A 72089-nucleotide genomic window follows, 5' to 3' on the forward strand; every position below is an offset into this window, starting at 1 on the left:
AGGTATTCTCTCTGCGCGTCCGATAGCCACACAATCGCGACATCCGCCAGATATTCCATTACCTCTTCCGGCGTAGCCGTAGACTGTGATGCATAGAGAGCTTCATAGGTGTTCATGAACTCTGTCATAATGCCAGGCATGTCAGACCGCAGCTCGCCCCTGCCATCTCTTACCGCCCTGACTATCTGTGGCCGCCGGCCTGAGCATATTTTCGCTGCCAGACTTTTACTCGGTCTGCCACTTTCACCATAGCTCAGCGCCTATTGTCGCCTGCCAATATATTTTAGTTCGTCATCTGCATAAGTTTGATATGCCGTGAGGACAGTTCGAATTTCACCCAGAAGCTTCAATTCGCGCGTACGTTCATATTCATGTTCTAGGGCCCTTAGTTTACCCTCACGAATAGTAAGCTGCTGCCGGATATCTTTAAGGATGCCAGCGGTTGTACCTATGCAAACGCCCCGAATAGTCGCTTTAAATGCTTCCAACAGTAGGCCCTGATCTTCCGTGGTGGGGGCATTGATATCAAAATACTCCTCAATGGCTTGGGTCAAAGCCTCCTTATACCTCGGATCCAACAGTGCCCTGGCATTAAACCTCCAGCTATATGGCGGCGGTGTATAGTGCGGTATCACCAGTGACAGCAACACCGGATTGTGGTCCGATAGTGTTCTGGGGAGGTGTTTGACGGTGTCCACCCAGTGTACTATCTCCTCAGATCCCAGCCAATAGTCAATGCGTGACCAACTGCCATGTGCAGCTGAAACATGCGTTGCTTCCGTGCAGGCTGGGTTTCGGGTACGCCAGATATCCAATATCCGCCTATCTATCATGATGTCTCTCACTTTGCTCACTGCCTTTCTATGTGGCTCTTGCGTGGTACCTGATCTATCCAGTGTGTCATGTAGTGCGAGATTGAAATCACCTCCCCAAAGTACCGGCATGTCTGGGAGCTCACTAAGCATACGCCAAATTTTGTGGTAAAAATCAGGGTCATCTACATTTGGACCGTACGTATTTAGTATGGCAAGTCGCTGTCCCCGCACTGTTCCCGTGACAAGGACTGATCTCCCATTTTCATCCGTGAGCGTGGTATCTATAGTAAACTGTACTCCCCTTTTTACCAATATGATAACCCCCCTAGCGTACAAAGAGTACGAGGAACCATGTGTGGTCTCCGCCCACCGACGCCCCAACTGTGAGTCAGCCGTGGGTGCAAGGTGCGTTTCCTGCAGTAGGGCAACATCTATCTCATGTCTGTCTAGATATGCAAAGATTTGTCTAATTTTTTGGGGATTATTGAGCCCTCTGACATTCCACGTTAATAAATTCAATGGCTTAGATCGTGTCGTCATATTCGTTCCTAGTCATCTATAACCCTTTTAGATTTAGCCAGTTGAGAAGCTGCACCTATGCACCAAGACCCACACAGCCACATAGTTACATGTGTCCAAACAGTTTCATTGGATTCAGCAACGCATCTCAAACGCTCAAGCCTGTGAAAAAACAAAACCCAACCCCCTTGCATCCCCCCACCACCCACTTCAGCATCCCAACCATGCCAAAGCCATACCCCAATATCAATTAAACACATAACTCAAACTGTGTTTGGGGAGCTCCTGCGTAGGGGGTCCACCGAGAGCACACAACTCCACCCACCGAAATGGATGTGGTCAAGCTTAAGGATATATCGCAGACCCACCCCAGCCCGCAAGTCCAAGGCACCAACTGACCACGTGTCAATGCCCCTCAGATCTCTCTCTCCCATTTTGTTGCACATAGTTAACGGAGACCTTCCCACCAATCCCAAAATTTAGCACCAGTAAGAGCTGTCCGGTTTCCTGCCCTGCAGCCCATGTCCGCCAATGTCTTACATGCCTCAGAGTCTCGCATCGGCTGGGCCACCTCGGGCCTCTTCAATATCACCCCATAGTAGCAGGTATAGTCAGGTCTTACCAGCTTGTGACGTGTCATTTTCAAGGCCCAGCACACCTACGTTTCCCAGTTAGTCCTGGCCATTGTCTTGCTCCGTCTGCCTCTGCTCTTTGCGCTTGGCAAGAAATTTTTTAAGGAAGTCCTGTGCTGCTTTCGGCGTCTGTAAAATGGTAGAGCGACCCTCGTGTACTACTCTTAGCCACGCAGGATACAACATTGCGTATTCAATTTTGAGGTCTCGCAGCTTCTCCTTGACCGTGTTGAATTCTCTCCGTGCCATTTGCGCCGACATAGCGAAATCAGGGTAGAACTCCAGATTGTTTCCCTGGTAGCTGATCTTCTTTTTCTCCTGTGCCAACCTTAAGATCGTATCGCGGTCTCTATAGTTGAGAACACGGGCCAATATTGGTCGTGGCGTGGCCCCTGGTTTCGGTCGCGGGGCAAGAGATCTGTGGGCACGTTCAACCACGAACATTGTGGATAGGCTCTCCGTGCCAAAAACATTACGGAGTAGTTCCTCAACGTAGGTCTCCATGCGACCTGTGTTCGTTGATTCTGGAATCCCCGCAATGCGCACGTTATTGCGTCTGGACCTTGCTTCCAAATCCTCCGCCTTGGATTTAATAACGTCCAGCAGCCGCTCCATCTCCGTGCATTTTCTGGTCGTGCCATGTGACTCATCCTCCACCGCCGCAATGCGACTTTCCGCCTCGACCAGGCGTTCCCCGTGCTTGTCCAACTTGGCCGCCATGTTATCCACCCGCAACGTGATCGTGTCCAGCTTGCCGTTGATGTCTTGTAGGCTTCTTTGTATGGCCTGCAGAACCCCCTCCATGCCCGCCGATATCTCCGGGTCAGCGTGCGATTCAGCGCCCTGCGTCGCCGCCGTGTCTTTGAACGCTTTCTTCGCCTCAAATTGAATCTTGGTCTGCATCCTGTCCGTTTTCCCCATGTTACCTCTAAGTGAGCCCACGGCCGCCGCGGCCACCGCTTCCGCAGAATAGTCTAGCACCAGGTTCGGGGAACGCCGTTCACTGCTTCAAGCTCAGCCACCAGTTCAGCACATCACCTACGCTTGTGCCCCTGCCCTGGGCTATGTCGTGATTGCGGTCCGGCCCGCAGCAAAGTAGCCACACAGCGCACCAAACACCGCTCACCTCCTCCCGATGTGCGATCAGGCACCGCGGCCGTGGTCACACCGCGGGGACACGTCGCGAATAGCTAGGCCTCCATCGATTCACCAGCGACCATGTACCCTGAACTGCAAATCTCCACCAGTCGATGCAATGCAGCACTACGGAGCCACGCCAGGCACACCCTCGCAATCGCCCTAGGATGTCTCACCCAGCCATCCGCTCTGGCCGGGTCTCAGTCCCGGCTATCACCGTTGTCTTCCAAGAGCGAGGTGGTCAATCGCAGCCCTCCAAGAGCCCGCGGGGCTAGTGCAGAGATCCCGGGCGCTGCAGTTTCCCATGCGCTGTGTTCGTAGATGCAGGTGCAGGCAGCACGGTACTTTATTTTGTGTCACACCATGCAGCCGCCTCTCAATGGCGCTTCCTGACTCTGCCTCAGCGGACGAGCTCCCGCCGGCCAACGGCTTCTCCGCTGCATGTCTCTGGTTTCACCTCAAGGCCGCCCCGCACGCGCTCACCCACGCTTCCACGTTTTGCGCTTCCAGCGGTATTTTCGCCACCATATGGAGCGGCATCCCCGCTACACCCCCAGTGCTGTCACACGTTACCATCGATTCCCAGGGGGGTCGCGTGGTGCTCCGTCCAACTCTCGCATCTATGGCACCATTTCGCCGCCATCTCCGCTCTGGCGTTCAACGTTAGCCCCTGGGCGCCGCCATCTTGTTCGCGCCGCTGCGCTGCCCCGAGATGGAAACAAAGCTCGTTTTGTGAGGTGCTGCAGTCCTTTTAGTGCCTCTGCGCACGTACAAATCATGGCCAGGTGGTTTCGATCACCATTTCGTCCGTTTGCGGGCCGCCTCGAGTCCGCTTGAAGCACTTAATACGGCGTTTTCGGCTTGACCGGCGGAGCCGTCTCAAAAGGCGGCCATATCGCCGTGCGCCCTCTAGCGCCCCCGCCTTACCATGCATTTGGAATATATAATGGACAGTCTGAATCACATTTTCACATAAGGGACTTGAAGCTAGGGGTTTCAAAGGAAAGGATAAGCCATAGAGGAAGTGAGCAATTAAGTGAAGGTTGAGAGAGGGAGTAAGTAAGTTAGTTAATGAGGAAGTTAATAACTTGGGGAGTGTGTGAGAGAATGAGTTAGGAAAAGAGCATTGGATCGAGAAATGTTAAGCATCAGCGAACAGCAGGGGGCAAACAGCGTCTGACACTGTTGAACTATTTAACTGGAGCTATGGGGGCAATTGAACAGCAAATCATATCTGTCGAAGAAGCCATGAACCCGGAAAATCTAGCTAGTCTCCCCAGCCAAACTATCACAAAGGCAATTCAGCCTGTTAATACCCCCGAAGTGGAAACATCTAATAGTAAAACCACAGCAAATGGGTGTATTTTGAATGTATCAGACTATATTTCAATGAGCGATCAGGAGAGCGAATCCCAACCACCAACAAAACGCTCCAGAATCCCAGATGCTATCAACGGAACAATTGACGTGCCGCAGTCAGAGCTAAGGGTAACTTCTTCCAAACCTCGAAAAAGGGCATAACAAGTCCAAAAGAAATATAAAATTCAACCCCCACCTAGGCAAGGTATTAAGTAAAAACCTATGTCGACCATCAAAGGGAGGCCACAAAACCATTACTTCAAGTTAACAGCAAAATTGTAGACTATGGACACAAAGAATGCCTATTACTCTCCAATTAGATCCGTCATATTTAGAACCTTCTAGGCAAGTACACATCCAGAATTTACCCTTAGAATCATCTAACATGGATAGTATTGGAGAAATAGGGGAAGATAATCGTCCATCTCTCTATCCTGACATTAAGATAGTTCCAACGGGTATTCCATATACTCATCTGCCCACAGATAAATCTAAACTTTTAATGTCGAATCATAATAGTCTGCGAGGGCCATCCCTAGAACCTATAACTGTAACCACGGCAAGGTCAACCTCTATCCAGAAAGGTCAAGTGCCAGATATGACCATTCTGGACCTCCCCCGAGCAGTAACACCATATACGGTGGTGCTTGCTAATGTCCCCAGGTTGCCGATAGGAGGGGAAGAATCCTGGTACACATAGTGGAACAATTCTTTATTTTGGCTGGGAACCAAAACGGGGTTAACCCAAAAACTTTTTGCCGAGTTTAAAATGGCTAGACGAGTGGGTTGGATAGGGAGAAGACGGAAGACCCTCTTTGGAGACTGTGTGGTTTTATCCTTTAAAACCACACAGCTCGTATACTCCCTCCTATCAAGAGCAGTTAATCACTTCATCACAGAGCGAGGCATTAACTTAGTTCCACTGGGATATTTTTAGCAGCCTAACATTACAAACAACTGTGAGAATTTGGCCAGTAGGCCCTCCTTAGTCAATCATGTTTCTGATTATAACATCCTCATCTACAACCGTTTTGACATCTTGCCAAGTCTGGACACAGTGGACTGACTGTGCCAAGAGTATCTTGGGCTGGCCTTGAGGGAGGAAATTGGGCTAAACCACACTCACTCATCTCCTAAACTTAACTTACTTAGTAGCCCAGTCACAGGTCAGCTTTTTAATACTCAGTCAGTATATACTCTAGAGGCAATAGAAACCCCACTGGAGACTGGAGTTTAAGAGATAGTGAGTGACCACTCTTTACCCTCAATACAATCTATTGACCCGACCCCACCCCACCCCACGTGAGTGAAAATATGGAACCAATTAAATCGTGCAAGAGAAAGGGTACCTGTCAGGTTTTGTTCTGGAATGTGGCAGGTCTAAAATCCAAGGTGACCAATCACGTATTGATGGATTTCATTGGGAATTTTGTTATAATTAGCTTACAAGAAACATGGGTTGTTGAGCCGATACACATCAGTGGTTATAAAACATTCCACACGGCAGTAATTCCTTCTCCCCATGGGAGAGCTAAGGGAGGACTCTGTATATATGTTTCAAACCATATAAATCTAAGAAGGATTGTTTCGAAAGTTGTAAATAGCCACTTCCAGTCCTTCATGATAGAGATTGATAAATCATTCAGTATCGCCTTGATAAATGTATACAATAATATTCCCCATGACAGGCAGGAGGGGTTGCTTAAGAAATTAAATCACTGATTACAATCAGCCCAGACCACCCCGGCAAGAGAGCTAGTTACCATCTGGGGTGGAGATTTCAATTCAACTTTATGTCCACATGTGGAAATGGATGTTTGTGGGATTCACATAGAGGAGGATTCAGGTTTAACACACTTCCCTCATACGCCATTTGGGGAACTATTAAATGAACTTATTTTTACAGCGAACCTGGAATTTGCAAACAAGCTATGTTCACCTTCTATTCCATTTCTCCCTACTTTTAACGGTCGAGGCACATTTTCAACGATCGATATTATTCTAATTGGAATAGACATTCTAATAGAATTCAATACTTTCGTACATATTCAATTTCTCTGAGCGACCATTTCCCCCTGAGTATAAGTTTAACAGTAACCAGCAATATGATAAATACAAGAGATAGTCAAGCACATAATGTGGACAGCATAACTTTGAGTAGGTTAAACGGGTATGCACTCAGATGGGGAAAAGTGGATCCCACCGCCTTTACTAAAAACGTTGTGGTACACTGTATGGACGCAATACAGACCTGCCTTGCAGAGTCTACTCCCTACAGTGAGGTTATAAAAAGCTTTAGTATAATTTCTGATTACATTAAAAAAGCTCTTTTTGTGAAAGTAAATAACAAAACCCTAGAGAAAAAAGGATGGTTTGATTCTAAGTGTTCTAAGTGTTACTCAAAACTAAAATCAGTTCTAGATAACTTGTGGTAAATATTTCGTTACCGGTACTATTTTTTATGCGGTAAAGTCTATTAAGAATAACTCAGTAAAATGAGAGGCAGAATCCGTGGTATTAGAGGGTTTAAAAAGGCTTTATTCCTATACAAAGGAATACAATTCGAATTGTGGGCCTTCTATTCCATCACCACGAAAGTTCAGGAAGGAAGGGACATATTTTATTGACAGGTAATCATTTTTATAGAAAAGGCATTACAGTAAAACAGATGCAGTAGGCGTATCAACTGATAAGGCAAAATAAAATATGCATGCGTAACTAGAATAGGCGTAACTAGAAAACGTCATTATACATGATGTCATGAGTGGGTGGATCCATAAAAGAATCCTGCAATGTCAGCAGAAATAGTTGGCAGAGATGCGCGCGCAGCCGCATGACGTGTGATTGACGTGCAACTAGAGGGTGAAGGGGACTTGACATTTAGCTCTACATGTGGAGACAGAAGTCTGGGGTTATGTCAACCTAATCCCAAATCATATCTAATATCCTATGTTTAAAGAACAGTGTTATCCAAAAAGAGAGGTCTCTTAGGATAGAATCTTATTCTATACTGACTATACTGACTGTTAGTGCGTGTACAAGCGTCTAAGTGTCTACACTAGATGCGAGGGGGTAGGAATATTCCATGGTGACGGGGCTATGAATTACTTGCATGAGGGCAGCGAGGCCTGGCCCTGTGCACGGTAGCTGGAGGAATGTTTACCTAAACTACTAGACAGGAATGCATCGGATGAGGAACGAGGGAGATAATCTTGAAGGTGAAATACAGTTTTTGGCAGGCGACGGGCTGGATCAGGCACCGTTAGCCGCGCAGGGAGTAAGACAAAGTTCATGGTCACAGATGCAGGTTCAGACTGGAGCTTTCAGAGGCAGAAGGCAGAAAAGGCTTGATGACAGAATTCGGGCCTACTCGCCTGAATCTGTAAAATGTGGAAAGTGAACCACATAAAGTCGGTGGCCTTTCATACTTAGGAATGGAATATCTGACCCATTCATGGCGGATCTGAAAGAGGACATGTTGACGGTGGACGCTCATATATTTGCGTCTTCAGAACTGGAGCAGGAGGGAACATACATGTACTTATAGCATGTACATGGAGCCGTTGGGGTCTATGATAGGGGACATAACTGATCACAAAATTCATATTTCCTCATTCCCTCCTTGTCCCCTTCGGACCCTTAGGAGATATCGATCTTCATCAATCCATCGATCTGTTCATATAGCATCATTTGTTCTTCTTTCTTCTTCCGGGATTTTGAGCGAAAACTTGGATGTGGGATACACGAGGTGGCACACAGACCACAAATCGCTGGCCCACATTGTAGACATAAGCAGCAACTGAATAGTATGAGAAAGCCAATACCTAGGAAGGAGAGCATTCTCCATCCCCAGGCTGACAACACGCCCCAGAACCAACCGGACCAAGTCCAGGTGCCTGGACTCTGGTGTATCTGGCTTACAATCTTATGAAGGCGGGTTATGGCTTTATATACTGACGGTGAATTTTCTGGTATGAAAATGCAACAACTTGATCCGATGACCCTACAAGCTCCGCCCCTATCGGCCAGGATGACGTCAAGGACAAGACGATTTTGAAACACAACAATCCGCATAGCAGACTGCTCTTCTGTTAAATTGCCTAAGGCGGAAATAGTTTCGTTCACTACTGCTTCAATTGTTCTGGTTAATCTACGTATCAGTTTACTATTAGTGACTGTACCTATATAGGGAAAGAATCCTTTATTGAAATCTGTGTATTTTTCCCATGCTGTTTCAGGTTAATCGACAATTGGGAGATCTCTCTGCTGTCTATTGTGTACTAAATGGGTATTTCTATGATAATCAGGAGGAGCTAGGAAAACAGGTGGTAGAAGGAATGCTATGTAACAGGTACCATCCCAATCTAAAGGTAGATGTATATATGCGGTCTGGCCACATATAAAGTAGGAATGACGAGAAGCTCTAAATGTAGACTTGCCTTGATCACTGAATTTTATTACAGTGGTGCATTTACTATGGCCCATGTGTATGGAGCCATTCTTTCTTATACATAATTCCCCCTTTACTGGGAATACTGACATGGCAGGCAAGATTGGTGTAGCTTCAGATTCAACGTTCAGGATCATAAGGTTAAGTGTAAAATTACCTAATCCATATACTTCATTTTCTAGATCAGTTCCTGTTCTTTTGGGAAGTCCCTCCTTGTTAGGGTAGCAGACTTTAAGCAAAACTAAGTTCAGGTTTCCCCATACCCAGTTGTCTTGATAAACTGCGGAATTTGAATCTAGGGAATTAATCAAACTAAACCATGCTCCACAGGAGCCATTGTGTGTGAACGGATAAAGAAAGAGGGGCAAAACTCCCTTATAGTTCTGATAGGGAGGGAGTCGGCCACATATCCAACAATTTGTGGCATTGCTGGTTTGATGGGAATGATGTAACATACTAATGAATGTGTTGTTGCGCAGCGCAAATCTATAAGACAATTCATGTGGAGGTAATTCACTAAAAGAATGTTCTGCAGTTATATTATAAGCACGCTTAGGAATGGGATAATACATGTGCAATAGGATGCTGACAATGATGATCAGAAGACTTAGAAAAAACAAAATTAATAATGTTACTGTACAATGACTACGAAATGATTTACAATACGCATGCTTCTTGAGCAGCATTTGATTATTTCTTTCTCTATTCCGGTCCAGAGGATACATGTCAGAGACAAATTCAACCGATTCACCTTGGAGAGGACTTAAACAATCAAATTGTCTGACTTACTAGACCTCAATTTTAGTTTATATAGTTCTGAGTTCGATCGCTCAACCAAGGGGAGCTTTGAGTCTGTCTGTGAGGGAATACAGGGTTGAGTCTCTACATTGGATGGTAGTCCATAAAATTTCTTGATATGACTCGAGTGCAACCACCCTTTTCTCCCCTCGATTTTCACAGCTGTCCTTGTGGTAAGTAGAACTAACTTCGGTGACTTCCACCTAGGATCCAGTTGGGTCTTCCGGTCAAAATTCCTGACCAACACCAAGTCCCCAGGAACCACGTCATGGGGTTTCACCTCAGTATTGTCGGGAAAAGCTGCGGATACCTGTGAACGACAAGATTGTAGTGCAGACATCAAGGAAGCCAAGTAATCTGTCAGCATATTACAGTCAACATCAGTGATTTTACGAGGTATAGGCGTCCCCCACATATTTGGTGGTCTACCGAAGATCACCTCATACGGGGATAGCCCTGTTCGAGAATGTGCTACCATTCTCATGTAAAAGAGCGCAACTGGTAAGGCTACTATCCAATCGACTCCTTTCTCTCTACATATTTTGGACAATCTAATTTTCAGAGTTTGATTATGACGTTCCACGAGTCCTGCTGCCTCGGGATGTCGGACACAGTGAAATTTCCATTGATAGCCTAATAGAAGGGAAACGTGTTTCATTAGTTCGGATGAGAACGGCTGGCCGTTATCTGAGTAAACAACACGTGGTAAACCGTACCGTGGGAAGAATTCTCGAACTAACTGTTTGGCAGTAGTCAGGGCAGTGTAATCTGAAACCGGGTATGCTTCTGTCCAACGGGAAAGAGCACAGACAACTACGAGAACATATTTGAATCCTCGACATCGTTCCATCTGGATATAATCCATCTGGAGGACTTCGAAAGCATGATCGGGAGTTTGGAATCCACCCTGCTCTACGGGGATGCTTTTACCTGGATTAAACTGACAACAAATCATACAGGTACAAACTTTTTGTTTCGCTGCGGCTCGTAAATGTTTGTTGAACCAAATGTGTTGAATGCTGTCTAGCATAGCTTTTTCTCCTAGGTGCGCTGGACTATGTATAGTGTTAATGATGACTTGGACCATTGAGTCGGGAAGAAACCATATAGATTTTTCCTTCGTCATCCATCCTTGATCTGTTTGGATCCCTCCTAATTCAGTCCATTTCTTTATTTCTTCTGGCGTAGCGTGTGTCTGTATATCAATTACATCAAGGGCGGGATCCTTAACTGTCATGCAATGTGTTGGTGTCGGAACTATTGTCTTTGTCACGTCAGTTGTGTGAGTCTAATTCTGAGCAGTCTGTTTAGCTGTTCTGTCAGCTAGGTCATTACCCTGAGAAATGGTATCGGTAACTTTTGTGTGGGCTTTGCATTTCATAATCGATATTGCAGTAGGTAGATGAATCGCGTCCAATAGGGCTTGAATGAGGGGTCCGTGTTGGATGTGGGCACCGTGAGAAGTTAAATAACCTCTCTCTCGCCACAGTACGCCGAAGTCATGGACGACTCCGAATGCATAACGTGAATCTGTGTATATGTTGACTTTTTTATTTGTGGCTTGAATACAGGCTTGTGTCAGAGCGGTGAGCTCTGCTGCTTGAGCTGACAAAGTGTTAATACAATTTGTTTCAATGACTTCAGTGTCTGTTGTGACTGCGTAAGCGGCCACTAACTCTCCTGTACTTGTTCTCATACATGACCCATCTACATATAATGTCAAGTCTGGATCTGACAAAGGGATATCTGTCAAGTCTTGTCTGGGTTTCGTCGTGATAGTAATGACTTCGACACAATCATGTGCCAATGGATCTGTTCCGCCTACTGGTAACAGTGTGGCAGGATTTAACGTATTACAACGTCTGATTTCTATATGTGGCTGAAACAAGGTTAATTCATAACCGGTGAGTCTTGCTATAGTCAAGTGTTGTGTTTGTGTGCGGTTCAAGAGAACCTCTACTGCGTGTGGTACTTGTACTGTTAATTGATGTCCTAACACTATGGCATCGCTTTGTCTGATTGCTAAAGCTGTTGCTGCCACTGATTTCAGGCACGCTGGAAGTGCCTGAGCTACTGGATCTAATGTACTAGAGAAATAAGCACATGGCTTGTGTGATCCTGCTTGTTCCTGAGTGAGTACTGACAAAGCAGTACCTTCGCGTTCTGTAACGAAGAGTGTAAACTGTTTACTGTAACATGGTGTTGCTAGAACAGGTGCTTGGCATAAAGCTTTCTTTAAGCTTTCAAAGGCGTGTGTATGTTCTGGAGTCCAAGGGAGGACAGTCGATGTGGCTGCCTCCTGTGTTGTCAACTGGATGAGTGGTTTTGCTAGAAATGCATATTGAGGGATCCACTGCCTACAGTATGAAGTGAGGCCTATAAAAGCCCGCACCTCCTTTTGTGTCTTGGGTGGTGGCATGTTAGCAATTAACTGGATGCGATCGGGTGTAAGCTGCCTTCCCTCCTTGGACAGCGAGTGCCCAAGGTAAACAACTCGCTGGACACAGAATTGCAGCTTAGAAGGGGACACCTTGTGCCCCTTGTCAGCCAGAAATTTCAAAACCGTCAGTGAAGCTGTTTCACATTCAGGTTCGCTTCGGGCGGTGATCAGCAGATCATCGACATATTGAAGCAAGGCAGTGTTAACTGGCATGTGGATACTGTCAAGTTCTCGTTTCAGTGCTTGGCTATAGATGCTGGGGCTTTCTGTAAATCCTTGAGGTGCGCGTGTGAATTTAAAACTTCGTCCATTTAAACTAAAACTTAACAAATATTGACTTTCCGGATCTATTGGGACACTAAAGAAAGCATTCTTGAGATTGATTACAGTGAAGAACGTTGCTTCTGAGTCAATAGCTGTGAGTAATGAGGAGATATCTGGGACCACAGGATATTGTGGTACAATACATTTATTTAATTCGCGCAGATCAATAACTAATCGATATACTGGTGGTGCTTTTGGATCCGTTCTTTTAAGGATCGGAATTATCGGGGAATTACATACATTGGAGTCAGTTTCCACAACCACTCCTTGGGCAATAAGCTCGTCAATGATTTGCAGTAAAGCCACTACAGCATCTGGTGGTAACTTGTATTGTCGCATTCGTGGTAGTACTACTCCTGTTTTCAGTGTGACTCGATATGGTGTAATGTTCATGCAACCAACATCAGTTGGGCCTTGTGCCCACAGATGTGTAGGTAAATTCTGCAGTCGGTGATCCATGTCTCTGGATACGTAGTGACCTTTAAAGTCACGTAAAAATAGTCGTACTCCTTCCGGAGAACAACATATTATGGCTCCTAGAGCTTTCAATGTTTTTATACCTAACAAGTTTTCTGGACATGATTTAGTAAGCAATAAACCTGTAGTACGTGTCAATGGACCGACTGTAAGTGGAAGAGGTTGTGTTACGTCATTTATTATCGGTTTTCCTGAGAATCCAAGGGAAATATTTTGTGAGCCTGAGAGGGGTGCCCCTGGAACTTCACTGCGTCTTATAGTTGTTCTGCTTGCCCCTGTATCAAGAAAAAACTTTCTGTCTTCCCCTAATAGTTCACTATGTACATAAGGTCCCTCTTGGTCTACAGGAACCTCTATAAGGGGTAAGCCAACTTCCCTCTCTAGGCTATCTCATGAGTATCGCTGATAATCGGGATAATCTGTTTGTGCATACTGATACATTTGTTGTGTTGTTGCTTGAGTTGCAGCAGCAGGCTGCGCTTGTGGTGATACTACGATCTGTTGTGGAGCTGCCTGATGCGGAGCTAATTGTTGCGGAGCTAACCTAGGTTGTGCCTGCTGAGGCGTTTGTTGTTGATTCTGATCCTGTCTGGGTGGACGTGGTCTCTCATGTGTTCTACCTGTGGCTATATTATGTTTCAGGACTGGACAATCGTGTATATAATGACCTGGTTGTTTACAATAATTGCATGTCCCTTTTGCAGGACCTGCGGAATCACCCTTTTGATGACTATCGGCTGGAACTGACTGTGCAACAAGCATTTTCATTTTCGTATCTTTCATACGTCTTTGTTCGTGTTCTTGTTCTTCTCTAATTCTATTGTGGTGATATTGTAACATCTGTAGCATCTGTGATGGGGTATTACCTTGCCAGGTACTTTCGAATTTCAATACTCTATTCTTGACTTGTAGCAGAGAATTTTCAACTAATTTTGTCACAAACAGATGTGGATATGATTCACTACTGGCTTTTATGCCACTATTTATACTAAAACATTTTTCAAATCGGGAATAGAAATCACTAGTGTCTTCGTCTGGCTTTTGTTTACAGGCTGAGATTGCACCCCAGTCTTCCTTTTTCGTAGTTAATAAACGTGGCAGTACCTGTATTAGTAATCCTGCTAGTGCTGTAGTCTTTTCCCCAAGCCCTGCTCCTGCAGCTCGGGCCTTTTCTTCGTTTTCTAATGCTGTCCAATCTATCTTTTGGTCTCCCACCTCCCATTCTTTTTCTTTGAGTTTCTCATAAACACCGGCGGGTAACAGGACCTTTAATATTTTCATAATGTCGGGGTAAGTATACTCTCCCATGAGTAACATGTCTTTTATCTCACGGTGGAAACCTGCTGGGTCCTTGTCATGGCTGGGTACTACTTTCTTCATTTCTAATAATTCCAGTTTAGTTATAGGCGTGTACACAAACACGCGTGTAAAATTATCACCGGCACCTCTAATTGGGTGTACTTCGCGTAACGGATTCTGTCTATCTATGTGATACATTTTTCTTCCCATAATGGGAACTGGAACGTGTTCCGGGCATATGAAATTTAAATATTGGTTTCGGGATTCTAGAATTTCCTTAATCAAATCAATACCTGACCCTCTCCATATATTCGTGAGTAGTTCTGTCAATATGTCAGGTAAGGGTCCTGGATCGGAGTGTTGGCTTTTATATAATATAAGGAGGTGTTGAATCATGTATATACTAGCTAAACGCTGTTCATATGGGTCTAGATTCAGAAACGTGTGTGCAAGTACGTCGTCATTGTATTCGCCGGGACTGTCAGCCCATTGTACTGCTGACCTGGCTAATTCTTGTTCGTCCATGGAATCGAGCACGTGGTACCCCCTTCGATCTCGGAGTAATTTATCAGCGGCTTGGAATAAGTGTTCAGGGGATTTTGTATTTAGCATAGGGTTTGGAAAATGTCTATTATATTCTGGACGTATTGGACGTATTGGGTCGTTAAAACCTCTGGTATTATTATGGGGTCTTCCTTTACCTACATAAGCTATCGTGTCTACTTGCTCTGATTCTTGCTCCTCCTCCTCTCTGTTTAGGTCAGCGGCGTCTACCTCTAATCTTTCTTCGTGTATTCTTTCTACTTCTTTGCGGATCTTTCGGTACATAGCTACTATACATAACTGTTTATCATGTCTTCCGTCTGATATATTCTGGCCCCAAGTGACAAGTTTTTGCATTTCTTCCGTATTTACCCCAGGCCGGTCTTGATTTCTGATTACACAGTTTATGAGGAAACGTAACAGTTGTCCCTGTACCTCCGCTTTCTGGTACTCCATGGCTCTGCTAATACTTTCAGGACCTCGTCCTGACTGGACAAAGTGATATATATTTTCTAAATGTGTAGCCATTCCTGGTAGCTTCGTTAAATATATTGCAGCTCGTCTAATACGTAATGATGACAGCAGCATTTCGTCCCGTTTACCGGGCACAGGATCATATCTACAATCTACTAGAAGTTCCTTAAGCATGTCGGGAGTTGCTAGTTTGGGCGTACGTTGGTGTGCTAATTCTCTAAGGGAAAATTTATTTCCTCTGGGTGGCGTAGAAAAAATGTCTGTCGTACCTCCTGTAGCACCGTCTGGGGTGCTGGACGTGAAAGGATTTGTTGAAGGTGAGACAGCAACCGCCGTTGCGGGAAAAGCGGTGGAAACAGATGTGCTTGTCGGAATGTGTGTCGAAGCGTGTTGTTGCGGAGGTACAGACGGAAGATCTTGGCGATGAGCATCATCGGCAAGCGGTCTATGTGGTGCGATATTAGCATACTCGGGAGCTGCGTCATCTAAATAAGAGGAAAGGAAAACATCTTCTGCGGTTCTGGGATGCCCCTTGGGATGTGCTTTTATCGGAAACAATGGGGGTGGCAAGTCTTTTGGTATTTCCGGAGTAGCCTTAGGTAACCCTTCGGCCAAAAGTGGATACATACCATTCATAAGGGCGTTTCTTTGTCTGTCTATTTGTTCTGATTTTACTCGGGTACCTTCCTCAATTAACAGATTTTCTCGGACTTTATTTGAATTCTCCTTACTCTTATCTTCCTGTCTAAGTGCTTTTTCCGTACGTCTATACGATTCTTTACGCCATAATTCAATGGCATCTTTCTGTGACTGTCTGGCTTTCTTTTTCCATAATTCTTCTTCTACTCGCATGATGCAATCTGCATCCCAGGTCCCCGCTGCGGGCCATCTCTGACTCTCTGGTAATTCTTTGGTGTAGTCCACCCATAAATCAAGAAATAATACGGCATCTAGGCCATGCTTATGATACATAAAGTACCCTGGAGTGTCCCTCGGTGGGATGGGAACGGCTTCTTCGAGTACACCTTTTCTAGTTTTGATTTGTCTTAGTTTCGAAAAGAGCGGCATTTTTAGACCTTATTACTAGAACACACTTTATAAAAACACAATAATGAACAGTCATTCACACCACAGTATATAGAACGTATTTCAAAACATTTAACACTTAACAGTTTTACGAACAATGATAACTAATAGAAAACTAGTTACTGACATCATACTGACACTAGATAATACTTATTTATATGCAAAACATACTATATATACTGCTAAACAGTACAGATACACTGCTAAAACAGTGCAGACCGGATTTGTGTACCCAAACCCGTCTTGACCGGCACAGACTATGTGCACGTTAAATGCCTCCCCGGTAATGGTACTCACCGGGTAGCTCGGAACGGAAGGCCTCGGAACGGAACTGAAACTGGACCGGACTGGATTCGACTCGACTGGACTCGGAACTTCGGAACCTGGCGGGTCTCTGTATACCTCGGATCTTGCTCTCTCAGCTAGGCTCTGGTCGGGATACTTCGCACTTCTCACCGCCTCGTCTGGGTGTTGATCGCAGCCTCAGTCGTCCCCGCTTGGCCGGAGGGAGATACAGGAAATCCTGCGGATACGCGTTTTTGTCCGTTCAGCTGTGGCAGGAGACCGGGCATGCAACGCACCGCCGGCGCGTGAGATGAGAAAGTGTCCCTATTCGGGCGCCAATTTATGTGGTAAATATTTCGTTACCGGTACTATTTTTTATGCGGTAAAGTCTATTAAGAATAACTCAGTAAAATGAGAGGCAGAATCCGTGGTATTAGAGGGTTTAAAAAGGCTTTATTCCTATACAAAGGAATACAATTCGAATTGTGGGCCTTCTATTCCATCACCACGAAAGTTCAGGAAGGAAGGGACATATTTTATTGACAGGTAATCATTTTTATAGAAAAGGCATTACAGTAAAACAGATGCAGTAGGCGTATCAACTGATAAGGCAAAATAAAATATGCATGCGTAACTAGAATAGGCGTAACTAGAAAACGTCATTATACATGATGTCATGAGTGGGTGGATCCATAAAAGAATCCTGCAATGTCAGCAGAAATAGTTGGCAGAGATGCGCGCGCAGCCGCATGACGTGTGATTGACGTGCAACTAGAGGGTGAAGGGGACTTGACATTTAGCTCTACATGTGGAGACAGAAGTCTGGGGTTATGTCAACCTAATCCCAAATCATATCTAATATCCTATGTTTAAAGAACAGTGTTATCCAAAAAGAGAGGTCTCTTAGGATAGAATCTTATTCTATACTGACTATACTGACTGTTAGTGCGTGTACAAGCGTCTAAGTGTCTACACTAGATGCGAGGGGGTAGGAATATTCCATGGTGACGGGGCTATGAATTACTTGCATGAGGGCAGCGAGGCCTGGCCCTGTGCACGGTAGCTGGAGGAATGTTTACCTAAACTACTAGACAGGAATGCATCGGATGAGGAACGAGGGAGATAATCTTGAAGGTGAAATACAGTTTTTGGCAGGCGACGGGCTGGATCAGGCACCGTTAGCCGCGCAGGGAGTAAGACAAAGTTCATGGTCACAGATGCAGGTTCAGACTGGAGCTTTCAGAGGCAGAAGGTAGAAAAGGCTTGATGACAGAATTCGGGCCTACTCGCCTGAATCTGTAAAATGTGGAAAGTGAACCACATAAAGTCGGTGGCCTTTCATACTTAGGAATGGAATATCTGACCCATTCATGGCGGATCTGAAAGAGGACATGTTGACGGTGGACGCACATATATTTGCGTCTTAAAGAACTGGAGCAGGAGGGAACATACATGTACTTATAGCATGTACATGGAGCCGTTGGGGTCTACGATAGGGGACATAACTGATCACAAAATTCATATTTCCTCAAACTCGAGATGAAATTAAAAAGGCCAGAAAGGAATATCCGTCTGCACTGAAGGAGCGTAAAAATGCACTAAAAGAGGAGGCCTGGCAAGCCCTACATTCAGCTACAGAAAGTAGAGATTCTTCCGCTTTCTGGAAAGTGGTTAACTCATCGTTCTTGGCCAATAAAGATTTAGCCATTACAGAGTCAGAATGGGTCGACCACTTAGTTAAGCTTTATAGTAATCCAGTTGGCGATACAGCCAAAAATACTGAAGTAACTGATGTATTAGAGCAAGTGCTAGCCAGGCCTGATTTGCATTTTGACCTGGTAGAAGTTAACCAAGCAATTGAGTCGAGTACAGGAGGGAAAGCCCCTGGCCCGACGGTATCCCTGTGGATCTTTTTAAATCTAATATTCCATTATGAGGCCCGTTCCTAACTCAAGTCATTGATGCAAGTTGCTCAACCTATTTTCCAGCATCCTGGGCAGAGTCGACAGTGGTACCAATCTTTAAAAAAGGGGATAGAGAAAACCCGACTTGCTATAGGCCAATCTCTTTATTGGACTCTACTGTCAAAATTGTGGGTAGAATTATCTTAAATAGATTACAAGATTGGGCTAATAAACATTCTATTATAAGTGACCTACAATATGGCTTTCATAAAGGAATCGGCACGGTAGAACAGGGACTCAATCTATCAATCTTGTTAGGCAAATATACAAAGGCCAAAAGGGGAAAGTTATTTTTAGCATTTGTTGACTTAACAGCAGCTTTTGACTGTGTTATACATAAGAAGCTTTGGAATATTTTAGAGGGATTGGAGGTGGATAAATCACTTTTATCATTTTTAAAGCAGCTCTATTCAGGGACAAAGGCAAGAGCCTGTTATGGGGTAGGGGGAATGCACAAAGCTATTTGATATTTAGAGAGGCATGAGGCAAGGATGCGTACTGGCTCCCTTCCACTTTACTTTGTATATAAATAGCTTAGGGCAGGTGCTACAGGAGGGATGCCAGGACCTACCACTGGTGGGCAAGCACCCTATACCCGCATTAATGTATGCGGATGATGCGGTCCTTATGGCCCGCACTCCACTGGGCCTCCAACGGGTAGTCTCTGGCTTTGCCGAATTTATGAAAAATCTGGGTCTTTCTGTTAACATGACCAAAACTTTTATTATGAAATGTCCGGCAGGAAGTAGTAAGTGTAGAGATTTTTATATTGATTGAAAAAATTGTATGTGTAAAAACTTTTTCTTATTTAGGGATTTTAGTGGATCGGGGGGAAAATATATAAGGCTAATTGTGTCCCAATCGCCACATATGGTGCCTGCGTTTGGGGGCACGCCAACATTAAATCGCTGCAGACCATCGAGAATTATTTTCTTAGGTTTTTGCCGGCCGTCCCCCTAAGTACTTCCACACTCATCTGCCACACTGAATTAGGTTTGTCTTTTTTGGAGGACATTATAAAAATGCAGCTGGTCCTACTTTGGCACCGGATCTGGACCACGGCGGAAACATTGCTTCATCGCCAAATCATGATAGATAGCTGTGGGCTAGACGGCGCTATGCACATTAAGTGGCGAAACTACATAAAACATTTTACATACAGTCTTGGCCACCCTGAATACTTCTCTGAACCAAACTCCTTGTACACCATAGATTAAAAAAAAGATCTTAAAAACAACTGTTTCCGCCTGCTTGAAGCAAGAAGAAACAGATCTAGTCTGACTAAACCTACTGTCCAGGCGCATTTTCTTATTTTGATGTCAACCAGTATTCAGCCTTACCTGAGGATTGTTACAGGAGGCTACGATAGATTCTTGCTAGTGCGCTTCAGATTAAACATAATCCATAGATCAACCAGTTTCCCCGAGTTAAATGATTGGTCCAGATCTATGAGTAACTGCCCGGGTGACGATGTGTCCCTTCAGTCAACATTGCACATATTCCTTTTTTGCAATTTTTTTTAATGGCCATCGTAAGAGATGGATTCTCCCTCTTCTAAGGTCCGTCGGGCTTAGACAATGTAGGTCAGCATTATTGAACCTACAATTGCTAGAGAACACGTTTGTCATTACTTCTATTTTGCAGTTTTAAAAAAATGTTTTTAATTGTAGTAAATCCATATTGTTATGAAATCATTTTATGGGCGAACATGTAATTATTCGATTTTCCTGATTACAATTACATTTATGATTGCATACATTTCTCAGATGTGATTTATTAATATTTCGGAATGAAATGTAATGTATACATTTACCTATTTTATGTGCTTTTATGATTATTTTAAAGTAATCGAATGAAGCTTGATTTGATTTGATTTGATTTGTATGAATTAGTGAATGCCTGGCTGTTTTAGCACACTTGTCTATGCAAATTTGCAGTACAGCAATAGAAATACAACTGGAATATTAAGGACTCTCCACGATTACACGAAGTATTCAGATCTTTGTGGTCCCAGTGCTGTCACACCAAAGTTTCTGCAAACCAGAAATCAAATACATTTTACAAGTGTTTAATACTAGGTATATTTAAAAGTACCTACTTTAAATCATTGAGAATGTACAACACCAAAATTCAGATATAACAAAGCACAGAAAAAGTAAAGCATTTAAAGATGATTAGGGTTATGTTTAGGTGAAGTGTTTAAGTTTAGGATTAGAGTGTAAAGTTATGTTTAGAATTAGCAATAGACAGTAGAGTTTTGATGCTGTTTTTGCAGATGCAAATGTAATGACATTTTAGATGTGTGTCAATTTTATTGAGGAGCGGGTGCACATCACAAGGAGGGAGAGAGCAATACGTGTTCATACACATGCAGTCATTTTAAACATCATGTGCTTCTTTGAGTGATATCTTTGCATCCTGTTTGCTTTTCACATGCCCTATGCCTAGAGTGGAGCCTGCTGACATCATCAGTAAAAGCCTCATAAGACCAGGCTCCTGACATGGTGAACGTGGCCAGTCTCAAACCACTCAGCAGAGGGTTTTTCATTTCTATGACAGGCTATTGGATTGGATACGTTTTTGACAATTAAAATAATTATCTTCCTTTATTATACACTGCGCAATCCTACCTTTGTAGTCTTCCCTTTTAGTACTTAACCACTGCCTGGTATTTCTTTTAAGTGCATGTTTGTGCTTCGCTTTTACTATGCTGAATTCTTTATGCCAGGTCCTTTCAACTTCTTTGCAGAGTTTTTTTTCCTGTTTCAAAGTATAATTAAACCATGGCCCAGGGATCCTATCTCTACGCGGTTTTTGTCCTAATAAAGGTGCCAGTTTTTCCACAGAGGTTCAAACCCAGTTATCCTGAGCATCTGACTTAATCAGACCCTGGGGACGTGGCAATGTATCTCACAGTGTACTGAGCAAGGTGTTCTGGGTCAAGGGTGTTTTGGGTCACCTTGGCATATCGCCTAACTCAACTAGGAAAAAGGGGAGCTGCAGAGCTCAAGAGTGAAGGACTGGGACAACTAAAATGAATTAGGTAGTGATCCCTCCGTTATCGTGGAAGAAGGTTTGACATTAGTAATGTTTTATTAGAAAAAATTAAAAAGAACATTAATCTTCCCTTGTGAATGGGTTTAGAGACACATTGGGATAGATCCATGGGCCACATAATATAATTTAAAGTAACCATCTCCTTATCTGAGGAGCAGTCCCAATGAATGTTGAAGTCGCCGAAAATGATGTAAATTTGTATCCATTTCACAGGACAAATAAAGCATACTAAACTGAATACAAAAAACACTTACTGGGTGCCCGCGCATGCGCAGTTTTCACCGAGAACGCAATAAAGAGGAGGAGGGCTGCCCGGGGACGCCGCAGTTAAGGTAAGGTTCTTTTTATTTATTTTAAAGGCGTTTTTGAAAAGTTGTATTAATTGTAAGTAGGGTGGGTGGGAGGTGGGGGCTGGCTAGATCCGCTCCGCTGCGGAGTGTGCGGAGAGCTGCCTACTCCGCGTTCTCCGCGGCAAGCAGAGATGGCAAATCTCCGCACACTCCGCGGGCCGAGCGGAGCTCTCTGCCCACGGTTACTTCTCACACAGGTCAGCAATGTGTCTCCATGCGACCGGCCAGACTTCTTCACCAGGTACGGGTGATCGCCGAGCCTCAATGTCTACTGCCATGGCTCATCCACTCCACAGCTCCTCCGCATCCCACACCAGGCTCCAGACGCAGCTCCAGCGAGGCATCCAGGTTCCAGACGCAGGTCCAGCGAGGCATCCAGGTTCCAGACGCAGGCCCAGAGATGCATCCAGGCTCCCGATGCAGGTCCAGTGAGGCATTCAGGCTCCAGACGCAGGTCCAGCAACACATCCAGGCTCCAGACGCAGGTCCAGAGAGGCATCCAGGCTCCAGATGCAGGTACAGTGAGGCATCCAGGCTCCAGACGCAGGTCCAGCAACTCATCCAGGCTCAAGACGCAGGTCCAGTAAGATATCCAGGCTCTCATCCTGGTCATCCTGGATGTTGGGTGGCTTGAGGGGGTTGTTGATGTGTGCTGCACTTTGCCCTGGCCACTCTATTCTGCATTTCATTGTTTTTTGCCTATTTTCTATTGGACTTCGGCTGATAGGCAATCTTTCCATTACAGGCAAAAAAAAAATCAGGTTGGGCTGACTAATGTGCTTTTTTTTGCCGCTAATGGGCCTTTCGTTGGTTTTCACCCGCTAACGCCGAAATTCCTACCACCATCACGATAATATTAGTGGCAGTTTTCACCGCTGATCCCTGAAGCTATTGCCATGTAGCAACTTCTTGTACATACATCACTAACAAGGTGATAGTTTTCAGCCGTACACAGCGGTAAGAAAACTGCCACAAACTAGCGTTAGCGGTAGTTTTCACCAGTCCTTGTACATATGCCCCAATATTTTAGTCTAGACCAGTTGGTATTAGCCTAGTATTGTCCAAATGTTAGCACTAAGATAATGTTGTTCTAGGCTTCTTTCGAAGGAGCTTTTAGCCCTCCATCTACAGCCACAGTTTACCAGCTTACCTTGTCCTCTGGAAAGGTGTGTGGAAGTGTCAGTGGACTGCTGAATGCAACATGGTTCGATCCTCTACTGGAAAAATGGAGAAGCAATCTTTCCAGCACTATCTTCTACTCAAGGAAGAGAAAACAGAAGAGGAAAATAACCTGGTATTAAAACAAATAATAGTGAGAATTGAGGCTTGGCATGTGAAAGTAATGAGTGAAATTCTAGCTTGAAAGTGATTCCCCTTATACCACCCTTCTCTGACTTACTTTCAGTTCCGGAGAATGACACGTATTATATTTTCAAAGGGATGAATGGTCATCTGATGCCCCATGCATTGCCTGCCTCTTACTGCAAAATCACTTAGATTGAAAGTGAAATGCTATGTGTTTGTCACAAGTCAGTTTCCCACCATCTGAATCTAGGCCAGGGGTATCCTGGCTTTTCATGTGCCCCTCCACAACCTAATTAGTAGTAAAAGACAGCCATGAGTCTGGTGCCAAGGACCACTCACAATCCTGGTCCTTTATGGTAGTGCACACGCTGCACTAAGGACATCTACACCCCATTCAAATTATAATTACTCATCCAAACTTTCGAAGATTTTTAGAACTCTGTCCAGTAACTTCCTCATTTCCTCTGTCTTAAACCACAACTTAGACATCTCAACAGTGATAACATAAACATTGTTATAGCTATGCCACCTGCTCAAGAATTGGATCACGAAAACCGCACTGATACCAGGATATTTTGCCCTAGCGCTGAGTTATTTTGCAGTGGCATTTAGACACATTGCTAGTGCAAAAACTAAATGTGCAGTAACTTATCTGTGCAGAAAAAACATTTTGTGACAATCAAATCAAATGTCAGTTCAAGCCCAACATCAGTGAATGAATGCTCAGCTATACCTACACTCTCCTGCTGGCCCAACTACTCATCTTTGCTTTCCGGTCCACTAACTCTCTCTCTGCTCACCAACCATAATAAGGGTTGTAAGGAGATTCTATACATATTCTCCATGAAGTGCCAGGGACCCATGTGACAAGTAGCTTATGCAGTTATGAGCCCCTCAGCCAGTGCTGGCTTTTAAGTCACATCTATGAAATGTAAATATCATGGGCCTGAGGGCCCTTGAGACCGATTGAAATTGCATGCAAAGGAATTAATTATTTCTGTCCCATGTTAAGGGGTGTTCAAGGATGCATCCTGTACCCAGCGGCCTGCAAACAATGCAACTCTTTTGAATAAACTGTCACAGAAGTTATTTGTTTAGTCAAGCCTTTTTTCAGAGAATGGCAAACATACACTTTTATCATTCAGTTGTGTTCTATTTCTTCAGTGGATTGCTCAGTTTACCATATTTGTATCACACTTTGTGAGAAGGTTAGCAGGAGCCCCAGGGCAGTCATGACTTACTGAACCCTGATTCTACTAAATGATTTTTTACCTTTTACCTTTTGAGTCAATAGTTTCTGCAACATGTCTTGCAAAAGCACAAACAACTCCAGCCACTACAGCCAGCATCGCCATAGCAACAGCACCAGCAGGATCACAGTAGCCACTATCACAGGAATAACAGCAATGGCAACGGCTTTAAACACAACAATCACAACAGCTGTCACTTCGGCAAAACTAACTGAAGCAACTGTTGGCATGCTAGGGAGAATCAAAGAGGCCACAACAAAACAAAAAAGATGATTAGTGCAACTCTTAGCTCTGCCACCACTTACTACTTGGGCTGAATTCCAATGCAATACTTTTTTTGCAGATTGTGCCACTATAGGGAGAGTCCAAACATTTGTAAATCAATAATATTCCGCATTGAATAGGAACCACGTGGCCTGCATTGATAAGCTGTATTATCTCCTAATTGGAACAAATGCGTCCTAGCCCTGTTTCCTCATTGATTTAGAGCTCCAGTCCTGTGACACAGTGAGCAATGGATCCATGCCTCAATATGCAATTAACACTGAGGGTGCCCAAATAGAAAAGCAAACAAGCACTATCAAACACAATGGGTCTGGTTTCAATGCATACTATATTTAAAAACAGATATTTACAAATGTGCACTGACTATTTTTGTCTCACTTCAATGGGGTTCTCTATCCATGTCTCCAAAATATTTGTGCACTACTTTTCATTCCACAAGCTCACAGCACTACACAGCAGGATGCAAAATGACATGGCAGAAATAAGGTGTACTTGTGCATGCCTGTTTTTGCATGAATTAGCTTACTAAACTTTTTAGTGCAGGGGATGAGACGTTCATGTCCCCCCACTACCCGTATATGCAGAGCATGTGAATAGCTTGTTACTATAATTGTCTTTGGATTTCAATTATTGTTATATTTTTGAAAACCATTAACGATCTATCAAATTATCCCCTACTACATTTTAAACATATTCCACTTTTTAGAAATGTACAGCTTTCCAGGTTCAGACATGAGTTTCACACCTCATTTCACCCATAAACTTCAAGTACAAAAAACTACAAAAACAGGAAATATGGACTGCAACGTGGTAGATTGCAAAAACTGTGGTGAAGAATTGATTTTTTCAACTCTGCTGTTCCTGAAAGATGGGAAGAGCGTGCTTATAGCACAGCAAACCTTTTGAAGACACCATTTTTAGATAAGAAGACCACTTTGTTACATTGCACTTATTCCCATTTCGAAACCAATCTCCTCCAAATATATTGTACCCTTTGGCTATTTTCTCCTTTCCCTCCAGGGGAATCCACAAACTCTGGGAACTTTCAGAATGCACAGCAACCAAGACACCTATCTTTCCTGGAAACCGTTAGTGGAAAAAGTGTTATGAAGACTTCAGCGCGAAGTGCTCCAAATCTAAAAAAAAAAATAAGGGGATTGTAGGAAGTGCAACAGTACTAAAAGGGTTAAAGCAGGTCTGTTGGCAGTGATTTTTTACAAGCACCCTTTTACAAAGGGCGTGACACACTTTACAAACAAGTACATTCTGAAATTATAATTTTGCTGCATTTCCAGTGAAATTCAATTTAGAGGCATCCCTTCCTTTTGAAGGTCACTCAAGACACTGGGCAGGGGGAGGGTTTTCTGTCTGTCAGACATTTTCTGCATGAAGCAGTCCTTGTCAGCTTTAGAATTATGAGAATTTTGCACTGGCATCATTTCAGGCATTTTGCATAATTTCGGTAACATAGATTTGCATTAGTTATGGAAGCATAACTGAAATTGTGCACAGACCTAGCTGTTACAAAAAATAATGACCATCCTCATGAGAGTATTTTAGATTCGTACAATGCCCAAAAAGCTCTTCCAGGCACAGAACAATTTCTTGGGGGAAGAGGAAGTGTGGTAATTAGGAATTATTGTCATACAATACTCCAAGAGGTAGTCATCACATCTTGAGCTGATCAAGTGCTGGGTTTTAATCTGTGCGGAGGGCTATCAGCCCAGGGATATGTCAAAGACATATTACTCCAGAGATCCCTTTGAGTAAGTCAAAGATTTATAACTGTAATTCAGACAAAAGAGGTCAAACGTGTACCCAAGATGGCAATGAAACAGATAATCATGGCTTGTACTCTTAGCTTACTTCTTATTGCCACCATATGCTGCCAGGCCTCCTCACAGTGTCTATACCTCAAGAACCTCTCTCTCTGGGAGATCTCTATCCTAATCTTCATTCATCTACCCTGCAAACTCCTTCCACTTCACTCCAGAGTGAGGCTTCTCTTCAAGACTTTGTGTGTTCCTTTCTTGCACCCTCCTTTGGCAATCCATCACAATCCTAGTCAGTTACGTTTTTGCATCCTAGAAGAAGTCCCGATACTGCCAGGAAGAGATAATCAACAACATCTTTTACGCAGAGAAATTTTCTGGATAAATTACTTATGCACACTACAACCGAAAGGAATGAACGAACGTTTGGAATTAGGATGCTTCCTATGAATATACCTGGTCACAACATCCTTTTCACTGATTAACCTTTTTACATTAATGTTGCATTTTACTGTAAGAAATACATTTCATGTGTATCACAGTCATGAACGATGTAATTGTTAACCAGGATTATCACAAATCGTCTTATTACTGAACCAACATTGTTAGAATCGAATTGTCACTTCTCTTTGTTACTTTACAGGTTATCTTTATTTTATGTCATACACCATCATGCATAAGAAATTTTGATATCACTGATAATCACGTTTTTCATTAGTGCCATCACACACAAAACAACACGTTATTAGTCTCACTGGCGTTATTACACATTTACCTAGCGCGTTTATAGTGAACACACGTAAGCAGCAGTACATCAGCTCGAAACCACAGTATTTCTTCTATATCTATGAACACCTGACCTTAACGTCAGTGTCAATAACAATCCCAGGGATATCGGTGGGATTACACTTCCGCCTTCACCTTCGTCACACGCACACGCGAGCGAATTCCAAGGTAAGAGACTCGCGGCTCACTATAGCGAGTTACGTACTTTAGCCATCACTACCGATAAAGTTAACTCATTTATACCTCGGTTCGTCCGTAGGATAAACTTTTAAATGATTGTGAAAAGCAATTTGGCGGAACATGAACTTCACCGTATTCACAGGAGGAAGGCCATCAGCCAGGTACCTTCATTTCACCCCTCTTTATTTACGAGAGCACTTCATAATCACTTATCACATCACCTTAAATCCGACCGTAACACGCCTTCAATTATTCTTTAAAGCCACGCTTCCTTCAAATCTGAGCTCCGCAATAGAAGCTAGAAAACACGAACACGATAGTTTTCCTTTTATGTATATCGTTGAAACCCGCCAGTAAATATGGCGCTTGTTCACAAACACAGTCCAATGCATTACTAAGCGTGCACTTTGCACATACTCCTTCGCGGCACAGCAGCTGCATAGACGACTGGCAACGTGATAACTCCCATCGTTAACTTACACTCAGACAGAGGCCACATTGATAATGTTAATAGAAATTCAAAACAGTCTGCTTGTTCACGTTTATTCTGTTTTCCGCTAGTGAAAATTTTTTGACATACCCACAAACGACTTAAAGTATTTAAAGTATTTAGAGATTTCATGTTACCCTTGTACTTTCAGATAAAAGCCCCCTGAAGAAGGGCAACGCCCGAAATGCATTGGGCATACTTCGATACTATGAAATGAATAGTATGAAACAAATCTAAATCAATGTAAATATTGTATATGAGAATACCATCATGAAAACAATCAAATAAAAAAGATTAAGAACATATTGAACGACTTTGAAGAAAACTTTATTGAAATTTTCCTGCGAGTGCAAGGTTGGGGACGTTACTCCTTAGGGAAATAGCGCATCGCCAACAACTGGATGTGAGTCATTGCACTTGTCACGACACATGGTTGCATGTTGTGGATGTGGTCACCAGTCCAGATACGTTAGAGGGTATGACCACATTGGCCAGAACTCATGTACCAGGCGCGGACAACCAACGCGGGTTGGCACTTGTGTTGGTGAGGGACTCCTCCGAGATGGACATGGGCACTTTCCTACGTTCCTCATTCGGACATGCTGCTGCATTCGTGTGCATGTCATGGCACTTCTCTAGTCCATACTGACTCGCACTTGTTGATAAAGTTTCCACACTTTTACTTGTCTCCAACTGTGTTGAGTCTTGATTTGCATGCCAATGTGTGTCACAGACTCTCTGGCTCCCTGCCATACATGCATTGCTACCCCATCTGGACTGTGTGTTTGTACATTTGCATTATCATGTCCCTGTTTCGTGCTTTGCCAGATGCGTAAGGCCTTTTACCGGCCACAGGCAGGTGCACTTGTGTCCTGTGTTTGGTTGTGCACAAGTTGGTTTTTGTACCACTTTGTGTTGGGTATTGGTGTGCTCAGCTTCCTGTGTGTGTGTGCTGCATTGTGTGTGAGATGTCCCTTCAGCTCTGATTTGGCTCACCCTTCTCCCTTTCAGGCGGTGTTGTGTTTACTTTGGTGCCTGTTCAGTGGTGTGACATTGCCTGGTTGGTGTTGCTGCTGGTGGGTATGGTTTGTCTGCTGTTGTGCTGTGCTTAGTTGTGCATGTGTGCCATTTTGCCCATCTCCCCCTGTCCCCCAGTCCCTGCTGGTTCCTCTCCCTGTTGCTGTTGTGTCTGTTGTTTGGTGGATTTTGCGGTCCCCGAGCCCTGCCACCATCTCCGGACTGATGTAGTGGACCCCATTTCCTCCATGTCATCCAGCTCCTGGTGTGGCGCTGGACTCCCACCACCGGTCTGCATTGCTGCCTTCTTGTTGTTGGCGTGCTTCTGCTTGTTTGTGCCTTTCGCATCATTGCTGGAGTTCTGGTTTTGTGCTATTGACCTCCTCCGCTCTCAGGATGCATTCACCTTGTCCACGTTGGGCTGCCATGTACAATGTGTTGTTGCCAATGGGTTTGGTGGCGTTGTCTGCTGGCATGGGTTGCCTCCATTAGGGTTGTCTGTTGTTTTCTGTTTGGTCTGCCTTACTTTTTCAGGCTTTGGTTGTGCTTATTCCCGCCTGCCGTGTATTTCGCGGTCCGGGCGATGCTTATCACTGCTTTCCTCCTCGCAGATGGGCTCATCGTGAGTTTTTTGGTGTTGTGGTTTGTGTTTTTATCTCCTTCGGGTGGTTGTATAGCGGACATTGGCCACTATCGCATGCAACCTCCGTGTTGTGAATTCCATGTTGACACTGGGTTATTTTCCCGCGATGGGCTGTGATATTGAAAGTTGCGTTCCGCTACTCTTGCGGTAGTTATCACACGTTCTTGTGAATATACCCCCTAGAGCATCAATGGCCATAGAACGACCACACACCTACTGTGAAAGAATAGCACATAGTGGCACAGATAGCCAGAGCACATAGTAGGCTTGTATCTGATATGCATCTGATTAGACCAACAGTTTTGCCACTCACTGTCTTTGTTAGAACAGATTACCAATTGCTTTATTTACCTTCCTGCTTTATCACATTTGATTGAAAATGCACCATTTGTCCACATTTGTACGCTCGTTCGCCGCAGTGCAGTACACCAATTATTTTACGCCTTATCACTTTCAAATGTCATCAGCTGCCACTGGAAATCATATTGATCAATAGTAAATACCAAGTTTTTCAACATGCAACACGATTCTTGCAAAAACATTTCATGCTGTATCAGACAAGGCAACTGGATAATAATTCAAGGGGCCAGACATGTTGCCTTCTTTTTATATAAAACAGGATGATATGACTTTCTTTACAGGAGGCAGGAATCCAATAAAAAATAAAAATTGGCCAGCAGATTTGCCAACAAGAAAAGGAGCAGACTTCATGAACAGCATCCAGCAGGACCGCGCACTTGAGAACCATTCATATATATTATTTGAACTATTTTAATTGTAACTAAATCCGAATGGACACAGTAAATAATTACAACTACATAAGTGAAAGAAAGTATTTGACTCTCGACATAGAAGGGAAAGCACAACCTTCCTGTGTATTCATTTTTCAGCCTAGGTTTGTTGCAATATTAGTGCATAACACAACAATAAACCAACAACCAAGCAAATGACATTTCGCTAGAGCGGCATGAACAGAGTCCCGCCATCTTGCGTCAAGATTCTCTTTTTCTTGCTAGTTCGATTTCTTGAATTGAATTCTTTCCTAAACATTTTCTTGCATTAAGGATATTTGAACAGTAGAGGAAAAGAGAGCAAGCATTAATCTCATAAAATCTGATAAAATGTCACTTTCCACCGATTTGAATCATTCAAATTAGTATTGGTGACTGCAACCATTCTGTCATCTCCTGGGGGGGTTCTATCAAAGGCATCTTTTATTCAGTTAGAGGCACTATAAGTGCAAAGTAACAAGAAAGAGACAGTTACATGATTAACTTCAATTGACATTAATGACTATAATCACACCGCCCAGATACTGGATACACTATAAGGGTTTTTTGCTGTAAAAGGACATGCTTACTGGCTTTGTCAGGCTGGCACCACATTAGTAAAAGTAAAAATAGACCACGTAAAATGAGAACAAACCACTGAATTCAGTGTGGATGGTACTATCATTCATTGCTAATAACGTTTTGTAGATTGAACAAAATGTGTGCATGGGTCTTTCTTTTGTCGGGTCGCCGATGCAGCTCTTGGACAACTCAACAGGGATCCCCCAAGCTCCAGAGTGAATATGCAACAGCATAGGTTCATAAAGTGGTTGAAAATCAATGGGAACCCCTTTCCTGGGGCATAACTGAAACCACCTGGGAAACGTTTAGAAGCTTCATCTGGAGGACACCTGCGCTACCCACAGATCCTTACAACACTGTTTGGAGTCAATGCTACTTGTGCCTTTCCTGGGGCACCACAAGTCAAAGTCTTAACAGGGGCAATCCTAGCCACACGTGTCAATAATAGATGGATAGCCTTGCCGTTTAGGTCATTGGGGTCTTTTGCCATATCTGTTTAAACGCCAGTCCTGTGCTCACTATGAGCACCTGGTGCTAACACTGTTAGGGCCACGGGGAGCCACAAAGCCTCCAAGGCCCCTGCCTGCATGTGCACGCGGGACAACCCTCCTGTGTGCCACATAGGATTCAGCTCTTTTGCCCGTTTTCCCACCCAGTTGGGAGCAGGCATGTCTGTGGTATATTTCGCTGTGTGAACCATAATGCTGAGTGCCCCTGCCCCCCGGACAGGGGCACAGTGGGGAGGAGATGTGGCCAGCCCAACAAGCACCAGCCCTCTTGTCTGCATTTCCCCTGAGACCCAACAGTTGCGTCGGTCCATTGGAGATGGAATCCTTAGGGCTAAAAGGATAGGCCCCCATGCACCCTCCTCCCCCAGTCAATGAATTTGAAAGAAGTTGCGCTGACCCCAGTGGGAATGACCTCTTTGGGGGAATTTTTCCAAGTTGCTGTTAAGTGCTGCATGCTTCATTTCCAGCTGGTCTCCTGAGGAACTGAGCTTGTGGGGTTGTTTACTTGGGCCCGTAGGTCCGATAGGCTTCCTTCTGATGTCATCTTGATCCTGGTGATTAGCTCTAACCTAAAGGCTAAAGGCTCTGCTGCTGGACCAGTCTTCTGTCTGGGCTCCTGCCACCTGTCGTCACCCAGAGGCTTTCTCAAAAGCCCCTCCTCAGTGCACCAGAAGAGTACCCTTCAGACTCCCAAGGCCCCATGGCGTTGGACATCTTGCAGGGTGCCTGTGTGTCAGCAGCGTATTCAGAGACCCCTTATCCTCGGATGTGGGTTAATCAGCCGAAGGATCAGTCTGCAAAAGATTCGGTGTAACCCTTCCGGTTCTCCCCAAGCAGGTTCTTCCCTCTAATGCCCCTCAGAGAGTATAAGGAGGGCAATTCCACCAGCCCTATACAAACACTCCCAGTCTCTGAGTGCCAGTTGGTGTCAAAGTATTTCAGTTCATCTTTGCGGTGGAGTCAGGTGGCTTCTCCATCAAGCTTAGGATTCCTCCAGCATTAACTCTCCTAGGTCCACTTGTTTCTTGAACTCTGATGTGTCTCTCCCTTGTTCAAAAGTTCTCAATGGCGGGCACCTATGGCCAATCCTAGGGTGCTACGTCATCACTCCACCCCTGCCCCAACTTTCCCGCACTGCATTCTGGGACATTTGAACATGCACCTTCAACTGGTCTTTGGAAGGATAGCTTCAGACCTCCCCCCAATTTATACAACTGCCTGATCCATTTCCTCCAAAAAACCCAAGGGTAGTACCTCTTGTGTTTGAATGCAGAGGTTTGACCTTCCCCCTTTGTTTCTGTGGGCTTGGATTGATTGAGGACAGGTTCAGCGTGGACAGCTAATTAACTGTGCAGATTTCCTCCCCCCTCCCTTTCCCAGAAACTGAATCAAGCACTGTTAAATACATTTACTGTGTGCAGATGCCTTTGGTCATCTTGCTGGTCAGCAGAGTAAATTGGCCCAGTAGGTGGGTGACAAAGACATGTAAAGGATGGTAATATGCTTATGAGCTAAGCTAGGGAAATATGACTGTTCCTCAACGCCATAAGGGGTGTAGTTGTCACAAAAGTGACAGTGGATCTGCACTCGGGGTACATGTTTATCCTAAGATTCATACTTGACCAGTATCTCTTGGCCTGAGCATGGTGAAAGTTTGCAGTGGCTCATATTTCCCCATATGGTATAATACGGTGAGTAAACATCCTTTTCAGTAAAGCACTAAAGACCTATATACACAATGAACTCCCACTCAAATTGTAAGGCCTAAACCAGGTAAGCACCAATCTCTGAAGGGTCTCTTTTGTGACAAAATACCTGTGTGCACATACCGGGTTGAGCTAAATGGTAGTCTCATTTACTCAGCCTGCACACATCGGCACATGTGTGTGCTCACATGTTTGTTTGTAACCGGCCCAGAACATCTTACCCTAGCAGTGACCTTAACTAAAAAGGCAGATACTGGTGGTTTGCACTCTGAGTTCATTTCAACAGAATTTACAGTGAGTGAGATTTAGTTGGTGAGCAGAAAAAGTCCAACAATAGGTAGCTAGGAAGAGCAATATCCAGGGGCATTAAATAGGTGGAACCCATGTACAACACCATCCCTTAGCTTCTTAAGGTTGAGAGGTTAGAGGCACTAAACAAGGTGGTATCATATCAACAAAGCTCCCTTGGCCAAGCCTTTATCTGCCAAAATTATCCTCAATCTTGCACCGTCATTGAATGTCACATATGCTAGAAAGTTCTAAAGAGACTGCAGAGCAGACCTACATTTGTGGGGTGGAGGAGTTCTCAGAGGCTGCAGACAAAGCCAGAGAGTGGCCCATTGACAGCGCTCACCGACACTGACTTCCTGCGGACGCCTTGGACTGGGCGCAGAGGTCCTCCCACGGGGGGCGCTGTGTCAGAACTGGAGGAACAGCTACATGCTGATCCAGAGACCACTACAGCGAAGGGAGCAACCAAGAAATTAACCCCCATCCACTTTGAACTGAAGCTTTTATGGCACCAAGCAAGCAAAGTAAATCATCATGATCCTTCCCAGAAGAGCTTGATGTCTCTTCCATCCAAGCATCTATCCATTCACCTTTCAATATTCCATCCATCAACTGATATCCACTGTTTCACCTTTACATTCTGTCATCCATTCAATTTTTCATCCATCATTGAGTCTATCACCATTCCATCCATCCGCCCATACATCCGCTCAATCATATCCAAACCTATCTATCCATCTTGAAACCTATCCATCATACCTATCAATTAATCCATCCTTTCATTTATCCATTCCTCTTTCATCCATCTATTCATTCATCCATTCAATGATCCATCCATCATTTCACTCATCCATCCACTCTTTAACTCAATCCATCCATCCACCCTTTCCGTTAGCGTCCATCCTTTCACTTGTCCACTCATCCTTCTATCCATTCATCTATACATACATAAATGTACCCTTTTAATAATCTATCCATCTTTTCAATCACTCATTCCTCCACCCATTCACTCATCTGCCCATCCATTCACCCTTTCACTCATCCATCCATCCACCCTTCCATCCAGCTATTTATCTACCTTTCCTTTCACTCATCCATCTATTCTTTCACTCATCCACCCTTACAACCATCCATTCTTTCGCTCATCCATCCACCCACCTTCACTGCATCCATTCATCTGTTTCACTCCATCCATCCATCAACTCATCCACCCATTTACCTTTTCACTCACCCATCTTTTTACTCACTCATCCACCCACCCTTTCACTCATCCATCCATTCATCCACCCTTTCACTCATCCATACATCCTTTCTCCCTTTCACTCATCCATCCTTACTCCATCCTTCACACATCCATCCTTACATTTATTCTTGCACTCAATCATTTATGCATCTATCAATCCACCCTTTCACTCACTCATCATCCCACCCTTTAACATTAATTACGAGACTTTGTCTGGTCAACTGCTGAAAGAAGAAACCCATCAAGGACCCCACCTCTGCTGTAGCTGCCAAATAGAGGGGTTGATCGTGACTCTTCTACCAGTACATGTAAAATTTAATAGTACATGCCCAACTTTTTAAATGCAGTGCACCTTGTCCTCTGGGCTGTCCAGTGCCTACCCAGGGTTGACTTTTATGTATTAAGATGGAAGGTTTGGGCCTGGCAAATGGTTTATTATTACGGGTCAAAATTAAGTTTAAAACTGCACACACTGGCTCTGCAATAGTAGGCCGAGACATGTTTAAAGTGTTAAGGGAATGGCACTATCAGTGCTGCAGGCCCACCTGTAGCATTTATTTTACAGGTCCAGGGAACAGGTAGGGGCAATTCACCAGAGACTTACAAGTAACGCAATTATGCCAGTTCGTTCTAAGCCACTTTTACCATGTTTTAGACTGCAAGCACGTTAGCACTGGCTAGCAGTGGTTAAGTGCAGAGAGTCCTAAGGCCAACAACACAAATTCATCAATAATAGGAGGAGAAAGGCAAAATGTTTAGAGAATACCCTGCAGAAAGGGCCAAGTCCAACAAGATCCTTGGAGAACTTGAGTAAAACATACAGGTTAGGCCTGGGGCAATTTTTACTCTATAATGCACTGACCCGCATGGTGAAGCAGATGTGGGATACACTGCAGGACATGCCTTTCCACGAAGGTGTTGACCCTGCTAATGACACACCGTCATTGCAGAAGGGATAGTACATATTTATACAGACCATTGCTACAGCAGTCATACACTAACTCCAGGCTCCTAAAAAATATCAGAGTGGGACAAGAAATACCAGCTAACACATGGGGTAGATGCTTGTGCACTGAGAAAACAATCTCTACTAATGCAAGATTAATGTGCATGCGATTTAACTTTATTTGTTACATGTGGTTAACTCCAAAGAGCCAAGGACACGTATGTTCAGGTGCCTCTACCACAGGCGCTGGGGACATTGAAAAGGTGGCAGACTTTTACCACATTGTGTGTGGCAGTGTCTGGCAATATCAGACTTTTGGTGGGAGGTGCTTAGGAGTGTGGCAGAAATAATCAGTAGTCTCCTTCCTCATGAGTCATTGCAGTGTTTTTTTAGATGTGATATCCATTACAAAAAAAGAACAAACATTTGAAACAATTTCTGCGGTTGGCTATATTTCTGGGAAAATGACACATAGCCTAGGCAGGGAAATTATCTACACCCCATCAATGTCAGCCTGGCGAAGTGATCTGATAATAAAAAAAGTCCCTATGCAAAAACAGCTACCAAATCGAGCATTCGGGGTGATGGCATAGAAGGTGGAGACCCAATAATTAGAGTTTCATTCTTGAAAAAGCTAAAGGCTGAATCAGACAAACGTGCACCATATTGTTCATTTACATGGGATCTCAGAATGACCATATCATGTAGTCTGGTCGCATTGTGAGTCTCTATCATTATCTTTATACGCAGGGATGGAGGCCTACATGGGACAGCAGACCTCTGTCACTGTATTTGAATTACCTATGGGGAAATTCTTTTTTTTTTAAAGCTGTTGTCTATACAGTGACCAGCGCTAATTACACAGAAAAGGGGTTTCCTTTGGGGAGCACATGAAGGATAGCAAGCAGTAGTTTGTTGGACCACTGACTGCTACCCAAGAGGCAGCTAACACAATTCACATAGGAGATGCAGATTCCTGAGGAAAGCTTCCCTTTCAAAAATTAGATAACATACGGTCAATGATTGCGACTGCAATCATGGTCACCAACCACAGATAAATCCCTTCTGGAAAAGCAAAATGGAGGGAGATGCTTCTTTGACACCCTGGTTCTCACATCGTCCTAATTGCAATTTGCAAATATTCTTAGATATCCTTTTTTAGAGTTAGAAAGAGTTTTCCAAATAATAATAGGGCTTTTGTAAATAATAAAAAGGTGGGATACCCAGGCCTGGGTGGAGTTCTGCTACGCGGTACGCCGCAAAGTGCAGAAAATACTCTGCCGTGCCACGCGGAGCTCTGCAAGCAGTGGAGTGCATTGGATAAATGCTGCTCATGGTGATTTTCAGTGCCAGGTACTTATCTGCACTGTGCAATCATCGTGAACAGCACCATGCACAGCGCAAGGGGGCGCTGCTTCCTTTCTGCCGCTTGGGTAGATTTTTACTCGAATGGCAGCTTTCACTCCGCAAATGCACAGTTTCTCAATGCGAGCTGTCACGAGCATACGCGACCACTCGCAATAAGAAATCTGTCTGACTGCATTGAGAAATCTCACTGGGAGGTTGATTTTTCAAGCTCATGCTCACCAACTTGATGTTGACAATGGTGAATGAGGAAAAATCTCGATGGGAGGAGGATTTTCCTCGCTCTCGCTCGCAAACTTCACTTTGATGAACATGAGTAAGGGAAAAAACTCTGCTCCACTATGAGGAGTTCACCACCCAGACTTAGTTATACCTCTACAATCTCTGCTGTTATTCACATTTTATGTTTGTGACTGCAGAATAACTTATTACACGAGGCTCCAAGTGTTCATAGGTGTGACCTTTTATCCATTATTCATGTACTGATTTAATTCTGCCTCGCCAAGTTCATATTTACTTTGCTGAATTGTCCTCGGGATCATTTACCTAGATGGAATTGTTGCCTGCTCCACCTTGAGTAATATTGACTTTCCTATCTATATAAAAGCACCTACGAGAAGACTGGTGATTTACACACAGACTGATGCTGATGATCTGATTGTAGATACACCAGTCTGTAATCAGGAGATTACTAAAGTAACCATCAATGCAGACAATATATTTTGCTAATAATTGTAAGCTTATTCTATACCATAAACATTCAAACAAGGCCAAAGAGGGCCAGATGCATTCAAATTACCTACAAAAATACATTTACATTCAATAAATCAAAATGGAAATTATTTACATAACAAATTGTTCTTCTAATCCATGACACAGATTGTGCCCTTTTACACCTGCATTGGACACCCCAGTTGTATGCACTGAGGCCAACACAATCAGTTTGGAGCCGGACATATTGACAATCTCTGCCCACTACTCAGGTTGTTACAGAATGCAATTCTTAAGTACCCTTTCCCGGGCTGTGAAAACCCTCATCCTTCTGCCCTTTACCTCTACCCCCCCCCCCTCCCAAACCCCCTTGCTTTCCTTCTAGCAGCTCTACATTGGCAAACAATGCTTGGTGAAGTTTTCAGATTTCTTGGGCCAAGAGGCATCAGCGGAGCAGATACACGCATCAGAAGTAAAGTGGATAGAGGTGCAAATCTGAATCCTGTAGAAGACAAGGGTCCAATCCAGGTCCAGATTCTCACAGATATCGAGCATATCCTCATAAAACCACATAAGAAAATGTTTAATAATTGTACCTAAATGAAAAACATTTACTTTGTGGTTGCTCTGGAAATCTGGAATTAATACAGCATTCCTGGACCATTAGTTCACGTCCCCGGTTTGGAAGAGTGAATGAGTAGGCATGGGCAAAGTTAATAGGTACCTCTATTTATGGAAGTGCTTCTTCATTGATAGTTGAGTTTGAGTATGTTTGTGTTTATAGATGTGAGAATGTTGGATGAGGCTTAAATGGATGGAGGAGTGGATGATCAACTGAGAGCAGAGGTCAATGAATCATGAACACACTGTCATGCATTCATCCTACCACCCTTCCATGCACACTCCTTGTCCATCCATAAACTCATCTTTTCAGGCAGCCATCAATCCATGAACTCAGTAATCCATTAAAGCATCCAACTCCCAATCACCATTGCCCCAAAATTACCACTTACCCCTAAGCTGGACCGTCCCCATATTGTATGGCCTCCTCCATCAACCACATCTGGGCCCTAACATCACCCAAGTCTGGGTGCAACATGTCTTGAGCTCCAGGGACCTGGGAGCAACAATCGCCTAGACAAGGCCCAGTAAACAATTGACCATTGTTTATTTTATTTAGTCATTTATGAATTTATGGAGCATATGGTTACCCAGAAAGGTGTCCTGGACTGGCATCGTTAAGCAAGCACAATGATCATGGGCTCAGAGGATTAAAGGTAGAGAATTCCAGTGTACGGTCACCAGGATGGAGACGGCGTGGCGCACATAAGCTGCAAAACTGAGAATTCTCTAGCAGACGGTAGAGGAAGAAAGAGGAGAATAAGTGAGACTATAATATATCATTAGGTCCCGCAGGTTCTGCCTTGCCTTAGATCACAAAGCATGTGAGGAGTCCCATCTTGAAGTTGACATCTCACTCTGGCACTGTTTTGATAAGTAGAATCACGGCTGGACTTCAAAATCCAGATCCTGTGACAGTCCCACTTCCCACATGTTTGCCAGAGGTTCTGAGAGTCTTGCAAGAAAATGTCAGCCATTTTCGATTAGATTTTATCCAAACAACACCCAGGACTGGCATCACTGCCTGTCTTTAGGTAACTTAGCTGTGAACATTTTTGTAAGACTACGGTTAGGCTACCTGAATGCAGTGTACTTCTCGAAGAGTTTTGAACGCAGGAATGGACACTTGGGGGCAAATTTACAAGCCCCTTGCGACACATTTACGCCGCTGTTGCACCACTTCTGTGACGCAGCAGCGGCGTAAACCATGCGCCATGTTGCTCCTTATTTACAACGTGACGCATCTAGGGAGATGCGTCACGTTGTAAAGCCCTGCTCTACATTAAACCTGCATCAGGTTTAATGTATGCAGGGTGGGCGTTCCATCGGAAAAGTGACGCAGTGAAATCTACAATATTTCACGGAGTCACTTTTCGACGCTGCTGCGTCAAAACCCTGCGCCTGCCTGAAGCAGGTGTAAGGCGTGACGCAGCATGTTAGGTATGGGCAGCCCCTGAGTATTGCTGGAGGTGCGTCGCGCTTGCAACACAACTCAAGCAATTTGCCGCCCTTGCGGCGCATCTGTAGTGGTTCAAGGGTAGACTTGCGTGACGCATCTTACCTGGCGCATCCCTGCTGATATGCAGGGATGCACAAGTCCTTGTAAATCTGCCCTTCTGACTCCAGATGTACCAAATAACGAAAACAAAATAAAGTAGAGTCTTCGGATTGGACAAGGGAGTTTCATACAAATCCTTCAAGGAGACATTTCTAAATGGGGTCAAGAAGTGTTCATTTCCCACTACCTTTGAAATCCTTTGACAAGTGTGTACACAATTTGGCATGAGTTTACATATTTCATTTTCTGTTGGTATGTTAAGGTAAACGCACAGCACCAGTCCAAAATTTCATGCAGACCAGAAAAGGGGTGTACAGTAACAGTAGGGTTAAAAACACTTCGATTTGTTAATAATGTTGGCACTATTTGGCGGCTTTGCACAAATGTGGAGCTACAGAACTGGTTTTAAAATGTATGTGCAGCTGGTGATTGCCCCCCTGGCAGCTTGGTTGTGTGAAGCGAATCACCATTACACATGACACAAGGCTATGTGCAGCTGTGGTTAGCCTCAAAGTGGTTTTGTGCAACATTCGGCCTGTGGCCAGAACCTTAAGTTAACTCCCTCTGAAGACATCTGAAACCTGTGCAGCATAGAAAGTAGTCTGCTGCATAATGCATAGGCGATTTAATTCATACACTCACTGCTTATATCCACATGACCATCAGTAGAATACTTTTACCTTGTCATATATAAAGAAAACTTTATATGAAGTTATGTTACACCTGAATGCGTTTTTAAAACAAATCCGAAATTTGCGTGAAAAAGCACTGTTAAAGATCAGTTATAGTTAAAAAAAGATGACATTGGAAAATACTTAAAATTCCAAGCTTGGCAAACCACAGTTTGTCACAAATCATAGCTCAAGGCCAAAATGCAACTCTTATGACCTCACAATGTTTAGAACAATAAACAAGAAGACTTTACAGTCATTCCAAAAGTTAACTGTCTGGCAAAATGTCCTGTTTTTTAATGAGATCCTTTATGTTATTTATTAAGTTATATGTTATGCCAAGCGTGAGGTCATAAGCAGCACTTCATTCCTCTGGAAATTCCAATGTTTCCATTTTAAAGCAAGTATCCCAGCTTGTCAAATAGTAAATGAACCACTTCAGTTTTACATGTTCATGAGTAGAAAAAGGCACATTTCATTGTTTTCAACTTTGAAACAACATTTTCACTCATCTCTAGCCAATCAATCAATCAAATTGGATTTGTAGAGCGCAGATAATCAGAGCGCGGATAATCACCCATGAGGGTATCCAGGCTCTGGGTTTTTGCTGGGATCAGTCAAAGAGCTAGATATCGAGTCATTTTCTGAATTTACGTAGAGAGGATGATGTTTGGAGGTGTAGGTTGTTCCAGGTCCTGACGGTGAGGTAAGAGAAGGAGCGTCCTCTACTCTTTGGCAAATATGGGGAGTGTGAAGAGGGTGAGACAGGTTGAGTGTAGGTGTCTTGAGGCTTTGTGGAAGTTCAGGCGTTGGTTGATGTATGCTGGTCCTTGGTCATGGAGGGATTTGTAGACGTGTGTTAACATCCTGATTTGGAATCTTTTCTGAATGGGGAGCCAGTGGAGGTTCCTGAGGTACAGGGTGAAATTGGTCCATTTGGGGAGGTCAACGATGATTTTGCAGCTGGGTTCTATATCGGTTGGAGTCTCTTCAGGGGTTGGGTGGGGAGTTCTGCGTGGATTGCGATGCCGTAGTCCGTCTGGCCGGGACTAGGGTTTGAGCGACGGCCTTCCTGGTGCAGACTGGGAGCCATTTGAAGTTCTTTCGAGTATGGGGAGGATGTGGAAGCAGGCAGAGGAGACTGCATTAATCTGACATTTCATGGTGAGTTTGCTGCTCAGGTAATGCCGAGGTTGTGGGCATGGTCTGTAGGTGTGGTTCAGAGAATGGACGACCACCAGTTGTCGCTCCACGGGGAGGTGTTTTTCCAAACAATTCAGCACTTAGGTCTTGTCTATTTTGAGCTTCAGGCAGATGGTCTTTATCCAGTTGACAACGCTCATAATACAATTGTGGAAGTTGGTCCTGGTGGTGATGGGGTCTTCTAAGAGCAAGAGGATGAGCTGGGTGTCTTCTGTGTAGGTTACAGTGTTAAGGGTGTGGGTTCTGACGATGTCAGCCAGGGGTGTCATGTACATGTTGACCAGGGTGGGACTGAGTGATGAGCCTTGTGGGACTCTGCGGATGATGCCCCTGGGTTCTAAAGCGAAGCGTGGTAAGCAAATCCTTTTGGTTACTCCTGTGAGAGAGGACCTGAACAATTTTAGGACGTCTCTCAGGATCTAATGTGGCAGAGTCTTTTGAGGAGAGCCGCTGTCCCTCGGTGGTCAAGGAGGGACCTGATGATGTCTGTAGTGGCAATCAGGGCTGTCTTTGTGCTGTGGTCAGCGCAGAACCCAGATTAGGAGGTGTCCAGTAGATTTTTGCTCTCCGGGCCTTCGGTGTGTTAGCAATTAATGGCCTTCTCAAGGACTCCAGGGTGTTGTAGAGTTCCTGGAAGGGAAGACGGTGTTCTCAGTGGCTGAAAGGCAAGAGAACCCTTCGATGATTTAGAAGAGTGCTTTGCTGTGGTTGGAGCTGACTTCAGTGGGGTCCATCAAGGAGCATCTTTTTGTGTCTTCTAGACATTGAGGGTATATGTTGAGAGCTCACTTGAAGGTTGCTTAGCCTAGTCTGTGGGATCTTTCCTGGTGTGCCATCAATTTACTAGGCATTTGCAGTGATGAGGTGTAGCAGCCCCATGTTTGCTGCCTGCTAGGAGGCCTGGATTCTAGCCTAGGCTTCCCCACTTCATTAGGTTGAATGTACCTTTTTAAACTGCATCAGTCCAAACTGTCAGTTGACCCCTCTTCCACGGAAGGGGTTTAAGCTGAGACCGATATTAAACGCTGTATGGCATTAGACTCACACATTTCTTTACAGTTGAGTACTCTTGAGAATGGCTGTGCTACTTTTGACAGAGTCTGGGTTGGACACAAAACAGCATTCCCTCTTGCTTGGATGTGGGACAAAAATGGGATTGATCACATTGGTGCAGCACTGGTATCCCGTATCACATGCTGAGTTTCTCTTTGCACTGGACCTTACCTGTAAGGAGGAGCATCACAGGTTCCACCAGTAGCGGTCAATGCAACCTCCAGGTGTCAGGGTTGGAATGCATTCTGAAGCCTTCATACCTTCTGTTCCAGTGGTGACTGCTGCTACCATATCTGACCTTTGACCCCCAGAAGCACTGCCAAAGGGAACAGGTCTGCACAAAGGAGCTCAGGCTGTTTGTGCTGAATCTTTGTGCAACCGGTGTATATCTGTGCTTGCTATGTAAACCTGTATGTGGCAATGTCAATGATATTTCTATAGCTCTTACTACCTGGATGGAGCCTTTTTTAGTGAACTCAGCGGCTGAAGGAAATAAAGACAGATGGTTGTAAATCCCTTTCTGTGGTCTGGATCAGCAGGAGGTTAGTGGCCAGTATTCGTAGCTGATGTTGTCATTTACCATTGATGTCCCAGGGATCAAGATACTATTTCATTTCAATTCACTAACTAAATGACTCCCTTGACTCTGTAAGGGAAAGACAGATATCTTTTAAGCAGACTAGGTGGCGGATTTAAAAGAAGGTGTCATGGGATGAAAAACCTAAATTCACTTAGAGACTCATGTCCCCCCAAAAAGGTGTTCTGATGACTCCATGTGCAAAAGGTGTCACCAGGACACAGAGTGACCATATGCAGGCAAAGTGTCTGATGAATGGTTCTGGAAAGTTGCCCATCATACAACCCATGTGGTCTTCTAACTTAAAGATTTAATCTTTTATTAACTTAAAATTTAAATATAAATATTTAAACTTGCATAGCACGTTCACCCTGTGGTGGGGAGAACCGACCACGTATTTGATATAATACTTGCAACAATCGCTCACCAAGATCAGGAGCTCAATCTGTGCAGCTAGTCGTGAAAGGTCTCTCACACGTCACCAGTTCCTGCTGATCCACGTTTGTCTAAACCGAACCAGTTCTGTGACATCGTCTCAGCACATTGGACAGGGTTGGTTTATTCACACTTGTGACTTTAAGAATGTATTCTGTCTGCCTGAAGAGATGTGCTTATATTTGCATTTTTAGACATTTCAAGGAATGCTTGGAAACTGAATCAATTAGAGAGTTGCTTAAAACTCAACTGGGGGCTGATTACATATGGAAAATAGTGCCCTGGAGGTCTGGGAGGGGCAGATGCCAGGCCTTATATAGTGGGTGTCTGGAAGGCATGTGCAAGGAGAGACTGAAGAGGGGACATCTGCTGGTGAGTACTGTGCATAGATGCTAGCACTCATTTTTGCGAACTAACATAGTCTGAGAGAGGGTGTAGGTGTGCGGCTTCTATCGTCATTGTGTTGGTGATGCCCTGTCACTCTGCCTTTACTGCGGCATAAACAAATCAGACACATCACATAAATGCATTTCACACACATCCACATAAGCCTAACTTGCATGTATGCTGACGTACATTAAAGTCATGCAAACATACATGCAAATACATATCTGTAAACCCACACACGTCACATATGAATCAAGTTACACAGGTACATGAGTGTGCGCACACATGTACACACATGTATACACACTGACACATACACACAATCACAGATATTGGGAGAATGATTAAACCCCCGTTTTTACTCTATTTACTCCTGTCAGGTAGGCAAATAATAATATGTAGCATGTGCCAATGTATTTACTAATAAGTGATTGTATGCACAATTATGTATATTCTATGTACTTATCACTGAGCAGTGATGAAAATGGGCCAATCAATCCATTGCTTGTCTTAAGATCTTGTGAACACTCACAAACTGGTGAGTTTGTGGACATTCACAAATTACACCCATTCTCATCCTGGATGGGGTCAGAGAATTGCTCCAGCAAAGGGTTGGAGTAAATTCTTCTCCAGGGTGGGACAGACGATGGAATGTCACCAAACCCCTGTCAGGGACATTGAAACGTAGGGAACGGGATTTATCCAAGAAGAAAATGCTTTCCCCAAGGATATAAATTACACTTTTAACATGCATTGGTAAAGCTAATAGGTCTGGCTATAAAGTGCTAACAACTGCAAACAGCATTTGTAATGTCAGTGTTTGCTTGTGTTAGTGCATTAAAACCAGGTAGACATTGAGCCGCAGATATTACAACATTTACTTTGTTGTGCACAATGACATTAGTGCATGTTGTGATACACTTTCTGAAACTAAAAACCACTTGATACAAAGTAATACACTGAACAACACAACACACTTTGATTGTTAAATACTAAGTGGCATCCTCACAGATGACACAAGGTTACACTAACATACACTGCAACACCAATACATGATGTTAATAATAATAATGATGTTGCTGATGCTGCTGTGGATAAAAAGTTGGGAGAACAGAAGAAGTGAGAGAGGGGCTAGGGACCTCCACGTCTCACTCTTGGTGCAGGTAGAGAGAAGGACAGACCAATGCCTATGGGGAACAGGTGACTGGGAGGGTGGGACCTTTAATTGTGTGTGTGCGCATACAAGTGAACACGGAAGTTGGTGTATGCCCAGTTTTGTGACACTGAAGGGTCACACCAGGTAGGCGCATGGGCAGTTTTGTGACATTGAAGGGTCAAACCAGTGTCAATGGATGTGTGTGTGTTTGTGGTTGACTATAGGTGATTGTAAAGACTGTGACTGAGTGTGGAAAAGTGTGGGTGCGACAAGTGTGAGTTGTTTTCAAATGTTAGCATGTAATCCAACTCTGAGAGTGCATATGTGGGAATTAGGTGATTGTTTGATTTGTGAATTATGAGTATGAGTAACCGAATATGGCAATGAGTGCAAGTAGAAGTATAGTTGAGTGTGCACTGAGCGAGTGACTGTGAACGCCTTCATGAAGGTGTAAGTTAACCCTTCTGTGGATGAGTTCGTGAGAGACTCAGTGAATAAGATAGTTAGTGTCAGTGAAATAAATTCATGGTATCCAAGTGTGCATATGTGAACGTGAGTTAGATGGTCATGTTTGGGCATAATGGAAGCACTCAATCAACTTTTTACCTCACTGGGCAAAGCTTTGATGTATCCCATAAAAAAGGTGCTACAGTGTGAAATGTAGTGAGAGAAGTGTTGAAGGTTAGGAGTACGAATTCAAGTTCTGCTTAGAGGCAGTGACGTAGCAAGGATCCTATGGGCCACAATGCAATGAACAATATTAGAGCCCCAGTCTCTGAGTTTTGTATTACAGCCATTAATTGAGGTGAGTTGAGACCTAGATCCACTGCACCTGCTGCACTACTGTGTAGTAATTCACTCAACAGGATTCAATTAAAGAGTGATTTATTGATCCAAAAGACTACACAGCTGATCATCTGCCAAGTACATCCATGTCCCCAGTCAGTTGAAACAGAGTTGAATCATAACATTCCAAATTCAACAAGATGCAATGACATCACAAACCCAATGACAGCTGTATCAGAGAATGGCAAATATTACATGAAACTTAGAGCACAGAATATAACATACTGCTAGTACACCTCTGCTTAGAGGTGGGTGTGTGGTAAGGATTCACAAATTAGTCGAGCACTTCCTATGTTTCAGCACGATTCACACAGACTAAAGCGTAATGACCTTTTGTATTATTTTGAGTTATAGGACATACAGACAAGCAGGAAACGCAGATTCCCACTTCCGACAGAGAAAGAGAGCTACACCAAGGTAAATTTATTTCACACATGTTCCCGTTCCAAATCTTAATGAAACCGAGACACATCAAAACCTGTTTATAGTGCCATTCTAGTAGAAAAAGAAACTGACAAATGTATTGTTTTCATGTTTCCTTTGTGAGCCCAGTGCATGAATTGTTTTTGCTAGAAGACAGAATCAACAAGTATTAAAATAGCACTTTCATACATTTAACATGAAACATTTATTCCCTAGGCTTCCTCTTCCTCGTCCCATTCCTTTCGTACATGAGTAATATGCCACCTTTACTGCCCCTTGTTCACCCAATCCTAAGCCTTTGTACACCTCCCAACTCCAAGGAGCTCCTCTCACAAACCCCTCTCACTCAGCTGCACGTCCAGTGTCTTTTTTGTGCCATTCCTTTCACTTTCACTGGGGATGCTGGAGACCCCTTTTGCAGTAGACAGAGTGAGGGAGAACTCTTTCTTTTAAGGTAAGGAACTATATTTTTCTTTTTAGCTGGAGCAGGCTTTTAGTGTCTCTTCACTGTGACTGGGGACATGTGGCATGTGAAAGGTGCTCCATTCCAATTTATTTCGATCCAATGTTATTGTAATTGCATTTATATAGTGCTTACTACTCCTGGCGAGGCGTTGAAGTGCTTTTTAACGAGTAGCCCTCTACTCTGGAACCCAAAAGGATTAGTGAGGTGCAGGGGCCCTTTTCTCTGCTCTTGGTAAGTGGTGCATTGCCCACTTGCTCTTTATGTGAATACGTGTGTGGTGTACCTGCCTTTGTTCCGTAGCCTCAGTCATTGCACCAGTCTGCTCTTGTATTAGCCACAGGCTGTAGCCCCCTCTTGTTCTATTAAACGCTGGCAGATAGGGCTCAAGCTGGTGCATAGAGCCGCTGTCTTTGCCCTCATGCAGGACTCACCTACTTCCATTCTCGGCCTCGAGGTAGAGAGGCTGGGAGGGGCTTTTAATTTATGGGCGGAGGATGTCTGGGTCACACTTTACATTTTATGTTTTGTTGCATAAATTAAATGTGATCTTATGTTGACTTCCTTGGAGCTCCCTTTAAAATAAAAAGGATGAGAGTTTCTTGAAAGAGGCACACAGTAGCCCATGTAGTCATGTTACTGCGTGCTATGGTTTAGGACCTCGGCACTATGTAAAGGGGATTGGATTTTGTCTGCTTGTTTTCCCTGCTGGAGTACATCAGCCAGCAGATATCTCCATGGTGTTGATCATAGGGGCAGAAGATGTAGGTCCCCTTTATTCTGTGAGAGGAAACTACAATCATGGTCAGGTCACTGACAGCTTTAACCACCAGCGGAACAAGTCCTCTCAGTTTGAGAACTGAACACTAAAGTGAATAAAAAAGACCCAATGATGATGCTTTTCACGTAGCCTATCAGGCAGAGAACCAAGATATAAAGCACTGCAGGTTTATTGTGAATGAGGGTTTTTAAACAATGAGAACCCAAAACCCTGGAAATACACAGGGCATGTGATTCATTCTCCTTTGATATTAAGTATACCTGACGGAAGTGGAATGAATCTCAGCTTCTCCCTCCCTCTCTCGATTAAAAGAAAAAGGAAAGCCTGCTGAGGTCAGCAGACCAACAATTCTGTGAATGCTTTTTAATAAACTAATCTTTGTTTTTCTGTTGAAGTACAGCCTTTATTTCATTAAAGGCAAATAGGATGTTCTTCAAAAGTGAATCAATCATGTTTGTAGCTGTTATCATTGGCTTGTCACAATAACCAAATGAGGCCTCCCGTACTGAGCATAAGATCTCCCACAAGGCAACCACCAGGGATACAGTCATCCATTTGTACCGTAGACAAAATTACAGTTGGCAAAGCAAAACTATCTCTCCTATGAGGACCTAGCAAGGATTCTGACAGTGCAAATCTACTATACCCACGGTGTGCACCAAAACGCATTCCTACTATAGTAATCTGTGATAATCCAGGTAACAAAATGTCTATCTGTAGGTTTTTATTCAGAGTAATAGAGATCCACCTTTAAATGCTATTGACTTTAACATATGCTTTTCACAATCAATATGTTAGGCCCACTAACTATTTTAATAAGCATCCAGACATATAGCCTTCGTCATTGGTTTATCAGCTCAAGACCTTTGTTCTGAGTGTAAACTTTCCAAAAAGCAACCATCTGGCATACAATCATAAAAATAGAATAGTATACAAAATTACAGTTGGCAAAGCAAAATCCTCTCTCTCCTAAAAATATCCGTTTCTCAATAAATATGGCAGGTCTAGTGCCTTTACATAATGTTTCGTAAGAAACAGATCAGGCCAATAGCCATGATCACTGGCTTGCACCATAATCAACTCCCCACTGCTTTGACACAAGCCAATAATTACAAAACAAGCAGTATTTTTAATGGGAGAACACACATTCAGCCCAATCGAGACCTGTACTCAGGGAAACTAACATGTTAGTGGAGGCTAAACTGCTCTCAATGTAAGACTCTGAAAGCCCTCTTTTGTTAATCCCATAAAACTAGGCGACCGTTACACTGTCATCCGACCTAAACATCTATGTACATTAGTGTATATCTGGGCTCTTAAAACTGAAATCTATGACTGCACTCCTCACACCTGTGCTGCCACTAGAGAAAACAAACACTGTAAATTATCTAGGTATCTAAGACACCTTAATGGCATTACAATGTCATATATGTGTTCCTGGCAGGCAGGAGGATAAATAGCATGTTTTTCTGGAAGCATACAACTTCTGCCCAATCAAAACATGTACTCCCAGCTAACAAGATGTGAGTGGAGCCAAAGCGACTCTTCTGTTAGGGCTTCTCCAGCTCTTTGTTTAGGTTGATCGCTTAATGTCTGATAATCTGTTGTGCTGTCAAGCTAGACCTAAAAGGGTCTCCTCTGCTACCTGGGGACCAACTGAAATGTCCAGAGGAAGCAAAATGAAATAAAAGGGCTACCTCTGGAGTCGCTAAAGTCTACTGAAGGGAAAACATGAATTATAAAGCACAGTAGCTATGTTCCTTCTTTTAGAGGCAGCACACAGCTTCATCCAATCAAATCATGTACTCCTGGCTCCCAAGATGTGGGCAGAGACAAAACCCCTCTCTCCTGGTGGATCTCACACAATTGTCTGGCGATCATGAAAAGTTCAATTGGACAGCCGGGTTCCCTTTACGTCATGCTCAATTTTACCATGTGTATCGAAAAGTATTGTTGAATAGGATGCCTGGAAATCTTATGCTAAAACAGTTTTCTTGTACCAATAGTTGTCGATTCCAAAAAGCAGAAAATCTGTAACTGTTCTTATGAGTACAATTATGGCTGCAGATTTCCTAATTCTGATGAATTGAGACAATGTGTTGATGCATGTTGTATTTCTGAGATTGGCATGAAGTAAAATGGAGTCCATGAAAAGTTGCATTATAAGCACACATTCAATTTTGGGGCTGCGTAATACACAGACTCTGTGTAAGCACACATGGTTTCACTTTCACATTAACACATGCAAAGACCCTTGCATTGACACAAGCAAAGACCCACATACACAAGCACTACTCAGAAAAACAATACCACATAAACACATACAGCAAACTGGCTAAGAAATTCACAGGCCACAAAGGGCATAACAGGATTCAGACTTTGGGGGTGGAAGGCTAACACTTGAATTAGTGGATCCATCAACACGCCCATCTTCAGAATCCTTTTGAGACCAAGTCAAAATTACTTATGGGGCGTCTATTCTGGTACAACGTCAATGTCAAATAAAAAATTCTCAATCAAATACGGCAACTTACAGTAGTCTCAATGTAATAGATATTTTACCAAAGAAGTTTGGGAAGGTGAGAAACCTGAGAGTGGAAGATATTTACACTAGAGTAAATAGCTGCAAACTTCAATATTTTGTGGTCATGCCTTTGGAGGGTTACATGCATTCGATATCAAAAAAGCAAAAGAAATGAATCTGTAATGTAACTGCTGCTCATTTAAAGTTCTCCAATACATTTAGGTCGAGTTTGCAGTATGTATGTAAAAAGAAAATCAAAATAGTATTGATGAGATGTGGAGGAAAGTAGAAAAAGGGAAAAAAAAACTCTGCATTTACAAGTTTTCTAAGTTTTGAGAGATTGAGGAACAAAACAAGCATGAACTTCAGCCATCCTCTTATTTATATGTTGGTAAGAGAAATCAGGAAATGTAGACAAAGACAACAGTTATAGTCCGGAACATCATTCCATGAAATATCAAATGTCCTCAATAAAATCTGAAAATAAAGAAAATGTAAATAATGAGCATATAATATCAAGTGGCTGCAATATCGTGACCACAATATTGAGAAGATAAGTGCATATGCTAAGTTTAGATTTACTATTCATAACTCCAAATCTATATCCCTTTACTATATAAATATCGAGAACTAAAATATTGATATTTTAGTCCTCGATATTTTGGTCACATATTCTATACTTGATTTCCTGGATCTAGTCTACACCCATGTTTACCATGCAACAAAGTGGGTGGTTTGGATCCCACTTTTACAGCTTAGAAAATGTTCTTTCTAGGATGTACTCCAGACAAGCCTTTCTGTAGAATGAGGCATCCCACAGCAGCGTGTTCTACATCCTGGGGCACCTACAACAGATGCACAAAGTGGTGTACTGTTTCTGCACCTCATGTCGCCTGCCAAGGTAAAGGATTAACCAGGGAAAGACAACTGGGTAGGCTTAACATAGAGACTTCCTCACCTTTAACCAGAGTCTTCAGTTGCACGCTTCACACCTGCAATCCACCAATTGCCAGTACTCAGAAGACTAATCAGCAACAGCATCTTGCTATCCAAAAGGCCTTCTTGGGATAACTAAAGGAGCACTGTCTCCACACCCCTCACTTCACTGTCCCAGTCTTCCCACTTCACCTGCAGGAATATAAGCTATCCACTTCGACTGTCTGGGAATACAGTTGTCACCTTCCATTTTGTGGAAGGACAGGTCAGGGGTATTCAAAAAGCATACCACTGACCTCCACTACTCTAGTTCACTCAAACACAAAATGCAGTTGCTACATTAGTGTCACACACCAACAAGCTGGGTGTTAGCGCAAATGCTTCTAATGTTTTTGTTAAATCTGTATCATCATACTCATAATTCCACTCGCTAAAAAAACAATCATGTGGGGGAGGGATGAATGAGAATACAGGAGAGAATAACAGGGGGACGATAACCAATGCGAAAGAGGGAAGAGATTGGTGAATAGTTAAGTTAGGAAAGTAATGAAAGAGTTAAGTTGAGAGAGATTCAAAATCATGACAGGAGAAGAACAAGAAAGAGGGACAGAAGAGAGGGGAATGTTGGGTGGTCCAGAAGGGATGGTGTAAAAAGACCTCTGTGAGATGTGAGATTGCATGTGGAACAATTCATAAATGTAAACTTAGACCTGAAGACCTGAAGTCTAGGTTTAGGCCTGAAGTATAAGGGCCATATGCAAAAAGGTCAACTTAGACTTCAGGTTTAAGATTGCCTTTGTGAATGGGCCCTTAGACTTCAAGTCTAAACTTAGACTTCAGGGCTAAACTTAAACCTCAGGGCTAAGTTTACCTTTGTGAATTGGGGCCAGGGTATCTTTCTGCCTTCAGAGTGACATTGTAGCTAATGTGGCTGTAAGGTGAAGGGAGACAGCCCTACCACTTTGAAGATACTGCTTCCCAAAACCACCAGTTATCAATAGTCTATGAAGTTCAACCAGGAGTGACTAGTTGCGAAAAAAAACTGAGAGGCGCAGCTTCCCCGAAACAATTAATGAAGATCTAGTGGGTCTATCGAGGTGCATCATAGGTGTAAGCAACATAAAGTAGTGTCTTTTTAAAACCACCAAGGTTATAGTTCTTATGAGGTTCATAGGGGCCAACCAGGAAGATGCAAAAGCACAACCCCCTAAGAGACACAGGTTTCAAGACCCACCAGCTAATAATCGTATATCAGGTCTACCTAGAAGCAGAGCAGCCCCCAGAAACTGATAGGCAAACAGATAATTGAGGGTTATAGACACAAATCAGACACAGTAGTATGTAGGAAAGTACATAGGAAAAAATGAATATCCAAGAAGTGGATTATGGGTTATCATCAGGTGAGTGTTCTTCAGGGTCAGAGACCCTGGTCAACTGCCAAAGAATGTATCTGTTTGCTTCCATCTCCCTAGTAAACAGTGGAGATTGTGCAAGTGTGAGTTTGAGAAGGTGAGGTGGAAGGCTCCAAAGTGCAGCTTAGTCACCTGGCCTCAGGGCAGGATTAATCTAACAGGCTGAAAAGTAGCACTGATCCTGGCTGAGAACCTTCAAAACCAAATTACACATAGATATTGGCAGTGTGACATAGTTCTCGATCACAGTACAAGTTAGACACTGGTTTTATGCTCAAATTACTAGAGGACTAGAAATGTGGATGGTAACACAACCTGGGCTACCATCTTTGATAATTGTCACATGTTTAAAGTAGGTTTAGTAATTCAGCAAACTTGGTCTATTTGTGTAAATAATAAAGTGTATGGATGAAAACGCTGTAAGAACATTCAGTTATATGTGAGCTAACACTCAATTGAAAGCTTGGACAAATTATTTGACAGTGCACAGTAGGTCTTTTCCCAAACAAAAGTGGAAGCAATTTTGGCATGTAATTAATGTTAGTAAATGAATACTTTCTGGTGTTGCACATCTGCATTTGATGATTTGGGTTTAACTACTGTTAAATTTCAGGAGTTTGCTTTCGAGAATTTTCCAGTGATCTTGTCCAATCCTGTCACTTCCTGATACCATTATTCTTTATGGGCTCTTTGTAATCTACACTTTTAACAAACCCTGAATCAACTGGTTTAACTGAAAAAACTTTATGTGTGAGTGTTTTAAATCATTAGGAAATTAATCTCTTAGTCCGAAAATACATTTTCTGCACAAAGGCATCAAAATATATGCCAGCATACTGCTCCGGGAATTATTGCTATGATCCTGTGTGAAAAGGCTTACTACCCTTCTATCAAAAAGGCGTTCATGAAAGAGGGTCTATGGTGGACAACATACTTGTCCTCCCATACCTTGCCCATGAAGCAGCAACACATAATTCAACGCTGCTGTTTGTTTGTTTGTTTCATCAACTACTCAGCAGAATTCGAAAGAGTTGCCCAGAACATCTTTGGTAGGGGTTATTGGGTTGGAACATTTATACAAATTGCTATGAGCAATCAGGTCCTTATAAGGCAAGACCTGAGTACGAGTTAAACTCATGGGGCAGATGGCCAATGCCAAGAATGACACTGACCGAGGTCTGAAACAGAGCTATGTGCTGGAGCCAATGCTATTCAATCTTTATACTGCGGATCTAGACCCAGCCTTAGTAGGAGCCAATCTAGTCACTCCTAAAATTGGACACTGGAGAATTCCACTCATACAGTATGCCGGTGATCTAGTACTTTTCGACCATGCAAAATCTGGTTTGCAAAAAGCACTCAATGCACTGAACATATACAATTTCAGGAATGAGCTTGTGGCTAATGGGAGCTAAATAAAAGTAGAACGTTTCTGGAGATGTCCTAAGAAGAGGCTTACCAGTTGCGGCTCTAAGTTTGGACTGTGTTCAACATTATATCTATTTAGGAGCATGGCTATGTGAAACTGGGAGGCCGGCTTTTCAGCTAAACAAAATGATAAGCAAAGTAATAATGGCAACATATGCCTTGTGAATATGAAACCTGATATTTGACATCCCCACAACTACAGCCATTGGTAGGGTGGTTCGTGCCAAACTTCTCCCCGCCCTCAACTCTGCTCAGGAAGCATTTCCCCGCATGATGGGCACTGCCCTAGAAAAGATCCAGTGCACAGCCTACAAGAAGTTATTCCACTTCCCATCTCACACAAGGAATACCTTGATAGGCTTGGACATCAAAACCTGGAAAGCTGGGCAATTCTTGCAACATTCTATATTCAGGCAACGGCTGCCCCCAACAACACCATGAAGGCCCTAATAGAAACAATTTTTACATCTACAAACAAGCCCAGGTCCAATAATCTGGTGGTATCTAAAGAATATGTACAACTTGCAGGCAAGAACTGGGACAATAATTTGATTAATTATACTTGCATTAAAACCGCAATAAAAGACAATTGTTCAATTGTTCATTAGAAGTAGACATGGAAGCTCTTCATGACTGGGCTCCTCATGAGTCAATAATGGAACCACAACTGCCCAAGTCAGCCAAGTCCCATCTCCATCAAGCAGTAGAAAAGCACATTTTCAAATATATTCTATTGGCCAGATTAGTCCTGCTTCCAATCAGAGAATTGAACCAAACTTGGAAATAACTTGATAATATCAACAGTTGTAGACAATGTAACTGGAGAAGAGAATCCTTGGCACACATAATTCTCTGCTGTCCGACATTGCAACATCCCCGCTGGCTCCTACCGAGGCCTTCTTACAGCATTGTATTCCGTCAGCCAAAGAGTCCGTCCCTCTTTTGTACACCCTGCAGTCAGTGGCAGACAAGGCCAAGTTTGGGGAAATTTGTAAAACAAGCCCGAAACTTATTAAAGAACATGAGTAGTCTACAGCCTTCACAACTTGCGATTCATCTCCGACTGTGGGTAACGTGAAATGGGCTTTACATTGAAGTAACAAACTTTGACTAACCCTGTCACTGGGTTTCCAGAAACTGCTGAACTTTGTATCTGAATGACATAGACCTCAATTTGCTACATTCAACTGGTACTTTATCCGCTTTGGTCCCCTATCAGCCATCATGACCAGCCTGATCTGGAGATGTCTTAGCCCACAAGAATACTTATGTGGCTGGCCGCACTTTGCCAGCAACTCTCTCCGAGGCACATAGCATCTTAACTATAAGGCCAGTTGTTGCAACAGATCTTGATAAATTCTGCTGCCACGGCCCACAAATTGTAGAACTTTAGTGCCTTCAGTATAGACCTGTCGCCACGTAATTGCCATTTTATCAAAAGTACCTTTTCATGCACTGCACTTTGCATGTTGGCTCTATGGGTGGTGTTATCATGCCCAGTAAGATCTTTAGCCGTACTCTCCCAGGCATGTGTAGCCTCTGTATATGACTCCTCATTAAGCCATCTGCACTTTACGAAATGAACTTTTTTAGACACTACACTTTTCATTTTTGGGTTGTGTCATTATGCCCAGTATGACCTTGAGTCGTACTCTCCTAGGCACATCAGCACCTTATTTATAAGGCCTTGAAAATTGTAGACCCAGGGTCATTTCCATATGTAACATTTTATTATATTTTCTGCAATTAAAAATCAAATACAGAAAAACAAATTCCTTCAGGCAGTGTACTTTGAACTTTAGCTTTATGGGTTGTGTCATTATGCCCAGCAAGATCCTGAGCCATCTGTGCCCTATAAAACACAAACCTTGTGCAGTTTCTGCATATGATTCTTCATTATGTAATCTGCACTTCATCTCTAGGCTCGGTATTTTGCACCTTAGCCCTATACTTCAGCTGGACACTACCTGTCAGTACACTTTACACGTTAACGTCCCGAGTCCTGTGGAATTTAGAATTACTACCATCCACACCATCATGACATGCTACATGTACGTCCTTAGTATGCACTCTCATTCTTTAATGATTTTAAGGAAAAAGGGGAAGCTGTTGTGATCCGAAATTTTTAATAAACTGCATTAAAGTTTTGTTTTATTCATATAGTGCTGTAAAATATGTTCTCATATAAGAAAGTTATTTTAGGAGGGTTTATTGCTCTGTTCTATCACACTGATATTTGTAGTTTATGTAACTCGTAATTAGTTTAAGTAATCTTATAATAATCTGAACATTGGCATCAAAAAATATACCTTCTTTCCTTTTAAGAGAGGAGCCTGTGCTGTGAGTTTTCACACAATCACTTATGATGTTTCTCCACTGACCAGCTGTTGTTTTGTATCACAGGATCAGCTACAGAAAACACATTGAAAACTTCATAGCTGATCACCATGAACACCATCACTGTCTATGAACATCCCAAGTTCCAGGGGCTCAGTAGGACCTATAAGGCAGATGTTGTGAGTCTGGTAACAGAGAGCTTCGGAGACTGCATCTCATCTGTGAAGGTGGTGGGGCAGCCATGGATAATGTACGAGCATCCGAACTATCAAGGATGGTTCATTGTCCTAGAGGAGGGAGAACATCCGGCGCTTGAAATGAATGACAAGGCATCTTCTCTGAAGATGATCACTGACGACCTGACCAATCCAAAGATCACAGTCTATGAGCATCCCAATGCCTCTGGTAGTCAATCAGTTATGACTCAAGAGACCAATCTATCGTTTGGAAACATGAATGATAAGATATCCTCCCACAAAGTCCAGAGTGGAGCATGGCTTCTGTACGAGAATCCAAATAGAGGGGGGAGGTATATTTTAGCCAGGGCTGGTGAATATCTGGCAAACTACTGTGATGTTGGTTTAAACGATCAAGTATCCCATGTGTATCCGCTGCGCCGTGGGAAACCCTCTGTCACCGCCACACTTCTATGGGACAAGAAAAAGACAGAGAGTGAAAAGAACATCCAGGCAGATCAGTATTTTTACGTCAACAACACAGACAGTGAGCAAGAGTTCACTGCTGCTTCTTGCAAAGAGTATGAAAAATACGTCTCCCACAGCTTTGAATTCAGCAATGAGTCTTCAGTCAAGGTGGGTGCCTCATTTAGCTTGCAAGGAGTGGTCAATATTGATGCAGAGGCATCCACCACCTTCTCAGTAAAGAAAGATGAGGTTCAGGCATTCACCACGAGGAAGAAGGCAGAGTTAAGTGTGCCGATGAAGGTACCACCACGCACAAAAATAACAGTCAGTTTCATGAGCAAGGAGGTGACCATCTCAGTTCCAGTGGAGCTGAAAATTTTCCAGGGGAGTAAGACGGTGACTGAATATGGCACATACCACTGTGAGTCTGGCACAGATATCTACATTGATGTGCAATCTGACACCATTAGTAAAGTGTAGTATCAGTCACACTTTCTTCTTGTTATGGGCTACGCCTAAACATTGATATGCTATTCTTTGATTGATTGGGCTTTTTTTGAATAAGGGTATATATATATATACCCTAAGCATCTCTGCTTAAAAGATCTCTGTCTGAAAACTTGTGCAAATCAAACTAATTCATACCCTAGAACCTAATTGTCAGAGCTGCACATGTGTTGTTCTGCTGTCCGCAGTACAGGAGCCAAATCCATACTCTGACTGTGTGTTACTGTTTTCTGGAGTCAAACTTCTGTCCCATAGGTTTTAGTTGATGTGCATTATGATAGATCACTGGTGCCTTGCTCAATGTTTTTGAATAAGCCAAATACTGTAAGCAAGAGCATAAGTCTCTGGGCGGGTAGGACCATCTCTAGGGTTTTCATCATCAGCAGGGCACACTTGCAGAATTTGCGCCGAATTCACAAAGAAGGGCCTAAAGCTGTGCTTGAAGATTTACACCTACATTCAAGTGTAGAATTACAACTTTCTGGAATGCCCACACTTTTCCAGGAATATGCATGGTCCAGTTGTAGGTTTTCCATTCTTAGGAAGGTCATGTGACATTCGCGGAAAGATCCCAATCCTCTGCAGAGTTACTTACCCATAGCAGAGAACTCCACAATGAGGGAATAGAAGCCCCTGTGCAAATGCACATTATTTTCTCCTTGGAAATCGTACTGGTCCTACAATCCCAGCAAAGTTCTAGCTGCTAATTCCCCATCTCACGTGGCTGATCTACAGCTCTTTCGAGGCAAGAAAGAGGAAGAAGAAGAACTTGTGAATGCCCACAAACATCACTAACCATGCCTTGTAATGCCCACTTCCCACCTTGAGTGGAATACATAGCTGCGGAGCACGCCAATAGGCTAATGCCTGCCTAGAATCACATTACGATTTCCTGGCAGGTGCAACTGAACTACATTAACATGTGTCAATATTCATCCAATCAAATGAAGCAGGGGCATAGCAAGGTCACCGTAGGGTCCTAATGCAAGCATCAAACATGGGCCCCCTTTATGGAAAAAAAACCCTGATATTTCTGGTGCAGATAACCCTCCTGCATTCTAGCCCCAGGTGCCATTGCACCTCCTGTACCATTGGTAGCTACATTCCAGAATGGATAAACATTCAAGCGCAGCTGTACTGGATTACTGGACTTTAGATTGTTTATCATTTTTTGCTCATTATATTACATTTTAGTTGGTATAAGTAAAATATTTCTGTACTGCTTTTAAATCTAAACAAATAACCCCCCATGAAATGAAATAAACAAAGTAAATTATTTTGCATGTGTCTGAATTAAGGATTACTTTTGTTTTTGTTTTTTTCTCCAATATGGGAAACAAGCCAATGACCAATGTTTTCATTTCCTGTATGATTATATCTGTTTCTGCTTGAGAACGAATACATCTACATTTTCAACAGTTCAAGAGTGCATTTGTGTGATCATTATTTTACATTGGAAAACTTTATTGTCACCATCACAGACTGATATATTGGATGTTTACCAAAGAGCCAGGGGTACTAAAATTGATGTCAGTTACTTTGACCTCTCTCTCCCAATGATATTGGCGGAAATTACCACATGACCAATTAACTTTGATGGCATCACAGGAAAATGCTCTATCTAACCTTTGGGCTTGATGATAATACAGGAAGTGACACCACTCTACAATAACCTCTTGAGTGCCCATGACGAGATGGTCTCGTCATGGGCCGCGGTTGCGCTGTGCCCATGATGAGACTATCTCGTCATGAACCCCGCCCGCTAATGAAAGGGCCGGCACAGGGCGGGGAAAGGGCGGGGCACTCAAGGGGTTAACAAAACGTACAATAAAAAAAAGTATAACAAGGTAACAATAACTATACCAATAGAGATAAAACTCTACACATTCTATAAGCCATATATTAACTATGGTCCCACCATGTTACGCGAAAGGTACAAAGATGATGGACTAAGGGCAAACGAATCATTGTCTAGCAGTACTGTACTACTTATTCCCAAGTACACCCTCTAATGCTCCATCTCACTTCAATCCTCATATTCCCAGACTTTGCCTCACCTGCCCAGTTATAAAGCCAGAGGAGCATTTGTGTTGGATCTGCCCTCTCTCCGAACCAGTCTGGACACTGACTACATGGGTGCAGCTCCTGGGTATAAATGTATCTGCCACAACGTGCGGCTGCCCAGCTCACACCAGGTGCCAGATCCTCTGCATCTTCTTGTAACTACCACTGGGTGACAGGAAACCACAGTGTCTAGTCTAGTAGCAGCAGGTTTAATTTAGTGATTGAATTGTTATGTTTTAATACAAACTAAGCCAGCTTGTCCAGGTGTTTATAATGGCGTGGGTTTACATTCACAAAATCTGTTTGGAATGTACAGTGCACCTTCCACTATCTGAACTGCTTCCTGTGGATTGTTTAATCACATTAGCCCATGTGATTGAGATGATGAGCCTTTACCCTAGGAGCTACTACTGTGAATAGAAGCATTGTAAATTTGTATGAATTAAAGCTTTGTACAGTTGTAGAACAAAATATTGCCTACTGAAACATTGAGCTACCAAAATATCTTGACAAATTATAACAAAAGTACACACAGAAAAATATATAAAAACAAAAACAATTAATTTGATGGCAACAAAATGGCCATCATGCAGTAGAATAGAATAAAAGAAGCTCTGGCAGAAATATTACAGATCAAAATAATTATTTGTTGAGATATCTATCACGGGATTCTTGGAATTAAAAATTGCAACAAGATATAATAAGGTATATGTGCTCAGTCTTCAATGATCACTCATTGGGGTAACAAAGTGAAAAAAGAAGGGTAAGCATGGCACACACAAAGAGCAGTGTTGGTCGATAATCATCATTTCTTATGACATTTGCACCTATAGTCAACAGCGCTTCAAAACCACAAGCAATGGTGAATCAGCATCAAGACCACAGTATGGAAGGAGTCAGAGGCACCTAGAACACCTGAAGAAATCAATAAAGGGAGAAAAATTGGGGCCAATGACTCAATAGAAAATAGAGTGCAGCCGGGTAGTCATCATTAAATGTAGGTATCATCCTAACACAAGGGCAAGTGACCTAAAGCTTCTTATAAATTCACACGCAAAAAACATTAAACAAGAGCCTGATAGATGTGTTTAAATTATTATAAAAAGTTCCAACAGCAAAAGGGAAAAACACAACACACTGGTTGAAGAAAGGGTGATGCACCAGGATTTACTCACCGCTGTCAAAGCCCAGTTTGTTGGGGAAGTCTAGAAATAAGGGAACATGCTAAATATAATTCCCAGCAAAACATAAGAAGTAGTACATCTAAAGGTGCTAAAGGAAAAAGAACTTACCCAAACAACTGATGCAGCAGTTCGCTCAAAGTCTGGACCACAACGGTTACACTTTTCACCCATGACCAGAGGTCTCAAGACCATCATCAGTTGTGCAAGTTTTTAACCCCTTCCTCTATAGCTTCCTTCCATTTGTGGATCCCAATTGACATATTAGTGATATAGGTACAACGCTTTTCCCAATTGTAGCACAAATTCCACACTTTGGGCCTGATTACGAGTTGCTCGTAATGTTTTGACCCATGCATTAAACCCTGCTTACACATTGGTTAGAATTATGAGTTTGAAGGTATTTAACACATCCAATATTTATGCCTCATGAATTGTTACATTTCAGCAGGCGAAACCTGCTAAACTTTAAAAGGGGAAAACATACGGTAATTACTGTATCATGCAGATTTTGGTGCGTTAAACACCAAAATCATCATGTTATTCCCTATAAATTCATAATAGCTGTTATGTATCGCACCCAACAATTGAAGCATACTAGTTATTGTTATGTATTGGGGCGATAAATGAAAGATATTCTCGTAATCAGGATCTGTGTAGCTTAAATATAACACAGAGTCATTCTGGTAGATAACAGTTTGTTGATTCTCTGATGCAACTCCAGCAATGTGTCCTTTCACATGGGGCAAGCCCCATGTGAAAGGGCCTGCATCAGTCTTATGCCTGCTGTGTGGCAGGTGTAAGATATTGATGCAATGGCGTCCTAGAAGTGGCGCACTGAGTTCTCATAGATTTCAATGCGCCACTTCTACGAGGCATTTTGCGGGGCAACACCCACCCTACATACATTATGCCTGGCGCAGGAATATTCGGTGCAGGGGTTTACAAAGTGAAGCATCTGCTTAGATGCGTCACTTTGTCAATAGGGCGTAACATTGCACATATTTTATGCTGCCTGTGCGTCACGAAAAGTGACGCACCAGCGGCATAAAAGTGAAGCAAAGCCTCATAAATAAGGCGCTTAGAATTTGGACGAGTGTTCCTTTGCACTGTCAGGGACCTAATGAAATGAAATTGTGTATTTAATAAATCGTGCAGCTACTCAGACTAGAGAGTCCTGGCGCATGACAGTGGGAGGAAAACATGCGTAAAAGACCCATCAGTTATCAAAAAGCCGGGTTTTTAAGTTCTTTCATGAAAGAGAGTAGGTCTGTGGTTAGTCTCAGAGACTCAGGGAGGCTATTCCACGATTTTGGGCCTAGAAAGCTGTGGGATCTGCCTCCAATGCGGGCACTGCATATTTTAGACATGATGGCCAGGTTGGCATTGGAAGAATTTAGGGGTCTAGCTGTTGTGTAGCGATTAACGCGCTTATTTATGTAGCCGGCTCCTAAGCCATGGAAAGCTTTAAAGAAGATGGTCATCGCTTTGAAGCCGATCCGTTCTTTTATGCGGAGAGACTTAAGAGTAGGGGTCATACTAGTTCTGGGTTTAGGTCTCAGGATGGCTCTGGCTGCCGCGTATTGTACCACTTGTAGGCGCTGGATCAGGGATTTGGGAAGACAGAGGTACAAGCTGTTGACATAGTCAAGCTTTGATGTCACCAGAGTCTGCACCACGATCTTTCTGCTCTCAAGCGGTAACAGTGGCAGGACTTTTTTTAGCATCCAGAGTATGCCAAAGCAAGTGCCATTTAGATTTTGAATTTGAAAGCACATGGAGAGTGTCTTGTCTATGACAATTCCTACGTTTTTGACTTTCTCCTTTTCAGCGGGCGGGGGCGGCAGATCTTTTGGCCACCAAGCGCTCCAGTCAGGCGTTTCTGGATTACCAAAGAAAACAACTTCAGTTTTGTCAGGATTGCACTTCAGCTGATTGATTGGCCTGTAGTTGGCAGGGTCCGTCGGTTTGGCGTTAGCCTTTTTTATCAGTTTAAGAATCTTAGCATTCTTCCATAATTCCTGCATGTTGCCTGAGGAGAGAGAAGCATTAAAGAGCTGGTTTACTGTGGGGTTTATGGTGGGAACTAATAGGTTCAAGATATTCCCTGGACATGGGTCAGTGGGAGAGCCAGACTTAATGCTTTGGAGAGGGGTCAGTGACTCTTCAAGTTGAAACTCAGGGAAAGCTAGTAAAGATGTAGGATCCAAGAGGTGAAATTTGCTATTAGAACTAAGGTAGAAGGTCAGTTCTTCCTCTGAGATGTTAGTGAAGGCTTGTTGGATCATGGAGATCTTTTTGTGGAAGAATTCAACTATTTACTTAGACCATTCTTCAGTGAATGGCCCTTCCTTTGTGACGGCTCTCAGGGCAGTAAAGGATTTAACTATGCTAAAGATTTCCTTACTCTTATTTTGGGCATTTTCTATCTTGGTTTGAAAGAGTTTTTTCTTGGCTGCCTTCCCGAGAATGTAATGAGCTTTCAAGGTGTCTTTATACACCTTCCTATCCTCAGGTAGATAGGATTTACACCATTTCCGTTCAATTGTTCCACAATTTCTGTTGCGAGATCTAAGGGAATCGTTAAACCATGGAGCTGGTGGGGCTGACCTCTTTGAGGAGCAGCAAACAACCAGTACCACTGCATCAATGTTGGTTCGGAGCCATGAATCTATTGAGAGGGCGTCCGAGTCGGGGCAGCCAGACAGCTCCGGTGAGGAATGACCGAGGGCGTCTGCTAACATCGGGATGGATATTTTATGGAACGTCCTGTAATTAGAGACCCTCTGCCTTGTGTTAGCTCAAGGGGCTGTGGCAGAGTTGGGAATGACAAATTCTAATAGGAGGTGGTCAGAACAGATAATGGGAAGGGGTAGGCTTACTGATATGTCAAAGTTGTGAACGATTTGGTCTAGGGTACGGCCCTTCTCATGGGTGGCCAAAGAAACAGATGGAAACATGTTGCAGGCCTGCAGCGCCTCCAACAAGGAAATTGTTTGAGGGTCTTCTCCATTGTCCATATGTATATTGAAATATCCCAGAATGAGGCAGTTGTTGTATTTTAAGGCCAGGGAGGTGGTGGCTCTATTAAGCGTAGTAATAACATTTTCAATAGCACTGGGAGATCTGTGAATCAGAAATCCAGCTATGCTATGATGGGGGGATAAGGCACAGCAGAAACCTAAGCAGTCTAGTTTTTTATTGTAAATTATGGCAACACCTCCCTCCTTCCCATTCGATCGGTCCCTCCTAAGAATTTTATAACCCGTAGGGATGGCCGAGGTGATAGTAGGGTTGGAGGCTTCAGACAGCCAGGTCTCAGTGAGAAATAAAAGATCAGACTGTTAGTCTAAAAGTAGGCCATAAATGTATGGTTCATGTTTTTGTATAGAGCGACAATTTAAAAGGGTGGCCTTTAAGTCCTCTGTTTTCTTATTGTTTTTATACTTATTGTTGCGTGGGAGGATATTGGGTGCGAGTTTCCTGGGCTGGAGGAGAGTCCAGTTGCACTTATTGCATCGAAAGTCTACCTCCAACATCGGATCAGCGGCTGTACAGTGACATAATGGTAGCCGCCTAAGGCTAAGCAGTTTTTCCCTATTGCAATATAGTGGAAGAAACTCACCGGAGGGGAACTGGGCAGCATGGCCGGTGCCGAACGCCTCCGGGCGCAGACAGGCTTACCTTCGGCGCCAGCGGCGCGCCCGCTGTGCACGTCCACTTAGCGCATCCGTTTGCATCGGGAATATATAGGCTAATGCCTATGATGCAAACTGGATCGCCAACGCAGCTGAGGAAGCGGAAACTGCATAGGCATAAGTGAGGAGCCCGATAGTAGCCCCAGCCCTCCGCACAATCGGCGTATCAGCCGTGGCGGACCAGGACTGGAGGACAAGCGAGATGCGAATCGAAGCAGCTAAGGAGGTGTAGGCAAGCTGAATCAAGTAAAGTGCAAGTGCGCGTAGGTAGGAGAAATTATTCAAAAGCACAGAGTAATTCAGCCACACATATACAATTTAAAAAGTATTAAAAACGTAGTAGCAGGGCAGAAAACCCTGAATCCTACACCTGTAAGCTGCACATGTCCATTTACATCGGGAATATATAGGCTAATGCCTAAGATGCAAACTGGATCGCTAGCGCAGCTGAGGAAGCGGAAACTGCGTGGGAAACAGGGGCTCAAATTAGATCATAAATTCAAAGGTGTCCTGAACAGGGGCCCCCAAAATATGTTTGGCCCAGGGCCCCCCAAATCCTTAAGATGTCCCTGATAATAGGTGTCCACCCCCACTGAAATTGGCAGGCTTGTGCAGGTATCACCAGCCTCAACAGAGATTCAGGTCCTGCATGTCTTGATCTAAGTCTTGCAGGTGAGTATGGTCTTTATATTTAGAGTGCTCTTTCTGTAACTGGGCAGTGGGCTCTGCACAGTTACTTTCTTCAAGCCCATGGCCGGCACCCACCAGATACAGCCACCCAATGAGCCAACCAAACAAGTGGCTACCAGCATGCCTGACTTGTGTCATAAATACAGAATGCTACTGTCCTAGTTATTCAAGATAACACTGTGGGAAACTGTGGTAAACTGTGGTTGATTGCTAGGGAGTTATCCGACAGACTGCTGCTGGTGTTTTACTTTGCATGTGAGAATGTTTTACTTAGAAGAATGAGGAACATATTTGAGAGCACAGACAATATGTCCTCATTTTAGCTTGCTGGGGAATTAACCATCATTTCTATGACAAAATGAACCCTCTCATTCTTGTCATTTCTAAAGGAAATGCTTTAGGTTTTACAACCTTGTTCTGGGTGGGCTCTGGTGTGACACAGATTTGTCATAAACAGAGATTGTTAGCAAAATGGTTGTTCATTTGAACACTGACGAAGCTGTAGTAGAACACTGGGGAGTTGAGAGAACAAACCACTGTACCCCAAAGGCAAACCACTCCAAAATGTACCTTAATCCGATCTCCCACATTAATCTGAATCGGAAAGGGTGTTTAAACTCAAATCCATGATGCAATGTGTCCAAGCATTAAGAAACCCGCTAAATCATCAGAATCAATAAAATGCGATTGCATAAAAAATTTCAATTTAAGAATAATTTGCGCTCACTCAGTAACTGAGTTCTAGACAAATGAAAAGTTAAAAATTAGAAAATAAGCAATACTATTTAATGTCATAAAAACTCTCAAAGGCAAAGTTATATAGAGTATGTAAAAATCCAAAAATATTCTAAGTCCCAATGTACCACAAAATAAAAAAAGGCCATCATCCAAAAGTCGTCTGGCTCAACCCAAATTCAGTTTTTTTTTGGTATAATTCTTGCATTAGAAATAAGAAATTTTGAAGAATCATAGTGGCGTGAGCAAATGTATAATTTCTTCCCCAAATCAGCTGAGCACATGAAATATTGCCATTACCTTAACACCTAAGCATTGTCTCATTTTCTTGAATAATTATTAAGCACCCTCTATGCTAATACAATCCAGAGATGTCCGCACAAAAAAGTTACATTTACAATGTCACACTGCTTGAATGAATATATTTCATGGACGCATCAGAAGACATCATAATGTTTCCAGTTACATCTGAGTTAGAAAAGTTCACTAAGAATAGACAAATACCAGCAGTGAAAAATATTCTAATGTATGCTGGCTTAACTGTCTTTTGCAGAGCTTGTGGGGAATGGATGAGCATGAGGGGAAAGCACTAACTGAGTGACAGACATGGCTTGCATCCTAATTAAAATGACGTTTTGCACAAAATGAGGCCTAAACTAAACACATCATAGGAAATCCATTAAAAAATCAATGATATGAAATCCATCTGCGAATGTGAAATTGTGTGTGTAAATGCACATTGCACATTGTTAATGATGCTCAAAAATATATATCCATACTATTTTTGCAGAGTTAACTGACATATCGCTGCTAGTGTTGAAAGTACATGTTTCAGTCTGCATGTCAGAATGTTTTACTGACAAGAATGGGAAAGATATTAGAGAACTCATTGAAAACAAGTCCTCATTTTAGCCTTTTAGTGCTTGAACCATAATTTCTACAAACAAAAACAAAGCCCCTCATTTGGTTTATTTCTAAAAGAAATGCTTCATTTTTTAGAGCTTTGAGTCCATGAAGAGGGCAATAGGTGTGCCACAGTGTTTTCATAAGTGCAGAATCTTGGCACTCGAGTTGTTTATTAGGACACTGTGGTAAAGCTGCAGTAGGACACAAGTGACAGACCACTTCTGGTGTTGGAGGTACATGTTTTACTAAGAATATTAGTCTTTATTTCCACAATAATAAGGAACATAGCGCAAACATATAGAAAATGTGCTCTAATATTAAAATTCGGAGCACCTTTCACAACAGCTATGAGAAAAAAAGCCTTCTCGTTCGCCATCCATGCACATTTTTCTCAGCTATCATTTCATTGCAAATCTTATAGTGATATTATTAGCAGAATCATAGATGTCATGAGTGATTTAATATATAGGTAATTTACAGTGCATGGCAAGGGAGCGAGTTACGTTATCTTAGGGGCACAGGCTATAGTTACCAGAGATAACCCTGACTGGTAAAGTTCAGTGATTTTGTACTTTTAAACCTGAAATTGTCACTTAACTATAATGTTAATTTAACCTTTGTTTTTTGCAGTGAATTTCTAGTTTTTTTTTGTAACATAAGTAATATTTTGTTACCATCTGTAAAGTCAACCTTGGCCATTTGTGGTGGGGGTTTTGCCACAGGGCCTGGTGAGCACCCCAGAGGTAGGCAACCCCATGCCACACACTTCTTTTGGCCATGGGCAGCTTGAGATTGGCCAATGTAACATTTTATAGTTACCTTAGGGCAGGAGTTATAGTTACCAGAAACACTTATAACTGGTGAATTGTGCATTCTTTTACTGTAAGGCAGGTGCATGCCATTAAAAAATGCATGAGAAAAGGTAAAAATTAAGGAAGGAAAATAGTTTAATATAAAGCAAAAGAAAAGTAAGCCTTATCTCTGCAATGCTAAGGGAGGTTTGGACATTTTTGACAGGTTGGGCTTGCCATTGAACTTTGATGAGTTCCGGCGGCCATTTTTAAATGGGATACTGTTACAAAGCATGGCAGTTCATGGGGGTGGCCATATTTTAAGGAAAAAATGATCGTTCTGTTCACTCAGGCTCACTGATGTTAGTCAGCATTGAGAATCAGCTGTTTGTAGTGGTGTATTTTGAGTACTGTGGTTCGTTAAGTGTATATTATAATTTTGGAGAAAAAATATTAGAGTTTCCTAATGCTGGAGATGAATATTGTTGAAGAGATGAGTTTAGATAAGAAAATGCAGGCTTGCATTCACAAAGTTGTCTCAACGTTATCCCCCATTTGGGAAAAAAAGATTGATGAATGTGTGGAAAGAATGCTTCCCAAGGTAAGCATCAGGAAGCTTCAGACAAAGGAGGAAGATTTTTGAATTGTGAAGGAGGTAGAGTTGAAGGCGTCAGGTTCTGATACCAGGCGTAAGGTCACACAAAAAAGGAAGCATGTGGAAAGTAGAGCTATGGCTTAAATGGTTAAGAATTATTGTGAAGTAGCTCAGGCAAATTAGAAAAGATGAACTCATGTGCAGTTAAAGGAAAGAGTGGCTATAAAAGCCAAAAGAATTCATCACAAGGCGATAGCTTGTGATGAGACTTCATCAAGAGGAGATGTCGTAATAAGTTGTTCCTCGTAGTTTGAGGACTCGGAGGTAGAGGAGTTGGAATGAAAAAAAGGAAAAATTGATCTGACTAATAAAGAAGAGGGATTGCTTGATCCATTGGGGAAAAGTATTTTTGTCCACATTTGATACAACATCCTCAGTCCCCTCAATGGACACCTATGGAGCATGTTGTGCAATAAGTGCTATACTCGTTGATACATGAAATTTCCAAAGAGGTATGCAGTAAAATGCATTCAGAGTGTCCAAGGCCTTCCTTGGAAGACAACATTACATATTCCCCTGAATTAGATGCACAAATGCTGGCATTCCTAAATAGGTACGGTAGAGATCCAAGAAGGGGGTTAGGGGAAGGATTAAATGGATGCCAGGGTAGGTTCCTTGATATTTTTGGACCCATAACTAAATTATTTTGACTTTTGTGAAGATTCATATGTAAATGGGTTAAAGATTAATGTAGAAGAGCTGAGGCAATGGGTGCAAAGGTCGGTTAGCCTTCTGGGCAATGCAAATGCAGCATTATGTACTGAGAGGAGAAAGAGCATACTCTCGAAGATTCATCCGAAACTTGCCGAGTTGGGAAATAAAGAGGCTGGTGTGGAGATGAATTTGTGATGGACATTGCCAAATATATTGGCTCATTTAATTTTATACAAATGTGTAAGGTTTTTGGCAGGGCTGGGAGAGCACATGTTTGGCTTACCGGCTGAGAATATGGGATCACAAGAACATCATTCTCATGAGACTTCAGACCCTCCAGTTGATATTACAAATAGGGATTTTATCCCTAGAGACAAAGAGGAAGAGGATGGTCCACAAGGGGCAAAATATGAGTAAAAGGGCAAAAGGTATGTTTGCAAAAAAGCATGTTACGTTACACAGTTAAAGTTGTGCGGCAGACTTCGCACTTTGTTGCACATTGGAAGGAGATAACATCAAATCAGTGGGTGATTCAGACAGTGCTGGGTTAAAAAATAGAGTTTGTAAAGGAAGCAGAGCAGAGGAGTTACCCAAGACAATTAAGATAATCAGAAAAGTGGATAAAACTGGTAGATCAGGAGGTGGAAGCTGTATGAGAGAAGAGAGTAATAGAGAGATGCATGAAGAACTCAATGGGGTTTGTAAGCAATATATTTTTGGAACAAAAAGAAGGACAAAGGGATGAGACCAGTAATAAACCTAATAGATCTAAACGATTCTGTTCAGTACAATCATTTCAAGATGGAAGGAATCAATTTGAGACTGGTTCACTCACTTCTTGTTGAACTCACGGGTGGGTGCCTCTATTACGTGAGGGTGGATTACCATAAAAATACATTAAAGAGCTACTAAGGAGCAACATGGATCACTCACGGGGTGAAAAATTCCTTTTAGTCACAGCAAACACATTTCGGCAAACTGCATTTTTCAATCCCGTTATCATAAATGAAGTTGACACCATTGTGCTAGTTTTAAAAGTCATGTGAGTAGCTCCCATTGGAAGATTATAATGTGACAACTGAGAAAAGACTGTCCATCCAAGTTCAAATGCTCTGTTTCTTGGCAGTCATATCAGCGTGATGTTTCTCTCATATGATCCCAATGGTAATGCCCTTTTCTATGGCTTTGTGGTTTCTGGAGCCCAAGATCCTTTGATGAGTTTAGAAGTCTCAGAAGATAATCCTGACACTTGCCATATTCTCTTGAAATCATCCACGTCATAAACTGCATCTGACCCTTCAGAAGCAATTAATCACATTCTCCTACTGGATTCACCAATAATCTCACAGAATCTGTTAGAAGCACTGGATCGTCCACCAGCAAGCTTATCACATCCGGAAACCACACTTTAGTGGGCCAAAACAGAGCTACAGGCAAAAGATCTGCCTGCTACCCTCTCACCTTCATCAATACTCTCTGAATTCATGAGAAAAAGGGAAACACATAATTGAACACCTGACTCCAAGCCTGCAAAAATGCATCGAACGCACACACCTCCGGAATTGGTTTCCAACTGCAAAAATTTGGCAGCTGTGCATTCGGTTTGCTTGTAAAACGTTCCTTTTGAAAAGGACTTAATCTCATCTCTAACACTCTGAAGACCTCCCTGTTCAACATCCAATCGCCCGAGTCCCACACATTTCTCAAAGTCCAATCTGCCACACAAATTGCTGAGCCCCAAAATATGCTGTGCCTGTATCATAATGTTCTGATTTAGGCAAAACTGCCAAAATTCTATGCCAATTCTGCCAGTGCCTTCGACCGTTTCACATATCTTATTGCTGACACATTATCCATCTTCAACAACAGGCAACACTGCACCTGTTCCTTACAAAACTCTTCACTGCAAACGATACTGCCAACAGCGATAGATAATTTATATGCATCTCCTTCTCCTGAAGTGACCATATCCCTCCTGTTGTTTTCAGACCACATCTCACTCCCCAGTCTTGAAGACTGGCATCTGATTCTATTACTATATCTGGTATTGCGCCAAGAATTTCTCTACCATTCCATTCATCCATATTCTCCTTCAAGAATTCTGAATCCTTTCTCGCATTCAAACTCAACTGAATTGTTTGGGAGTACTTCAGTCCCCTCCTGAGATGTTGAGCCTTTAATCTCTGCAGTGCAGTTCAACAAGAAAGGGTAGAATTGTGATTGCGGTGTTCATTTGTTCCTGCCTGAACCGCTGCACTTGAAGCTAAGGTAGCACTGAGTTTGTCGACAAAGGCCGTGATTTCTTAAATTTTGGGATGAACAGCCATTTGACTGACACCTGAGAAAAGTGCTACATGATGTCTTTGGGTTGCAGCTGGATGAGGGGTACATTCTTTGGATGCATTCACCATGGATGAAATTACTTGGCCCCATACAAGATAAGTGACAGCCCATTCAGGGTGCATTTATGAGGCAGAACTGTATTGATATTGCCAGCAGCGTGATAAAGAGAGAATGCTTACCTGATATTTTTAACCTAATTAAGGTGAAACAAACTACTGGTGCATTGTGACCTTTATTCTTGCTGATTTAAAAATGTGGGTATTTCCATTGGAATCATATGAGAGAAAAATCACACTGATATGGCTGCTCCCTTAGGCTGCTGCACCACGGTACCCAGTAGGGCCGTCAACTTGAGAGAAGAGGAGAGGGACAATGTGGGCAATTCCCCTTCCTCTGGAGAGGGGACAGGGTGAGGGTGATATGGATAGGAAAACAATTGCAGAATCATAGAGGGAAAGATATTGGCAAGAAATATATCGATGGAGATACCTTAAATTCAAGCAACAATTCTAGGGATGGGTCTTAAAGTCTTTATTAACACAGTTAATGT

General features: G+C 43.1%; 1 pseudogene across 1 annotated transcript; it reads left to right on the forward strand.

Annotated features, from left to right (window-relative positions):
* The first annotated feature begins 44319 nt into the window (after positions 1–44319).
* Positions 44320–59246, forward strand: LOC146812834 (epidermal differentiation-specific protein pseudogene; annotated as a pseudogene). Its single transcript, XR_014966916.1, has 3 exons — positions 44320–44350; positions 46722–46784; positions 56738–59246. The product of XR_014966916.1 is annotated as an epidermal differentiation-specific protein pseudogene (transcript).
* Positions 59247–72089: the final 12843 nt, after the last annotated feature.

Source organism: Triturus cristatus, chromosome 7 (genome assembly GCF_964204655.1).
Source record: "Triturus cristatus chromosome 7, aTriCri1.1, whole genome shotgun sequence".
Lineage (NCBI taxonomy): Eukaryota > Metazoa > Chordata > Amphibia > Caudata > Salamandridae > Triturus > Triturus cristatus.